At 43.2% G+C, this 70,591-nt stretch overlaps 5 protein-coding genes across 8 annotated transcripts in view; 3 read left to right on the top strand and 2 right to left on the bottom strand.

The window, feature by feature from the left end:
- LOC110486417 (protein Tob2) overlaps positions 1–958 on the top strand; it is a 7,108-nt gene extending 6,150 nt beyond the window's left edge. The window contains exon 2 of the mRNA XM_036942461.1: positions 1–958. This exon is cut by the window's left edge and continues 4,058 nt beyond it. The gene's annotated coding sequence lies outside the window, so the exon portion shown is untranslated.
- An 8,148-nt stretch (positions 959–9,106) lies between these two features.
- Positions 9,107–13,515, bottom strand: LOC110486416 (thyrotroph embryonic factor). Its single transcript, XM_021558011.2, has 4 exons — positions 13,251–13,515; positions 12,220–12,630; positions 11,591–11,808; positions 9,107–11,326 (listed from the first exon to the last, which is right to left on the bottom strand). Exons 1-4 carry the CDS (start codon positions 13,288–13,290, stop codon positions 11,111–11,113), a joined length of 885 nt encoding a protein of 294 aa, XP_021413686.2. The 5' UTR covers positions 13,291–13,515; the 3' UTR covers positions 9,107–11,110.
- A 15,502-nt stretch (positions 13,516–29,017) lies between these two features.
- On the bottom strand, positions 29,018–43,303 carry LOC110486415 (zinc finger CCCH domain-containing protein 7B). The gene is made up of 23 exons (XM_021558009.2): positions 43,086–43,303; positions 42,708–42,775; positions 42,519–42,555; positions 42,035–42,232; positions 41,428–41,586; positions 40,930–41,010; positions 40,657–40,710; positions 40,168–40,210; positions 39,826–40,022; positions 39,317–39,737; positions 39,103–39,164; positions 38,813–38,921; positions 38,401–38,559; positions 38,025–38,227; positions 37,310–37,410; positions 37,025–37,206; positions 36,621–36,697; positions 36,334–36,500; positions 35,598–35,703; positions 35,248–35,356; positions 33,314–33,447; positions 32,939–33,108; positions 29,018–32,730 (listed from the first exon to the last, which is right to left on the bottom strand). Exons 2-23 carry the CDS (start codon positions 42,764–42,766, stop codon positions 32,550–32,552), a joined length of 3,009 nt encoding a protein of 1,002 aa, XP_021413684.2. The 5' UTR covers positions 42,767–42,775; positions 43,086–43,303; the 3' UTR covers positions 29,018–32,549.
- A 9,483-nt stretch (positions 43,304–52,786) lies between these two features.
- LOC110486414 (ran GTPase-activating protein 1) lies at positions 52,787–58,367 on the top strand. 3 transcript variants are annotated; one of them, XM_021558007.2, is made up of 15 exons: positions 52,787–52,941; positions 53,634–53,753; positions 54,170–54,297; positions 54,534–54,593; positions 54,699–54,878; positions 55,152–55,286; positions 55,535–55,693; positions 55,816–55,929; positions 56,069–56,168; positions 56,295–56,379; positions 56,508–56,742; positions 56,882–56,987; positions 57,120–57,208; positions 57,310–57,431; positions 57,641–58,367. In XM_021558007.2, the coding sequence occupies exons 2-15, from the start codon at positions 53,642–53,644 to the stop codon at positions 57,720–57,722; spliced, it is 1,707 nt and encodes a 568-aa protein (XP_021413682.2). In that variant the 5' UTR covers positions 52,787–52,941; positions 53,634–53,641; the 3' UTR covers positions 57,723–58,367. The 3 variants fall into 3 exon arrangements, with proteins under 3 accessions (XP_021413682.2, XP_021413683.2, XP_036798346.1); XM_021558008.2 differs by having other exon boundaries at positions 57,310–57,469; XM_036942451.1 differs by lacking the exon at positions 52,787–52,941 and adding an exon at positions 53,134–53,152.
- Positions 58,368–60,337: 1,970 nt separating this feature from the next.
- Positions 60,338–68,135, top strand: LOC110487542 (chondroadherin-like protein). Of its 2 annotated transcripts, none has more exons than XM_036942448.1 (8): positions 60,338–60,627; positions 61,123–61,270; positions 61,467–61,661; positions 63,387–63,688; positions 63,817–64,321; positions 64,548–65,234; positions 65,382–65,548; positions 67,387–68,135. In XM_036942448.1, exons 2-8 carry the CDS (start codon positions 61,142–61,144, stop codon positions 67,706–67,708), a joined length of 2,307 nt encoding a protein of 768 aa, XP_036798343.1. In that variant the 5' UTR covers positions 60,338–60,627; positions 61,123–61,141; the 3' UTR covers positions 67,709–68,135. The 2 variants fall into 2 exon arrangements, with proteins under 2 accessions (XP_036798343.1, XP_021415131.2); XM_021559456.2 differs by having other exon boundaries at positions 60,343–60,627; positions 61,094–61,270.
- The last annotated feature ends 2,456 nt before the right edge of the window (positions 68,136–70,591 follow it).

Genomic DNA, 70,591 nt, shown 5'->3' with positions numbered 1-70,591 from the left:
CGTTTCAAGCAGGTTTAGGAGGAGGATAGTCATTGAATGTGCTGTGATTATGATCAGTGACGGGTCAATCCTGGTGGTGAACAGCCTAGTGATGGAGCTATTTTTTTTGTTTGTTCATGTTGATTCAGTGAGATTTTTGGTTTCCAAAATCCCATCCCACAAGCATCCCAAAGTGCTGCCTTCCCCCATTGCTTAAATAATGGTCAGATTACTCTTGGTAATCGGATGTGTGCTGTATTTAATTCCCTGTGCCTGCAAAGCGGGTCTGGAGGTTTGAGTGGTGGCTTGGAGGCCATGTTGCGGTCACTGACCGCCTGCCAATGGGAAGGCCAGAGGACTGTGACGTTTGAGGGATGGGAGCTGCTCTACTTGAAGTTCTGATGACTATAGGAAGACAATAGATATTGTTTCACATTGGCTTTTTGGTCACAGGATGGACAGTGTTTTGTTGTGGTATAGTGGTTGACTGTTGGTATATGTCTTGCGTTTTAAAGATGAGTAACAGATTACACTATCCTCCATGTAATTAAAAAGTTGTTTTTTAAATCCACACTAAAAGCAGGCTGTTCTATCACAAGGATTGAATCAAAGTGAGAAACAGAGTTTTGTATTGTCTTTTGCTTATCTACGTATGTATTTTATTTAGCACTTTGGACTATTTTGTTGTAATAAAGAAGTATTTTCTATTTAACATTTAAGAATAACTGGATATAATTGAAAAAGTAAGATATATTAATATAGTACTTTCTTTTTTGCCTGTATTTTGTTATCATTTTCCTATTTTGTATCTGATCTGTACACCCTGTAGATGTGTATGAACCTTTCACTACTGAAATGCAATGACCTGTTTTCTGTGCTCCCCCATGGGAATGGGGACTTACTACTGCACTTTCTTATTGTATCAGATTCTTTTTTAAGTTTTGTAATAAACAATTGCAAAAATAAGCATGGAAAATAATACAATTCTCTTGTCATTTTTGTCTGTTAATCAGATGTGACAAATCCTGGCAAAATAATTATTACAAAATAATTTAGAATAGTGTTTGATGGCCTACTTGTGATCAGGAATTCTAGTATTTATGTTCCCCTGCGGTATAAAAAGCCCTCACAAGGTTGTAGAAAATAAACATGTATTTCATAGCATTGCAATACATTCTAATATTGGTGTAAACAAATTGAAGTCTGATTAATAATAATTAATAATTCAACCCAGAAATGAAAATCTCAAATAGCTCATCTCACAAACTCTTCTACTTACACAGCAGACAAATATGACCTAATTTCATCACCTCGAAAATATGGCCGGTGCATTATTTTGACTGTGTTAGTATATCTGTCAGATGTTTGCATGACTCCCTGTTGTGACTCCACTGGGCTCTGCTCTCCTATGGCGTGTCGATGTTTGGCATTAACATGCTTGGTCAGCTACTCCTTGGCTCCCTTTATCTCCTCACCACATCTCATTCCCGTCCTCCATCACCCTCATCTTCTCTTTATCTCCGCTCTGTTCTCTCACCAAATCCCTATTTTTCCCCTTAACCTTTCCGCTCTCTATCCCATCGCATTTCCCCACTCGTCCCTCACCACCCCTCTCCTCTATCCCCCCTTGTCTTTGAGGCTGTGTTTATGCAACACTGCTCCCCTGTGTGTGGATGTGATCATTACGCAACATCTCATACTCCATTGGAATACTAATGAAGATGAGGTAGGGGGATAGGCAGAGCAGAAACAGAGGACCTCAAATCTCTGTTTTTGTGTGTCAATGTGTGGGTGTCTATGTGCGTGTGTGATAGACAGACAGCGCATGTGTTTGTGTGCATGAGGCAAGAAGAGTGATCTGCTCCCTTTGTCTCCCAGCATCACAATGTGCATCCTGTCAGTGTTGGTCAAAAACACTGCTTTTTGTCGATTGTTCAGGCAAGGTCAAGGCAAGGGCTCACCTTTCATTGAATTCCACTTCATTAATATGCATGATACATATCCCATACATGGGTACATACAGATTAAAAAACACAACAGGAAATGCATCTTAATTTAAAAGAGAAGGAAAAAAATGCACTTGACAGGCAAAGTTTGAAATGTAATCAAAGTAATGTTTATCCTATCAGGAGTGTTATAGCTGTTAAAAGAGACAGTTGTCATTTTTTTGACTTTTTTCTACATACAAAGAGGCTATTATTTTAGGATGACCTTGGCTGTTTGTGTTGTGAAGGGCTGTTTCAGGCTGGAGTTGGTATCTCTTATAACAGTTTTCTATGCAGATCTGGTAGGAAGTAACTGTAATTGTATTCATGAATCATGTAAAAAGGAATAATTCAGTCCCCACCACCTCATTGAGAAGACTTCATTATCCTGAAACAAGTGTAACATAAGGAACCAAAAACAAACATCTGACATCACAAAAAGCTAACTTCCAGTTAATTTCAAAATAAATATTTAGTATTTTACAAGATGTTTCAAACGAAAATAAAATAAATAATTTGTAACCTTGTGACTGCCCAAGGTCAAACGCTACAACAGTAAAGGTGGAGCTAAAAACAGGAAGTACACTACAGGACCAAAAGTATGTGGACACCGGCTCGTCAACCATCTCATTCCAAAATCATGGGCATTAATCTGGAGTTGGTGCTATAACAGCCTTCACTGCTATAACACTTTGCTGCTATAACAGCCTTCACTCTTCTGAGAAGGCTTTCCACTAGATGTTGGAACATTGCTGCGGGGACTTGCTTCCATTCAGCCACAAGAGCATTAGTGAGGTCGTCACTGATGTTGGGTGATTAGGCCTGGCTTGCAGTCTGCGTCCCAATTCATCTCAAAGGTGTTCGATGGAGTTGAGGTCAGGGTTCTGTGCAGGCCAGTCAAGTTCTTCCACACCGATCTCGACAAACCATTTCTGTATGGACTTCGCTTTGTGCGCAGGGACATTGTCATGCTGAAACAGGAAAGGGCCTTCCCCAAACTGTTGCCAAAAAGTTGGAAGCACAGAATTGTCTAGAATGTCATAGCATTAATGCTGTAGCATTAAGATTTCCCTTCACTGGAACTAAGAAGCCTAGCCCGAACCATGAAAAATAGCCCCAGACCATTATTCCTCCTCCACCAAACTTTACAATTGGCACCATGCCCTGGGGAAGGTAGCGTTCTCCTAGCATCCAACAAATCCAGATTTGTCTGTCGGACTGCCAGATGGTGAAGCATGATTCATCACTCCAGAGAACACATTTCCCCTGCTTCAAAGTCCAATTCCTGGGCGCTTTACACCACTCCAGCTGACGCATGGGGATCTTGGGCTTGTGTATGGCTGCTCGGCCATGGAAATCTACTTAATGAAGCTTCTGACGAACAGTTATTGTGCTGACGTTGCTTCCAGAGGCAGTTTGGAACTCTGTAGTGAGTGTTGCAACCAAGGACAGACGATTTGTACACTCTACAGCACATATGTCAGAGTCAAGGCCCGCGGGCCACATCCGGCCCGCAAGAAGGTTTTTTACGGCCCCTGGGATGATCTTGATTTATTATTAGAACCGGCCCGCAGCAAGCCGGCAGCCCGCAGATCTTTTACACGCACCAATACTACATTTCCCACAATGCAAAGGTGACGCACCGAGCAGTAGGCTGCTTCATTTCAATATTTATTGGCACAGCAGTCGTCAGCATCACAGTAAAATTAACTTTCAGATACCCATCAAAAATGGCAAAACGGAAGGTGGATACTGAGAACCGGGGGTTTCAAACAAGGTGGGAGTCGGAGTATATGTTCACGAAGGTAGCTGGAAAACCTGTGTGTCTTCTGTGTGGAGAAAGTGTGGCGGTACTGAAAGAGTATAATCTGAGACGACATTATGAAACGAAACACGCGGACAAAAACAAGAATATGGACATGGAACAAAGGCTACAAAAGGCAGAGGAATTAAAACGAGGCCTCAAATCTCGACAGGCTCTGTTCAAAAAAGCCAAATCACAAGGCCAGGCTGCTGTCAAGGCCAGTTTTATTTTGGCAGAAGAGATCGCTAAATCAGCCCGGCCATTTACGGAGGGGGATTTCATCAAAAACTGCATGATTAAAGTTTGTGACGAAGTTTGCCCAGAAAAAAGGCAACTCTTTTTAAATGTGAGTCTGAGCAGAAACACCATTGCCGAGAGAGTAGACCAGTTGTCCATCAATCTAAAAGAGCAGCTTGTGAAAAAGGGAAAAGATTTTATTGCATATTCCTTGGCTGTGGATGAGAGCACCGACATTTCTGACATTGCCCAGTTGTCAATTTTCATCCGCGGAGTGGACTCCAACCTAAGCGTGACAGAGGAGTTTTTGGCTTTACGTCCTATGCATGGCACAACTACGGGGCATGATTTGTATGAAGAGGTGTCAAGATGTGTAAATGAGATGGAGAGATGGGAAAAACTCGTGGGTTTGACAACCGACGGAGCACCTGCGATGTGTGGACACAGGAGCGGACTGGTGGCGAAGATACGGGAAAAGATGCAAGAGGAAAACGCGACAGGTGAGCTGACAGCTTATCATTGTATCATACACCAGGAAGCGTTGTGCGGTAAAGCCTTGAAAATGGAGCATGTAATGAGCATCATCACGCGCACAGTTAACTTTATCAGAGCCAAAGGTTTGAATCACCGCCAGTTCAAGTTCAAGGCATTTCTGACGGAGTTAGAAACGGAGCATGGTGATTTGCCTTATCACACAGAGGTGCGATGGCTAAGCCAGGGAAAGGTGCTTCAAAGATGTTTCGAGCTTTGTGAGGAGATTTGTCTGTTCTTGGACAGCAAAGGGAAAGACACAACACAACTCCGAGACGAAATGTTTCTGTGTGAAATGGCTTTTCTGTGTGACATTACGAGTCATCTGAATGCAATAAACTTGCAGCTGCAGGGTCGGGATCGTGTCATCTCTGATATGTACAGTACAGTGAAGGCATTTAAAACCAAACTGACTCTGTGGGAGACGCAGATGCGGAAAGAAAATTTGAGCCACTTTCCCAGCTGCCAGACCATGAAAGAGAAGCTCTCTACCAGTGCGTTCCCGAGCACACAGTTGGCTGATAAAATAGGTATGCTTGCCGCTGACTTTCGACGCCGATTTGCTGACTTTGAAGCACAAAAAAGCAGGTTGGAACTGCTCGGTAACCCATTTGCTGTTGACGTGGAAAGCTCACCACCAAACCTCCAAATGGAGTTGATTGACCTCCAATGCAATGATGCACTGAGGGCAAAATATGCGGCAGTGGGTGCTGCGGAGTTCGCCCGTTTCCTCCCCGGCACAATGCCCCAGCTGCGCATCCAGGCTGCTCAAACGTTGTCTATGTTTGGCAGCACATACCTGTGTGAACAACTGTTTTCTTTGATGAACCTGAACAAAACATCACACAGAAGTCGACTTACTGCTGAACACCTCCACTCAATTCTGAGGATTTCTTCAGCTCAGAGCCTTACCCCGAACATTGATGAACTTGTGGAAAAGATGGGACACCACCAAGTATCACCCTCAACCTCAAACAAGTGAACATTACTGTGCAATCACATATTTAGAGTTTTTACTCAGTTCAAGTTTAAAAGTTAAAATTTAATATTTGTTTTCACTGCATGTTACTTCTCCTTAAACAAAGTGTTGTTTTTGATTAATAGATTTTTGCACTTTATTTTTTTGTATTTCAATCCAATTATATTTTAAAAATATTTCAGTTGAGTGGATGATAGAAAATTGCTATTATTGTTTTTTCTTTGAAGTAAATTTAGCCCACTTTTGCTAAAATAGAAAATATAGTCTACTGATGGTGCCTTGAATACCGGTTTCTTTCATTTAATGTTCATGTTATGGGGATATTTATATAAAGGAAATTTGTCTTTTGTGTCTGTTGAAAATTAAAGATTACTGACAGAGCCATAAGAAAATATTGCTTTATTTATCTGATCATATTGTAATATATTTGTTAGGTTTTCAGTAGGTTCAATTAGGTTCACTAGACTATATGCGTCATTTAAAAATGTTTCAATGAACATTCGAACAGTCCGGCCCTCGTCTTGTAGCTGATTTTTTTATTTGGCCCTCCGTCCATTTGACTTTGACACCCCTGCTCTACAGCAATCTGCGGTCCCGTTCTGTGAGCTTGTGCGGCCTACCACTTCGCGGCTGAGCCGTTGTTGCTTCTAGATGTTTCCACTTCACAATAACAGCAGTTACAGTTGACCAGGGCAGCTCTAGCAGAGAGGAATTTGATGAACTGACTTGTTGGAAAGGCAGCATCCTATTAAGGTGCCACATTGAAAGTCACTGAGCTCTTCAATAGGGCCATTCTACTGCCAATGTTTGTCTATGGAGATTGCATGGCTGCATGCTCGATTTTATACACCTGTCAGCAACGGGTGTGGCTGAAATAGCCCGAATCCCCTATTTTTAAGGGGTCTCCACATACGTATGCATATACAGTGCATTACAGTGTTCAAACGCCTTCCCTTTTCCACATTTTGTTACGTTACAGCCTTATTCTAAAACTGATTAAAAAAGAAATCCTCATCAGTCTACACACGATACCCCATAATGACAAAGCGAAAAGGTATTTAAAATTAAAAACTGAAATATCACATTTACTAAGTGTTCTGACCCTTTGCTATGAGTCTCGAAATTGAGCTTAGATGCATCCTGTTTCCATTGATCATCCTTGACATTTTTCAACATCTTGATTGGAGTCCGCCTGTGGTAAATTCAATTGATTGAAAAGTTTGTGGTCATACCACATCATTAAAAACATAGGTGCTGGGCTAATAAAGAATACTAGTATAGAACAAGAAGGCCCGCACACTGTTAAAGCTCCCAATTCACCACTTTACTGACAACGTTTCCATCCAAAACGGGTCTTCGTCAGGTCAAACAAACAAACTGAGTGCTCATATCCCGAAATATACACATTTCACCTCACATGACCATTGCAGACATGATGCATGGTGGGTGCAAAAACAATTAGTCTATCTCTAATAATTTAATAACAAGGAGATGGGTACATGTACTAGTTCCAGAAAATAATATGTATTTACAAAATTACCAAGTAGGTGACCTGGAAGGCAAGACAAATCAAAGTGACATATTCATGTAAGAAAGAGTCTGATATTAAACTCTTGGTTCAGACCTCTAGGAGACATGGTACACAAACGGTGAATCCAATACAATTTTCTTCTCAGTAATAGATTATCAGTATCAATTCAATTGAATTGCACATGATTTGGAAAGGCACACACGCGTCTATATAAGGTCCCACAGTTGAAAGTGCATGTCAGAGCAAAAACCAAGCCATGAGGTCGAAGGAATTGTCCGTAGAGCTCCGAGACAGGATTGTGTCGAGGCACAGATCTTTGGAAGGGTACCAAAAAATGTTTGCAGAATTGAAGGTCCCCAAGAACACAGTGGCCTCCATAATTCTTAAATTGAAGAAATTTGGAACCACCAAGACTCTGGCCGCCCAGCCAAACTGAGCAATCGGGGAAGAAGGGCCTTGATCAGGGAGGTGACCAAGTACCCGATGAGAACTCTGACAGAGCTCCAGAGTTCCTCTGTGGAGATGGGAGAACCATCTCTGCAGCACTCCACCAATCAGGCCTTTATGATAGAGTGGCCAGATGGAAGCCATTCCTCACTAAAAGGCACATGACAGCCCGCTTGGAGTTTGCCAAAAGGCACCAAAGGACTCTCAGACCATGAGAAACCTGATTCTCTGGTCTGATGAAACCAAGATTGAACTATTTGGCCTGAATGCCAAGCGTCACGCCTGGAGGAAACCTGGCACCATCCCTACGGTGAAGCATGGTGGTGGCAGCGTCATACTGTGGGGATGTTTTTCAGCATCAGTGACTGAGAGACTAGTCAGGATCAAGGGAAAAATAAACGGAGCAAAGTACAGAGAGATCCTTGAGGAAAACCTGCTCCAGAGCGCTCAGGACCTCAGACTGGGGCGAAGGTTCACCTTTCAACAGGACAACGACCCTAAGCACACATCCAAAATGTTCAAAGACCCCAGTCACCCAAGTCATAAACTGTTTTCTCTGCTACTGCACGGCAAGCGGTACCGGAGCGCCAAGTCTAGGACCAACAAGCTCCTTAACAGCTTCTAACCCCAAGCCATAAGACTGCTAAACAATTAATCAAATGGCCACCGGACATTGACACCCCCCATCCCTCCACTTGTTTTTTTTACACTGCTGCTACACTGTTTATTAGTCACTTCACCCCTACCTACATGTACAAATTCCCTCGATTAACCTGCACATTGACTCGATACCGGTACCCTCTGTATATGGGGCGGCAGGTAGCCTAGTGGTTAGAGCATTGGGCCAGTAACCGAACGGTTGCTGGATCGAATCCCTGAGCTAACAAGGTAAAAATATGTCGTTCTGCCCCTGAGCAAGTCTGTCGAAAACATGGATGCCGATTAAGACAGCACCCCACACCTCTCTGATTCAGAGGTGTTGGGTTAAATGCGGAAGACACATTTCAGTTGAAGTCATTCAGTTTTACAACTGGTTATCCCCCTTTAAGACAATGCAGGAGTGGCAGCGGGACAAGTCCTTGAGTGGCCCAGCCAGAGCCTGGACTTGAACCCGACCAAACATCTCTGGAGAGACCTGAAAATAGCTGTGCAGTGATGCTCCCCCATCCAACCTTTGCAGAGAAAAATTTGAGAAACTCCCCAAATGCAGGTGTGTGTAGCGTCATATCCAAGAAGACTGAGGCTGTGATTGCTGCCAAAGGTGCTTCAACAAAGTACTAAGTAAAGGGTCTGAATACTTCTTAAAATGTTTATACATGTGCAAAATCTTCTAAAAACCTGTTTTTGCTTTGTCATGTAGATTGAAGAGGAATTTCTACAAAGAAAATGAACAGGTTGGGATAACTTGGAGTTTAATTTCTACATACAAACTGGCTTCGATCCAGCTTTAACTTCATATCATACTAAAATGACTATCATACCTAAATGGTCTATCGATCTGACAAGATTCTGCACCAAGCTTAAAATCACTGTTTAAACAACTATATGCCTAAGCATAAAAGATAAGAATGTCAGCGCAATGCAATGCCTTCCATTGAAACAAATTCAGTAAATATTTGTTTTGATCCTTTAATTTACAGACATAAGTACATACACTTAGTGTAAAACAGATGCAAACATTACACCATTAACACATTTTCGTGCAGCAGGATTACTGGGAAACGTAATTGGAAGCACACATTACTTTGCGCCATTTCAACATTTTGTCTATCATAGTTATTTTACAGAAACACACCAGAAACAAAGCAGAGTAAAATTCATATTATTGCCACATGTATGATTCTAATATGCATAATAATGAAGATCGGCACAGGAACACAAATTCATCAGACACTTAAGAGATTGAGTCCCTTTACTTAACAGTCTGCTATGTAGTATTTGCAACAATTGAGGCACAGCCACTTTGACAAACAGAACTCTGCGTCGACTCTGTACCTTGACATTTTTTTATCAAACTTAACCAAAGCCACCTTTCTTGTGCTCACAATTCCTGTCAATATTGTCGGAGGCACACCAACCCTTCAAAATTATTGGTATCCAATAAGATAGGAGCATTAAACAATGGAAGTGTTGGATGAGGTAAATAGGAAATTGTCTTTAGAAAAAAATATATATTTCTGTAAAATTCTGGTTGAAAACCTGTTTTAAAAATAAAAAAACACAAAGAAAACACAGTTTGTCCATTGAGATCCCTGCTTAGTCATTGGGTCATTGTTTTCTTTCCTCTAAAGAAATATAAATCTGACAGATTGTTGCACATCAATCAATAGATGTATTGTTAAAATACAGCATTGATCATAATAGCTATTCAACAAACATAAGGAATAGCAGTAAATTAAGATGAAAAAAAAAACAGGTATTGACAGAATAACTGACTCTCAATCCCAGACAAACTACAGGAGGCACAAATAGATAGTGCCCTCTACTTGCAGTGTGCAATGAAATAAACCAACAAACATAGTAAATACCCCTCCACCATTGAGGGCCCTTATTAATGCCTGACCTATGAGCAGAATACTGTTTTTTGGGGAAAGATATTAGAAGCATGTGTGTGGGTCAAGAAGCATGTGTGTGGGTCATGTCGTAATAGGAAAAAAGTACCCGCCCCTATATCTAATCTTCACCCACAAGGTGTTGCCTTGGAAGGGTTGAGTGCAAAACAGGGGTAACACAATCTATGTGGTGCAGGGAGAAGACTATGTAGTTCTTTACACACACACACCTCAGTGTGGTACAAGCAAAGACCAGACAACACCACTATCTCGCCCTTTCTCTTTTTATTTTATTTTACCTTTATTTAACCAGGCAAGTCAGTTAAGAACAAATTTTTATTTTCAATGACAGCCTAGGAACAGTGTTCAGGGGCAGAACGACAGATGTGTACCTTGTCAGCTCGGGGATTCGAACTTGCAACCTTTCGGTTACTAGTCCAATGCTCTAACCACTACGCTACCGCCCCAATATCAATTATTTCCTCTGTGTAAGATCATGGCGGTGCAGCCCTCAATCTGTCCTGTCTGTTATTCATTGTTTTCTCCCCTACCCCATTATTAATAAATCAAGAGTTCACATGTTCTTCTTCAGAGCCTCTGCATGAGTACTTGAAACAGAGGAGGGAGACAGTCAGTTACTGCAAACAGTGGGAGGAGGGCGGCAGGGGGACAACTTTCATTATTGACTACTGATCACTGATGATGTTCATGCTTTGGTCCACAAAACAACCCGTTAATACGCTGTATAAATGTGTGTGTAACTTCTCCAGCAGCTTTCTCTGACTCGTCTGGCCAGTGATAAGACCTGACTAGTAGTAATTGAGTCCCTGTATGTGTAGGAGCCAGTCGCTCTCCACAACCCTTTGTGTCCACCTCTCGTCATGTTGCTGCCGGGCTCACTGACAGTGTGTATCCATGCCTCCACTGTCGTGTTGGAAAGGATCTAGAACTTGACGTAGTGACCGGTGTTCACCATGAAAGCAGTGCAATTCAGATTCTCTTTGTCAGTGTTTTGTGGGGCGTTTTTATTTTTCGGTTCTTTTCTTGAAAGACAAAGTTTGTCCCTTACAATGGTCCGTATTTGGCTTCATATCGGGACATAATGTTCTTGCAGCGACCACAGTCCTTTCGCAACTCAGCCACTTGTAGCCGCAACGCCGCATTTTCCCTCTCCAGAAACGAAGCGCGCACTGTGATCTGGTTCTCCTTCAGCCGCCGGGCGTCACGTGAACGTTTGGCTGCCACGTTGTTCTTCTTCCTCCTCGACCAGTATTTATCATCCTGTGGGAGACAGAGGATTTTAATACAAAATAATAGAATCAGTGTTGTGGAAACATCCCTAATCCCAGACAAGCCCCCTTATTTCATGGCTTACTACTCACTCATTAATTCTGCTGGTGTAACATAGTGATACTACAATCTTCATCAACCAATGATTATTTGGTGCCCAATTGCAGTGGCTACATTCTCATTAACCTACTACAGAACAACCAGTTCCATCATTCATCACCTCCCTGAAACAAATATTCACCATATTCATCTTACCTTCTGCTCAGTGGGCACAAAGACCTTTTTGGCCTTCTTGATCATGGGTTGTGGTTTGAGGTCCTCGTCAGAGAACTTGTGTTTGCGTGGGTTGAACAGCTCACCCCCAGGCACGCTGGACAGCACCAGGTCTGTGGGGTCCGGCTGGAAGTTGATGTCCACCTCAATGTCCTCTGGGTCGATAGGAGTGGGTGTGAGTCGGTCTGCAGACTTCCCCTCTAGAGGGAGACAAAGTGAATTCAATGAGGAGTATATTTTTAATTAATTTGGTGGCTGTTAAGTATGTTTTTATAATCTTGAAGGCTATAGTTAATTGAAAATTCACAACTGTTTGCTTCATTTTTTTCCTTAAGACATACTAAGGTCAGCGCAATATGAATACTGCCATTTGTTAATGCTGTAGAGCTCAGGTTTCACACGTACATGTGTCCGTGTGTGTGTTGGAGGCAAGGTGTCGAGTGCGTCAAGTACGTCTATTTGACATCTTAATACAATATGGGAGTATCTAGTGTCAGCATGTTGCAAGCGTCTATTACAGTGTCAGTATATGTGCATGTTGAGTTCAAAGGTAGAATTTGTTACAGTGGTACCGTGTCTGGGCTTTTAACAAATGGGCCCCAACAATGTACCTTTTTTATTTTTAGACACTTCAACCTCCGCTGCGTCAAACCCAGACACAGCATCTTCATCGTCCCCATCTTCTTCTTCCTTCTCTTGTTCAGCTGGCTCTAAGGTGAGTGTGACGGTCTCTGTGTCAGAGGTGGTGAGAGGGGGTCTTGTCCCCTTGGTTTCCTCCTGGGCCAGGCTCTTCTGCAGCTCCTCCTCTAGGGTGACTGGGATGCCATTCTCCTGCAGGAACTCATCCAGGTCCATGTACTCCAAGTGGAAGGTCTCCCCATCATAGGGGATGGTCTTCTCCCAGATGGCAGGGGTAAGGGAGGCGGACACCCCTCCAATTCCTGTACCTCCAGTCCCACCACTAGCCCCCCCAACACCGGCCTCGCCATTATCGGCAGAGCACAACTTCTTCTTCTCTATTTCTGTGGAGATAACCGTGAAGAGCATAATGGGTGACGGTTTCACGGCCATGTGAAAGAAGTAGAAAGAAAGAAAAGTGGTGAAATTACAGAATGAGGTAAAAGAAAAGGGCGGGTGCATCAACCCATAAAAAAATGGGGAAGGGAAATCTGGACTTGTCAACACAGCCCCTAAACACAAACACAAACATGAAAATAAATATTAATTGCCCTTCAAATGAAATAAAAGTATGTACTCATATTGTATGTGAAAAAATGGTTTGACTGCAGTGCTCTAGGACAAGTAGGGAGGTGTGAGAACTTTATGTTCTTTTTTCCTCCCTCAGTTCAGTGCCTCAGGGGAAACTGGCACAGCACTCAGAATGTACAAATGCTTGACACATTTGAACAACTATTGTACTAGTCATATATAATTATCAAAACACAGCTGATTAAAAAACAAATGTGTCCAGTTGTTTGAGGGTACACAAACGCTCATTAGAAGCACTACTACGTCTCCATACACCAGTCAACATGTCCGCGAAGTCAACGATCACATCAGATCTATGCAGTTCACATAAAAATGTGTAAATTGGAAAGTATCTTTCAATTAATCCAAAACGAAACCAGTAGGCTAGTCTTACCATCGTCGCCTTCGAGAATATTAGGTGGGGGAATGTCCATAATCTTCTTCAAAACAATAGGAATCGATTTCTGTGGATTCGACCTAGGCTGCAGAGGCGCCTTGAGTGTAGTTTCCCAGGCACTGTTAGCAATATCCGTGGATAAATTAAGTCAAAGCAGTGTTTCAGTCTGTTGCTTTGAAACCTGTTTCACAAATTAAAATGTTGTCATAACACCACAGATCCCATCAGTCGAAGCCTACTGCGAGCACTGTTTCCTTATTCATGAGCTATACGCCGCTTCAGAAAATACTCGGCGCGGATTGGTCACAAATGTAGCTTTTAATATTAAGTAGCTGACATTGAAAAGCCGATGGTGAGCCAGTCACAACAGAAGCAGTAGAACCCACCGGGAGCTTATTGGCTGAAGAAACACTCCGTTTCATTCCTTCGTACGGAAATAACTGTACATTGCGTGCAGAATGTCAACAGTGTCTCCAGACTTCTATTGTTGCTACATTTAGCTAAACCAGATAGATATAGAACGGTATGACTATGGCCATTCACTGACCCTGGGAACTGGAGGAGACGAGGACAAGGATGCTTCGCGACATTTATTTGGCCCCCAAGTTTTCAGATATATTTTTTTAGACAATTTGTTTTCATTGTTGGAGATAAAAACACCAGGAAATCAGCTCCAAGTGATTTTAATTTTGCACATATGTTCCCAAGTATTCCCACTCATAGAGTCATATGTGATCATATAATAATAATGAATAACAATTGATTGGGTTTATATAGCACTTTTCTACCAACTGAGGTACTCAAAGCGCTATACATAGTAGGGTGAAACTCACCTCACCCAACATTAATGCGTAGCACCCACCTCAGTGATGCACTGGGACCATTTGTGTGCCAGAACTCTCACATTTTAGCTATCAGTTGGACAGGTGAGGAGTGATATATGCCAATTAGGAATGAGTGGGATGATAGGTGGCCACCCGCCTAATCATGTATTTATTATGATGGTCCGCCCCCGACCTCTCGCTTAAGAAAGAATTGGCCCGCGGCTAAATCTAGTTGAGGATCCCTGCCGACATTGGATACTTACTTACGTTTTATATGAAGATGCGTTGTATCCAGTTTCTCCTCTGCAATACATGATGACAGGATGCATTATACATTGATGCATTTGTATCCACACTCGTGGCCAAACAAAACACGTGTGTTCTTTTCTCTCCTTCACGTGCAGAGACAAGCTGTTGAGGGGCGTGGTTATGGCACGTGCAAAAGCAGCGCGACCGTAGCCTAGGAAGCACGGACCTCGCACTATACTGAACAGCTGGCGTGTCCCTATCATGTATTTACACCCAGCACAACCGTTCTACCATTGGATTGGAAATGTGTTAATAACATATGAGTCATATCCCCTCACCTTACACCACATCAATACAATTGTTATATTGATAATGGTTTCCGATATGCTAATAGACTAGAATTCTCACATTTCTGCGCGCACACGCGTATCCAAATGGAGATTCAATAAACATCAGTCTGTTTTTTGTTGTTGCAGGACGTTCAGACGGGATCATGATTTACTGAACACATTCCACCACTGCAAATCAGTCATTCCAAAAATAGTAACAACAATACTTAGTAGCCCATGTTGGACATACCTGGAACCAATTAAGGGCTTCATTCATTGGGTGGATTAAATCTGATTTGTTTAGTTCTAGTTTTAGTTCACCTATGTCTTATCTATTTAGGTCAGTGTCATATTTTGTATGAAGACATTTTGTACAGCGGCTTTATTACAGAACTAAAATATTCATGCAACGTGTAAAGTGTTGGTCCCATGTTTCATTAGCTGAAATAAAAGATCACAGAAATGTTTCATACACACATAAATCTTATTTCTAAAAAATGATTTTCAGAAATTTGTTCACATCCATGTTAGTGAGAATTTCTTCTTTGTCAAGAAAATCTGTTGACCTGACAGGTGTGGCATATCAAGAAGCTGATTAAACAACACGATCCTTGTACAGGTGCACCTTGTGTTGGGGACAATAAAAAGGCCACTCTAAAATGTGAAGTTTTGTCTCACAATGCCAGGGATGTCTCAAGTTTTGAGGGAGCAAGCAATTGGCATTTTGTCTGCAGGAATATCCACCAGAGCAGTTCCAAGAGAATATAATGTTCATTTCTCTACCATAAGCTGACTCCAACGTCGTTTTAAAGAATTTGGCAGTACGTCCAACCAGCCACACAACCACAGACCCACGTGTATGATGTCGTATGAGCGGTGTGCTGATGTCACCCCATGGTGGCGGTGGGGTTATGGTATGGGCAGGCATAAGCTACGGACAACAAACATAATTGCATTTTAGTGATGACAATTGTAATGCACAGAGATACCGTGACGAGATCCTGAGGCCCATTGTCGTGCCATTCCTCTGCTGCCATCACCTCATGTTTCAGCATGATAATGCACAGCCCCATGTCACAAGGATATGTACACAATTCCTGGAATCTGAAAATGTCCCAGTTCTTCCATGGCCTGTATGCTCATCAGATATGTTTGGGATGCTCTGGATCAACGTGTACGACAGTGTTCCAGTTCCCACCAATATCCAGCAACTTCGCACAGCCATTGAAGAGGAGTGGGACAACATTCCACAGGCCACAATCAACAGCCTGATCAACTCTATGCGATGGAGATGTGTCGCGCTGCATGAGGCAAATGGTGGTCACACCAGATACTGACTGGTTTTCTGAACCATGCCCCTACTTTTTTTTAAGGTATCTGTGACCAACAGATGCATTTCTGTATTCTCAGTCATGTGAAATCCATAGATTAGTGCCTAATGAATTTATTTAATTGACTGATTTCCTTATGAACTGTAACTCAGTAAAATCTTTGAAATTGTTGCATTTATATTTTTGTTTACTATATGATGGCACAAGCAATGCATAGAGACATGGTCCTGATAATTTCTCTCTTAGATCAACACAATTGTATGAACGCAATATAAATCCTCTCCTACATTCATTTCCTCGGAAGGGAAAATGACCAGAGGGTCCAGCTTTGTGGGAGCAGCAGTGTGGTTTGTTTGCTAACAAACTGGGTGATCTCAGATGCCTCTGGTTCTTGTCTGTATAACAGATGGATATCAATCTATTCAGACTGCATAAGAGTAGCCCTAGTGGAAGTCTACTGTCCACAGCAAGAAGGGCATGAATGTACATTTGTTTAGTGTTAGGAAAATAAGAGACTGAAAGACCATGTATTTGTCTGTATGCATGTCCCTCTTTAGAGAACTGTAATAATGAACTAGTCTCACATATCTTAACATCCGCCAACTGGTTTTGGTGTTGACTTGAAAGCAGAGATGCACAGTCTCTGGGACATTCAGTAACTGGAGTGGAAATGCTTTAACCGCTGGGAGCAACAAAGGTTGTGCAAATCACATTTTATTTGCCACATGCTTTGTAGATAACAGGTGTAGACTAACACTGAAATGCTTATGGGTCCTTTTCCAACAATGCAGAGTTAAATATGAAAAATAAAAGAAAGATAGTGGCACAAGTAATAAATTAAACAATGAAAACAAATAACAAGTCAAAATAACATGGCTATAAACGCTAAGCATACATGTCACGACTTCCACCAAAGTCGGTTCCTCTCCTTGTTCGGGAGGCGTTCGGAGGTCGGCGTCAACGGTCTTTTAGCCATCGTCAATCCACTTTTCATTTTCCATTTGTTTGGACTTGTTTTCCTACACACCTGGTTTTCATTTCCCTCATTGTTGTGTATTTAACCCTCTGTTCCCCCCATGTCTTTGTGTGGAATTGTTTGTTGTAAGTGCTTGTGCACATGTTTACTGGTGCGCGTCCGGTTTTGTACCCATGATTGTTATTCCTTTATGCCGTTGGTTTTGTAATTAAACTGCTCCGGCTAGTTCTGCTCTCCTGCGTCTGACTTCCCTGCCACCAGTTACGCACCCCTTACAATACAAAACATTAAGGACACCTGCTATTTCCATCAAATAGACTGACCAGGTGGATTCAGGTGAAAGCTATTATCGCTTGATGTCACTTGTTAAATTCACTTCAATCAGTGTGGATGAAGGGGAGTAGACAGATTAAATAATATTTTTTAAGCCTTGAGACAATTGAGACATGGATTGTGCATGTGTGCCATTCAGAGGGTGAATTGGCAAGACAAAATATTTAAGTGCCTTTGAACGGGGTAAGGTAGTAGGTGCCAGTTGGGTTGCCTGGTTGTTCACGCTCAACAGTTTCTGTGTGTATCAAGAATGGTCCACCACCCAAAGGACATCCATCCAACTTGACAAAACTATGGGAAGCATTGGAGTCAACATGGGCCAGCATCACTATGGAACGGTTTCGACAACTTGTAGAGTCCATGCCCTGACAAACTGAGGCTGTTCTGAGGGCAAAAGGGGCAGGTGCAACTCAATATTAGGAAGGGGTCCTTAATGTTTTGCACACTCAATGTATAGGGAGTAGAAAATACCATGGCCATAAACAGGGAGTACCAGGACCAAATTGATAATTGAGGTAGCTATGTACTGTACATATTGGTAGGGGTCAAGTGACTAGGCAACAGGATAGATAAGACAGTAGCAGCATCATATGTGTTGAGTGTGAAAGTGTGTGTGTGTGTGTATTCAGTATTCATGTGTGTGCATGTTATATGTGTGTAGGCGTATGTGGTGTGTGTGTATGGGGTGTGGGTAGAGTCCAGTGTGTGTGCATGGTGCAAGAGAATTAGTCCAAAAAAGGGTCAATGCAGGTAGTCCAGGTAGCCATTTGATGAGCTATTTTTTAGTCTTGTTTAGAGGTCTTATGGTTTGGGGGTAGAAGCTGTTCAGGGTCCTGTTGGTTCCAGACTTGGTGCATTGGTATTGCTTGCCAGGCAGAAACAGAGAGAACAGTCTGTAGCTTGGGTGGCTGGAGTCAGAATTTCTTTGGGCCTTCCTCTGACACCGCCTGGTATAGAGATCCTGGATGGCGAGGAGCTCAGCCCCAGTTTGCTGACAACACTATGGTGATAAGCTTGATCAGAGATGACAATGAGACAGCCTATAGGGAGGGGTTGGCACAATCCTGTCTGGATTGGCGCCCCCCCTTGGGTTGTGCCATGACAGAGATTTTTGTGGGCTATACTCGGCCTTGTCTCAGGATGGTAAGTTGGTGGTTGAAAATATCCCTCTAGTGGTGTGGGGGCTGTGCTTTGGCAAAGTGGGTGGGGTTATATCCTGCCTGTTTGGTCCTGTCTGGCCCTGTCCGGGGGTATCATCGGATGGGCCACAGTGTCTCCTGACCCCTCCTGTCTCAGCCTCCAGTATTTATGCTGCAGTATTGCCAGGGGTCTAGGGTCAGTCTGTTGTATCTGGAGTACCTCTCCTGTCTTATCCGGTGTCCTGTGTGAATTTAAGTATGCTCTCTCTAATTCTCTCTTTCTCTCTTTCTTTCTTTCTTTCTTTCTTTCTTTCTTTCTTTCTTTCTTTCTTTCTTTCTTTCTTTCTTTCTTTCTTTCTTTCTTTCTTTCTTTCTTTCTTTCTTTCTTTCTTTCTTTCTCTCTCTCTCTCTCTCTCTCTCTCTCTCGGGGGACCTGAGCCCTAGGACCATGCCTCAGGACTACTTGGCATGATGATTCCTTGCTGTCTCCAGTCCACCTGGCTGTGCTGCTGCTCCAGTTTAAACTGCTCTTCCTGCGGCTATAGAACCCTGACCTGTTCACCGTACGTGCTACCTGTCCCAGACCTGCTGTTTTCAACTCTCTAGAGACAGCAGAAGCGGTAGAGATACTCTTAATGATCGGCTATGAAAAGCCAACTGACATTTACTCCTGAGGTACTGACTTGCTGCACCCTCGACAACTACACTGTGATTATTATTATTTGACCATGCTGGTCATTTACAGTGCCTTGCGAAAGTATTCGGCCCCCTTGAACTTTGCGACCTTTTGCCACATTTCAGGCTTCAAACATAAAGATAGAAAAGATATATATAAAGATATAAAACTTTTTTTTGTGAAGAATCAACAACAAGTGGGACACAATCATGAAGTGGAACGACATTTAATGGATATTTCAAACTTTTTTAACAAATCAAAAACTGAAAAATTGGGCGTGCAAAATTATTCAGCCCCTTTACTTTCAGTGCAGCAAACTCTCTCCAGAAGTTCAGTGAGGATCTCTGAATGATCCAATGTTGACCTAAATGACTAATGATGATAAATACAATCCACCTGTGTGTAATCAAGTCTCCGTATAAATGCACCTGCACTGTGATAGTCTCAGAGGTCCGTTAAAAGCGCAGAGAGCATCATGAAGAACAAGGAACACACCAGGCAGGTCCGAGATACTGTTGTGAAGAAGTTTAAAGCCGGATTTGGATACAAAAAGATTTCCCAAGCTTTAAACATCCCAAGGAGCACTGTGCAAGCGATAATATTGAAATGGAAGGAGTAACAGACCACTGCAAATCTACCAAGACCTGGCCGTCCCTCTAAACTTTCAGCTCATACAAGGAGAAGACTGATCAGAGATGCAGCCAAGAGGCCCATGATCACTCTGGATGAACTGCAGAGATCTACAGCTGAGGTGGGAGACTCTGTCCATAGGACAACAATCAGTCGTATATTGCACAAATCTGGCCTTTATGGAAGAGTGGCAAGAAGAAAGCCATTTCTTAAAGATATCCATAAAAAGTGTTGTTTAAAGTTTGCCACAAGCAACCTGGGAGACACACCAAACATGTGGAAGAAGGTGCTCTGGTCAGATGAAACCAAAATTGAACTTTTTGGCAACAATGCAAAACGTTATGTTTGGCGTAAAAGCAACACAGCTCATCACCCTGAACACACCATGCCCACTGTCAAACATGGTGGTGGCAGCATCATGGTTTGGGCCTGCTTTTCTTCAGCAGGGACAGGGAAGATGGTTAAAATTGATGGGAAGATGGATGGAGCCAAATACAGGACCATTCTGGAAGAAAACCTGATGGAGTCTGCAAAAGACCTGAGACTGGGACGGAGATTTGTCTTCCAACAAGACAATGATCCAAAACATAAAGCAAAATCTACAATGGAATGGTTCAAAAATAAACATATCCAGGTGTTAGAATGGCCAAGTCAAAGTCCAGACCTGAATCCAATCGAGAATCTGTGGAAAGAACTGAAAACTGCTGTTCACAAATGCTCTCCATCCAACCTCACTGAGCTCGAGCTGTTTTGCAAGGAGTAATGGGAAAACATTTTGTGCAAAACTGATAGACATACCCCAAGCGACTTACAGCTGTAATCGCAGCAAAAGGTGGCGCTACAAAGTATTAACTTAAGGGGGCTGAATAATTTTGCACGCTCAATTTTTCAGTTTTTGATTTGTTAAAAAAGTTTGAAATATCCAATAAATGTTGTTCCACTTCATGATTGTGTCCCACTTGTTGTTGAGTCTTCACAAAAAAAATACAGTTTTATATCTTTATGTTTGAAGCCTGAAATGTGGCAAAAGGTCGCAAAGTTCAAGGGGGCCGAATACTTTCGCAAGGCACTGTATGAACATTTTGAACATCTTGGCCATGTTCTGTTATAATCTCCACCCGGCAGAGCCAGAAGAGGACTGGCCACACCTCATACCCTGGTTCCTCTCTAGGTTTCTTCCTAGGTTTTGGCCTTTCTAGGGAGTTTTTCCTAGCCACTGTGTTTCTACACCTGCATTGCTTACTGTTTGGGGTTTTAAACTGAGTTTCTGTACAGCACTTTTAGATATCAACTGATGTAAGAAGGGCTATATAAATACATTTTATTTTATTTTATTTGAAGGGGTCAGTGACCTGGCAGTGTGGTGCCGGGACAACGACCTTTCCCTCAACTTCAGTAAGACCAAGGAGCTGTTCGTGGACTACAGGAAACACCTCCAAAACAAAGGTCATGGTATTCAATCAATCCCTTTCCCAGTCTGCTGTCCCCACATGCTTCAAGATGGCCACCATTGTTCCACCCTACCTGATACACTAGACAGACTCCAATTTGCTTACCACTCCAATAGGTCCAAAGACGACGCAACCGCCATCACACTGCACACTGCCCTATCCCATCTGGACAAGGGGAATACCTGTGTAAGAATGCTGTTCATTAGCTACAGCTCAGCATTTAACACCATAGTACCCTCCAAACAAGTCATTAACCTTGAGACCCTGGGTCTCGACCCCGCCCTGTGCAACTGGGTCCTGGACTTCCTGACGGGCCGCCCCCAGGTGGTGAGGGTAGGAAGCAACATCTTCACCCCGCTGATCCTCAACACTGGGGCCCCACAAGGGTGCGTTCTCAGCCCTCTCCTGTACTCCCTGTTCCATGACTGCGTGGCCATGCACGCCTCCAACTCAATCATCAAGTTTGCAGACGACACTACAGTGGTAGGCTTGATTACCAACAACGACGAAATGGCCTACAGGGAGGAGGTGAGGGTCCTCGGAGTGTGGTGTCAGGAAAATAACCAAAAAAACAAAGGAGATGATCATGGACTTCAGGAAACAGCAGAGGGAGCATCCCACCAACCACAACGACGTGACAGTAGTGGAGAAGGTGGAAAGTTTTAAGTTCCTCGGCATACACATCACGGACATGGTCCTGAAATGGTCCACCCACACAGACAGCGTGGTGAAGAGGCTGAAGAAATTTGGCTTGTCGCCTAAAACACTCAAACTTTTACAGATGCACAATCGAGAGCATCTTGTCGTGCTGTATCACCACCTGGTACGGCAACTGCTCCGCCCACAACCACAAGGCTCTCCAGAGGGTAGTGCGGTCTGCACAACGCATCACCGGGGGCAGACTACCTGCCCTCCAGGACACCTACACCACCCAATGTCACAGGAAGGCCAAAAAGATAATCAAGGACAACAACCACTGCCTGTTCACCCCGCTATCATCCAGAAGGCGAGGTCAGTACAGGTGCATCAAAGCTGGGACCGAGAGACTGAAAAACAGCTTCCATCTCAAGGCCATCAGACTGTTAAACAGCCATCACTAACATAGAGTGGATACTGCCAACATACAGACTCAAATATCTTGCCACGTTTTAATAAATGGATTTCATAAAGGTATCACTAGGCTCTTTAAATAACGCCACTTTAATAATGTCTACATATTTCTCATCTCATATGTAGATACTGTACCACCTACTGCATCTTGCCTATGCCGCACGGCCATCGCTCATCCATATATTTATATGTACATATTCTTATTCATCCCTTTACATTTGTGTGTATAAGGTAGTCGTTGTGAATTTGTTAGATTACTTGTTAGATATTGCTGCACTGTCGGAACTACAAGCACAAGCACTTCGCTACACTCGCATTAACATCTGCTAACCATGTGTATGTGACCAATACAATTGGAATTTATTGGATTTGATGTGGATTGGTAAGAAGAATGCCCCCTCTCTCCACCAGTGTGATTACTACCTCTGAGGGTTTAGAGCTTGAGGTAGTCACCTCATACAAGTACTTGTGAGTATGGCAAGACGGTACACTGTCCTTCTCTCAGCACATATCCAAGCTGCAGGCTAAGGTTAAATCTAGACTTTGTTTCCTCTATCGTAATCACTCCTCTTTCACCCCAGCTGACAAACTAACCCTGATTCAGATGACCATCCGACCCTTTGGCAGTGATTACAGCCTCGAGTCTTCTTGGGTATGACGCAACAAGCTTGGCACACCTGTATTTGGGGAGTGTCTCCCCATTCTTCTCTGCAGATCGTTTTCAAACTCTGTCAGGTTGGATGGGGAGTGTCGCTGCACAGCTATTTTCAGGTTTGATCGGGTTCAAGTCCGGGCTCTGGCTGGGCCACTCAAGGACATTCAGAGACTTGTCACGAAGCCACTGCTGCGTTGTCTTGGCTGTGTTCTAAGGGTCGTTGTCCTGTTGGAAGGTGAACCTTCGCCCCAGTCTGAGGTCCTGAGTGCTCTGGAGCTGGATTTCATCAAGGATCTCTGTACTTTGCTTCGTTCATCTTTCCCTCAATCCTAACCAGTCTCCCAGCCCTTGCTACTAAAAAAACAACCCCACAGCATGATGTTGCCACCACCATGCTTCACCGTAGGGATGGCATTGGCCAGGTGATGAGCGGTGCCTGGTTTCCACCAGATGTGAGGCTTGGCATTCAAGCCAAAGAGTTCAATCTTGGTTTCATCAGACCAGAGAATATTGTTTCCCATGGTCTGAGAGTCCTTTAGGTGCCTCAAGGCAAACTCCAAGGGGGTTGTCATGTGCCTTTTACTGAGGAGTGGCTTCCGTCTGCCCAATTTACCATAAAGGCCTGATTGGTGAAGTTCTGCAGAGATGGTTGTCCTTCTGGAAGGTTCTCCCATCTCCATAGAGGAACTCTGAAGCTCTGACCAAGGCCCTTCTCCCCCGATTGCTCAGTTTGGCCGGGGGCAGCCAGCCAAACTTGCATTTAAGAATGATGGAGGCCACTGTGTTCTTGGGAACCTTCAAAGCTGCAGACATTTTTTGGTACCCTTCCCCAGATCTGTGCCTCGACACAATCGTGTCTTGGAGCTCTACGGACAATTCCTTCAACCTCATGGCTTGGCTTTTGCTCTGACATGCACTGTCAACTGTGGTACTTTATATAGACAGGTTTGTGCCTTTCCAAATCATGTCCAATCAATTGAATTTACCACAGGTGGACAACAATCAAGTTGTAGAAACAAGGAAGATCAATAGAAACAGGATGCACCTGAGCTCAATTGCAAGTAAATAAGGTATTTATGTTTTCTATTTTTAATACATTTGCAAAAATGTCATTATGGGGTATTATGTGTAGATTGATGAGAAAAAATATATTTTCATCATTTTTAGAATAAGGCTGTAACGTAACAAAATGTGGAAAGAGTGAAGGGTTCTGAATACTTTTCCGAATGCACTGTATCTACCTCTGTCACTCCAGTATCCCTGCACATTGTAAATATGCTATCGGAACTGACCTTGTATATAGCTTTTTATTTCCTATTTCTTATTTCTTGTGTGTTTTTGTTCTACCTTGTGTTATTTTTAGTACTACATGGATACTGATTACTGCATTGTTGGGTTTAGAGCATGCAAGAAAGGCATTTCACTGTACTTGTGCATGTGATATTAAAACTTAAAACTAGAGGAGGGGACTAAGCATGTACCCCTGAAGGGCCCCCGTGTTGAGGGTCAGCATGGCAGAAGGGCGGATGGGTTGTTGCCTACGTTCACAACCTAGGGGCGGCCTGTCAAGAAGTCCAGGATCCAGTTGCAGAGGGAGGTGTTTAGTCCCAGGGACCTTAGCTTAGTGATGAGCTTTGAGGGCACTATGGTGTTGAATGCTGAGCTGTAGTCAATAATCAGCTTTCTCACGTAAGTGTTCCTTTTGTCCAAGTGGGGAAAGGCAGTGTGGAGTGCAATAGAGACTGTGTCAACTGTGGATCTGTGGGGGCGGTATGTGAATTGGTGTGGGTCCAGAGTGCCTGGGATGATGGTGTTGATAGGTATACAGAAGATAGCACTATTTGGTAAAAGACCAAGTCCATAGTATGGTAAGAACCGCTCAAATAAGCAAAGAGAAACAGTTTGTGATGTGCAAAAGACAGCTGAATGTGGTGGCAAGGTGGCACGCATGCCTCGTTCATTATGCAAAACAGGAATGTTGGCCTATATGAGGGAGCTGTTGAGGATGGATGGCTTATTTGTGAGGGTTGCCTACTCAGTCAAAGTATATTTGCCATTGCTAAAGTAACTTGAGTTGTCCTCATGGTCCTCTCTTTTTAGCTACAGTGGCAAGAAAAAGTATGCGAACCCTTTGGAAATATCTGGATTTCTGCATAAACTGGTCATAAATTTTGATCTGATCTTCATCTAGGTCACAGTAATAGACAAAAACAGTCTGCTTAAACTAATAACACACAAACAATTATATGTTTTCATGTCTTTATTGAACACACCATGTAAACATTCACAGTGCAGGGTGGAAAAAGTATGTGAACCCTTGGATTTAGTAACTGGTTGACCCTCCTTTGGCAGCAATAACCTCAACCAAACATTTTCTGTAGTTGCGTATCAGACCTGCACAACGATCAGGAGGAATTTTGGACCATTCTTCTTTATTAAACTGTTTTCAGTTCAGCAATATTCTTGGGATATCTGGCGTGAACTGCTCTCTTGAGGTCATGCCACAGCATCTCAATAGGGTTGAGGTCAGGACTGACTGGGCCACTCCAGAAGGTGTATATTCTGTTGATTTACTTCTGTGTTTTGGGTCGTTGTCCTGTTGCATCACCCAACGACAGATAGCCTAACATTCTCCTGCAAAATGTATTGATAAACTTGGGAATTCGTTTTTCCGTCGATGATAGGAAGCTGCCCAGGCCCTGAGTCAGCAAAGTAGCCCCAAACCATGATGCTCCCTCCACCATACTTTACAGTTGGGTTGAGGTTTTTTCTCCACACATGGTGTTGTGTGTTCCTTCCAAACAACTCAACTGTAGTTTCATCTGGTCACAGAACATTTTGCCAGTAGCACTGTGGAACATCCAGGTGCACTTTTGCAAACTTCAGACGTGTAGCAATGTTTTTTTGGACAGCAGGGGCTTCTTCCGTAGTGTCCTCCCATGAACACCATTCTTGTTTAGGGTTTTACGTATCGTAAACTCGTCAACAGAGACGTTAGCATGTTCCAGAGATTTCTTTAGCTGACACTCTAGGATTCTTCTTAAGCTCATTGAGCATTCTGCGTGGTGCTCCTGCAGCCATATTTGCAGGACAGCCACTCATAGGAGAGTAGTAACAGTGCTGAACTTTCTCCATATATAGACAATTTGTCTTACTTTGGACTGATGAACATCAAGGCTTTTAGAGATACTTTTGTAATCCTTTCCAGCTTTATGCAAGTCAACAATTCTTAATCTTAGGTCTTCTGAGATTTCTTTTGTTTGAGGCATGGTTCACATCAGGCAATGCTTCTTGTGAATAGCAAACTCACATTTTGGGAGTGTTTTTTATAGGGCAAGGCAGCTCTAACCATTGATTGGAATCCAGGTTAGCTGACTCTTGACTACAATTAGCTTTTGAGAAGTCATTAGCCTAGGGGTTCACATACTTTTTCCAACCCTCACTGTGAATGTTAAAATTATGTATTCAATATAGGACAAGAAAAAAAACAATACTTTGTGTGTTATTACTTTAAGCACACTATGTTTGTCAATTGTTGTGACTTAGATGAAGATCAGATCAAATTTGATTACCAATTTATGCAGAAATCCAGGTAATTCCAAAGGGTTCACATACTTTTTCTTGTCACGGTATGCTTTAATTTTTACTGATTAAGCACCAACTGAACAAGCCAAATAAAACCAGTTTCAACTGTACTGGGCAGATGGCAGACAGTGTGCGTGTATGGCGTCGTGTGGGCGACAAGTTTGCTGATGTCAACGTTGTGAACAGATTGCCCAATGGTGGCGGTGGGGTTATGGTATGGGCAGACATAAGCTATCAGACAACGAACACAATTGCATTTTATCAATGGTAATTTGAATGCAAAGAGATACAGTGATGAGATCCTTAGGCCCAATGTCGTGCCATTCATCTGCCTCCATCACCTCATGTTTCAGCACGATAATGCATGGCCCCATGTCGCAAGGATCTGGTGGTCACACTAGATGCGGACGGACTGGTTTTCTGATCCTCTCCCCTTTTTAAGGTATCTGTGACCCATAGATGCATATCTGTATTCCCAGTCATGTGAAATCTATAGATTAGGGCCTAATTTATTTATTTAAATTGACTGATTTCCTTATATGAACTGTAACTCAGTATATTCTTTGAAATTGTTGCATGATGCGTTTATATTTTTGGGATGATTTTGACCATATGGTTAATGAGGGGCGTTTCAAAATGCAAATAGCCAAGGTCGTGCACAAGCACTGGTTCTCTCTTACTGGTGTGAATATGACACTGGTAGGATTGTTTGTTAAATCACACGTTTTCTATGTGCACAAACATTCTAAATTCAGCTCGTAAGTAGTATTTTCGAATAGTTTCTACGCAATATTGATAAATGAAGCCCAAGATGTGCAAAGCTTTTAGAGACTTAGCCAGAAAGACTCACAGCTGTAATTGCTGCCAAAGGTGATTCTAACATGTAATTACTTATGTAAGAGAGAGTTCTGTATTTATTATCAATACATTTGCAAACATTTCTAAAAAGATGTTTTCACTTTGTCACTATGGGGAATTGTGTGTAGATGTGAGAGACATTTATTTCTTTAATCCATTTTGAATTCAGGCTGTAACACTAAATGTGGAATAAGTAAAGGGGTATGAATACAAGGCACTGTTTTCCAGTCTGTGCTAGCAAAACAGTCTTGTAGTTTAGAATTTGCTTCATCGGACCACTTCTGAAATGAGCGTGTCACTGGTGCTTGCTGTTAGATTTATGGAAAGAACAAGCTATTTGTAAACACAGAGAGCAAAATGATTATGAGATGGTCACTGTGAATCACCAATGCCATGCCAAATTCATGTGGCACAAAACACTGATGCCTGGGATGAGAGCTCTGATCTGTAGACTGTTTGTGAGTATGTAAGCAAGTCTGATATGAACTCTATCATGGGAGCATGCAAATGAATGTCATTTTGAACACTATACACTGACAAAGAATGATAAGATTTCATTCTGGATGTTCTATTTTCTTTGATATTGAATACAGCATTGTTGAGGAAGAGCTTGCAAGTGAACATGTGTACGTGAAACCTATCACTTCATAATATGCAAAGTGATATTTGCTGGCAGCAAGTGTGTTACAGTATCAAATTATCCAAAGCAGTTTGTCAAGACATGAAAATGTAATGTTTGTTTTGTGAAATAGTACATTGACAAGTTTGATAACACACTTTAGTTACTGGCTGCCTGGGTTTAAGTAATTGAAGATGTTGCACATGCTGCAAAGTTTATATTTCAATGACATTGCATCAGTCCATTCAGCTAGCAACACAAGGAAGTTGCAGGACGCTATTGAAATTTGACTGTTAAAACATTATTGCATGAATGTAGCTAATGTCCCTGGTATGAAGTTACCTTCTATCTGGATAAATGTGTCTATCCGTCACAAATGTGTTGAAGAGAATAGCAAGGGTATAAACAAATTCACACCGATTTATATTACCGTTGTCAATGGAAAACGAGAATGGAAACGCATCAGGGATTTGACTTCAGGAACAAAACTTGAATTGCTTTGTCTGATTTACACTTTGCAAGAACTTCTAATCATGTCACGAGGATGCAATGTGCGGGCAAGTTACTGAGTTCAGTAGCCATGCCTACTAGCATTATGAATATAGAACGTACTCTGTGAAAGACCAACTATACTAATCGTTCAATTTATCCAGAGTTTCAGTTTGCTGTATAGGCTGTCAATCATACCCATCAGCCAATTACAAGTTGGGAGCCGGTTTGTGTTTTCGACCACAAAGGTGCGAAACCCCCCATCTCATCACGCACTCGCAAGCAATCGGGACACTAAACAGCACATAATGAAGATCTGAAGGTGGAAATCATTTACCCTCCGCTTGAACCTCAATGACTTGAACCACACTAACTAGAACACAGATGTTTACACAATATATATATAACGTGTCCTTTGATAACAGAACGTAGTCAGTGTTATAGTTGTCTAATAAATTAGAATAAGTAACAAAATAATTGTCAACAGTAAAAAAAAGGATCATGGATCTATTACCTCTCAAAAATAGTTTTATTTAACATGTCAGATTTGGTCAATAGCTCAAACAATTCATTTTTGTTTTCTCAGGTACCATGATGTTGGAAATTAAATGCACAAACACTGCAGTCTCTAACCATCTGTTCAATCAGTAAGGCAGCTACAATAAAATAGAGTGTGGTCACGAGAGCAGTGTGAATAGTGTTTGACAAGGGTGCACTTTTATAAAGGGGTCATTTTGATGGCTTTGAGAGGGGGCACTTCAGTTTCAATAACTGTTTCCAGATAGCAAGGATTAAACTGCCTGAAAAAAAGTCCTTGACAAACAACATAGGCAGATATATTGTGGTGCAGTCAGTTCAATGACATAGATGGATGTGATGAAGGTCAATGTGATTCACTCCTCGATTAGAATTATTTAATCCAGGACAAAACCTATGGCAGTTTCCCAAACTTGGTCCTCGGGACCCTAAGAGGTGCACATTTTGGTTTTTGCCCTAGCACTACACAGCTGATTCAAATAATCAACTAACCATCCAGCTTTGATCATTTTAATCAGCTGTGTAGTGTCAGGGCAAAAACCAAAACGTTCAGAGATTAGAAAAAACTGGCCTATGGCAAATCAACAGGATCCAGCTCACTGACTTTGTTTCCATAGTAGGAAACATACCACTCTATAGATTATTTTAGAATGTTGTAAATCAAAATAGTTATAGCCATAATAATTGTCATTGAAATAATAGTATTTAGTAACAAACTTAAACCTTCCATTTGGTTCATTCCAAGAGTATCCATTACCTCTCTATACTGGCTAAAGCTGGTATTCAACACACTTCCCATGTGCAAAGCTTATGAACTAACACTAACATAATTACCAGTGATGTATACAGAACTTTTCAATATTTCAAGAGAACCCCCCCCAAAAAGTGTGCATGTTAACCCCTCCCTTACCCCTCACCCAGCCTGGTCTCATAGACTAGACGTAACCTAGTAAATGTATATCTGGGACACTCAAATTAGTATGTTACGTTTGGTATGGTTACATAAAACAGATGGTTACTTAAGACAAAAACTAAAGTAAGGTGGATAGGTTGGCGTATAACATGAATGTCTAGCATCATGGACAACTTCTGAACTACTTTTTAGCTACTTAGCCTACCTCCTAAACTCTAACCCCGAGCCTAGCTAACAGACACCTAGCTATAATTTGTAACATACCATGCGTTTTGCTAATTCGTAACATATTGTACGGGTGATGGAAATCCCCAAATGAGTACATACCATACGAAACGTAACATATCATATACTAAATGGCGTGTCTCGGATTTACATACAGAATAAGACAAAATGCTCTGAGACTAGGTATGCTTCACTGCCTCTTTCAGCTTCTAGGGCTAAATGCTCTCATCTGCACAACTCTGAATTATGTATTCTTCTCTCTCCTTATTTAGAATTACAGTCTTAGCTTTTAGGCCACCGCCCTTGCAAAACAGGAATGACACACCCAGAAGCATACTCTGAACCCAACAATACAAAGTATGATTTGGTAAAAAAATAACTAAGGTATAGAAATCAATATGATATTTTACTAGGTTTAACTACCATGTTATTACTTATTGTTTGCCAACATTGATATAATGTATTAATGTGCAGGACTACACATGTGGAGATACATTTATTCACATCTTCAAATTTACTGGGCAGATACTCATGGTGTGCCGAAGAAAAGATTGAGTCTCTACGCTAGATAGGAACTACTACTACAGGCACATTTGAGGAACTTCCAATCTCTCTTGTATTGGATATTAAATTATGGGTCAATTATATACCCACAGGTTAGGCCTTAGCATCCTCAATCTATTTAGCCAGTAGTAGTGGTAGGCGTGGTAGAGTCCGACCGCTAATTGTAGACACCCTCCTCTTGGCCGCAAAGACAAATGTTTTAATTTTTGTTTGTCATGAGGCGGAGAGAAAATGTTACTGTTTTAAAGCTAGTTTCCTGCAATTCCACACATTTTATCATCGGGATGAGAGAAAATTAAGTCGAAGTCTTTTCTTTTTTTTTAAGGAGTGTGGCAGTCCCATTCCTTTTGTAATATTTGCTTTTTTGAAGAGAGTACAATGTGAAAGACAGGGAAGATGGGGTGATTCAAAGGGCAGTGGGCCGGTTTCAAACCCATGCCAACTCCGGCATATACGTGTGCCGCTGGACCACACAGAAAATATGCAGTTTTAAAGCAAATTTTCTGAAATTCTACACATTTTGCCATGGCTTACATGTTCTTATGCTATTGGAGTGAATTCAAATCAAATTCCATAAAATGTTTAGAATTTGAGAATTGAATCTTATTTAAGATATATAGCTCCATTATATATTTTCTACATACTTTATATCTGGTTTAGTTGTTTATGTTTACACTGAAAATGTTTAACCAGCCCGAAAATGTTTAATCATATTTTTTGGAGCAGTGGCAACAATTTAGCAGCGGTGGCTCACCGCTATAGGAGAAACACTGTCCGGTGAGTGCAATTAGCTCCAATGAGTGTCATTTTCTCAATATTAGGAGTTGAGAAATAAAGTTGACATCATTAGAAATAAGATATTATCCTCAATTATATTGTATGTCTAATTTAAAATTAATTGAAACTTGTTGCTAGCAATATTGATAAAAACATTGAAATAAAATAATATTTTTATATTTCCATGAACACCCAGCAGTACCCCTGTATTAGTGTGATGATATTCTGTAACGTTTTGTCTGTCTACAATGGCAGCAGCAAATTCTTTAAGATGCAATATGCAGAAATCACTCACCATTTCCTGGTTGCTAAACTTCTAATACTTTGCCTAATTTAAGTTGGTGACAAAACAAGCAATGTAGGGAATCATTGTACCATCTAAATTGTTGTGAAATATCTTTCCAATAACCAAAAATATAGTATTTTCAGCTGTTTGAAGCTGGTGTACAAAAACAAAAGAATCAAAAATAAAACTTAAGAACATTAAGCATAGAAATAGGGCACATAGAACAGATCTTTCAATGAGAATGACCACATAGAAACTAACATTTCTATGTGAATTTTCTCAGGTCACCCAAAAAGTTAAACATTGCATCTTTAAATTGGCATAAGACACATTAATAAAGTGAAAGTGAATAACGTTTGCCTTCCAGCAAAATCAGTTTTCATTTGATGGAAGAACAGTTGTGAAAGTTTAGCGGTTGTACAGAACAGAAGCATAAATTAATTCTTAATATCCCCCAAAAAGACGTATATAGATTAAACAGACTATTAATGGAGATATTTGGTCAGTACTGTTTTGTTAAATGGCAGTGCTAAATTACTTTTTTCAGACCCAAGATCTCATTTGTTAAGCCCTTTTGAAAATATTGGACAAATAAGGCACTTGCAGTCCTAACCAGCTCAAACAGGTATAAACTGTATTAACTGTTAACTAATAAAGAAAATACACCCCAGGGTTTTCAACAAAACAGACGACTGCTGTCTATTTACAGGTGCAAGTGTCTCACATAGGGGACAGGGGCTTCAGTCCTGCAGGAGAAAGTTGTACTTCCCAAAGTCAAACTCGTCTGGCCTGATGAGCATGTCTTTACGGGCCTTGGCCAGCTTCCGCCGCAGGAATTCTCGCCTCTCCTGCCATTCCACCAGCTCCTCAACACTGTGGGCGTAGTCACAGCTCACCCCCTCAGGACAGCCACTCTCCAGCCTGTCAATCACATTGATCTATTATATACATACGTCAATCACTGTACACCGATAACATTTGACAGGAACAAATAGGATAAGGGTGTGGTAAGTGAACCCTGCCATATCCCAGGTGTTTTCTGTGTGCATATACAGAGCATCTCTTGATGGGTAATGAGAAAGGAACTACAGTATTGAGACCCAGTACTGTGACTCTGGGCGAGTGTTACCTGGGACAAAGGGCGAGGCGGAGTCCGGGGAAGCGGTATGTCCAGGTGAGGCTCTCGTCCTCTCCCTCGCAGCTGAATACACGGTCCTTGTGTTTCTCTGAGGAGATGTGCTGCTGCCACTGGCGCTCACTGTTACTATGCCTCCCACACAGACGACAGTGGAAGCCGCTCTAGAATACACACGCACAGTAAAACTGTTCTTTCAGTACGTTACGCATTCATACACACTGACATACGCACACATTGCATGAAGATGCATGCACACTATCAAAATGCAGTCCTTCTTGATAGTGGTAGATAGCTTTTATGTATTGTATGTATTGTTTGCGTTCTACATCCAACAAACAGGTTTTGTGAGTAAGTGCCTTTACTCACCATTGGCTCGGCATAGTCGGTTGGCATGACAATTTGCTTCTCCTCTACGGGTTGGGTGATCAGGGTGTCATCCGGCAGATGGTTTTGATTCGTCATTGTAAGCCACATGTCGTACATCTGCTGCATATCCTTCACTTCAGGAACAGGTTCAAAGAGGAACGTAAGTAACAATATTAATGCGTATACACTGATGTATACGCTGCCTCGATGAGCGTGTTTATTAGCGAGTGCATCGGAGATGTCGTACCCACTGTGACTATTAAAACCTTTCCCGACCAGAAACCGTGGATTGATCCTAGCATTCGCACAAAACTGAAAGCGGGAACCACCTCTTTTAATCATGGCAAGGACACTGGAAACACGACCGAATACAAGCAGTGCAGCTATTCCCTCCGCAAAGCAATCAAACAAGCAAAGCATCAGTATAGAGGCAAAGTAGAGTCGCAATTCAACAGCTCAAACACGAGACGTCTGTGGCAGGGTCTACAGTCAATCCCGGGTTACAAAAAGAAAACCAGCCCCGTTGCGAAGATCTTCGTCGTTCTCCCAGACAAATTAAACAACTTCTTTGCTCGCTTTGAGGACAATACAGTGCCACTGACACGGCTCGCTACCAAAGCCTGTGGCTCTCCTTTTCCGTGGCCAACGTGAGTAAAATATTTTAAACTTGTTAACCCTCGCAAGGCTGCCGGCCCAAACGGCATCCATCAGAGCATGCGCAGACCAGCTGGCTGGTGTGTTTACGGACATTTTCAATCAATTCCCATCACAGTCTGCTGTCCCCACATGCTTCAAGATGGCCACCATTGTTCCTGTTCCCAAGAAAGCTAAAGTAACTGAACTAAATGACTATCGCCCCATTGCACTCATTTCTGTCATCATGAAGTGCTTTGAGAGACTAGTCAAGGATCATATCACCTCCACCCTACCTGATGCCCTAGACCCACTCAAATTCGCTTACCGCGCCAATAGGTCCACTGGTGACGCAATCGCCATCACACTGCCCTATCCTATCTGGACAAGAAGAATACCTATGTAAGAATGCTGTTCATTGACTACAGCTCAGCATTTAACACCATAGTACCCTCCAAACTCATCAAGCTTGAGACCCTGGGTCTCGACCCCACCCTGTGCAACTGGGTCCTGGACTTCCTGACGGGCAGCCCCCAGGTGGTGAAGGTAGGAAATAACATCTCCATTGCGCTGATCCTCAACACTGGGGCCCCACAAGGGTGCGTTCTCAGCCCTCTCCTGTACTCCCTGTTCCATGACTGCGTGGCCATGCACGCCTCCAACTCATTCATCAAGTTTGCAGACGACACTGCAGTGGTAGGCTTGATAACCAACAATGAAGAGACGGCCTACAGGGAGGAGGTGAGGGTCCTCGGAGTGTGGTGTCAGGAAAATAACCTCTCACTCAACGTCAGGACAGACTGTTAAACAGCTATCACTAACAGAGGCTGCTGCCAACATACAGACTCAAATCTCTAGCCACTTTAATAAATGGACTTAAAGGTATCACTCACTAGTCACTTTAATAATATTTTCATATTCTACATTACTCGTCCCATATGTATATACTATATTCTATACCATCTACTGCATCTTGCCTATGGCGCACTGCCATCGCTCATCCATATATTTATATGTATATATTCTATTCATCCCTTTACATTTGTGTGTATAAGGTAATTGTTGTGAATTTGTTAGATTACTTGTTAGATATTACTGCATTGTCAGAACTAGAGGCACAAGCATTTTGCTAAAATTCGCATTAACATCTGCTAACCATGTGTATGTGACCAATAAAACGTGATGTGTACTGGTGGGTATAATAGGCATCTGAGCCAATCCTGCTCATAGATCAAAGTAAACAAAGGCGATAATGTGGAACAAAAGGTTTAGTGGATAATGAAAATATAGTGTAAACTTACAGCCATTGTTCTTCATATAAGTCCATACTTGCTTCTCCTCTTCACTGTGGGCAAAGGCACAGTTCCCAATGTAGTGGCACTTCTTCTGCTTCACCACATGGGCACATATCTGAGGGGGACACGTTATGCCGTTACGCACAGACTACGAGGATGTTTGTGGAAACAAGTTTGCACAGTGTCAATGATTAAGTATTAAATTCAACTGACCAATATATACCGTTACCCATGAGCACACTAACATAATAGTTAATTGTAAGTTAAACAGACACAATGATAATATGCTTGGTTGAGTCTATCAAAAATCATTTCTAGCAGATCGTGCATGAGGAGTAGCAGGGGGAAGCACACACGTCATACTGCTGGGGGTAGGTCTTGGCAAAAGGCAACGTCCGCACCATCACCCATTTCTTTCCCTCGAAGAACTTCACCAACAACACCCGACGCTCCTTCGTCCAACTACAGGGAGAGAGATGTAAGAGTTATGGTAGACTTTCCAGAAAGATACTATCCTAAATTACATAGGGCTTTGCTGTAAACGCTCCATACACCTTGGTTTGTGTCCCCGAGATGAACAGTCTCTATTGTCATTCAAAAAACTGAACACATATCTCAGACTACACATCTAATATACAATGGCCATACATTGACCAGTGCTCCCACACATTGGCTAACTGGGCTTACTGCATTGTGTCCCGCCACCCACCAACCCCTCTTTTACACAACTGCTACTCTGTTCATCATATATGCATAGTCACTTTAACCATATCTACATGTACATACTACCTCAATCAGCCTGACTAACCGGTGTCTGTATGTAGCCTCGCTACTTTTATAGCCTGTCTTTTTAATGTTGTTTAATTTCTTTACTTACCTATTGTTCACCTAATACCTTTTTTGCACTATTGTTAGAGCCTGTAAGTAAGCATTTCAATGTAAGGTCTACACCTGTTGTATTCAGCGCACGTGACAAATAAAATTTGATAGACAATAGTGAATAACAGTGGTCAGTCATATAGAATTGTTGCATACTACAGTGAAGCATTGGTCTCCATCTGGCTAGGGATGCTAGGTAGAGTGCAGCCTCACCTGTGCCTGGCCTTGGCTGCACAGTACTTAAGCGCTTTGTCCGGCCCGCTGACCAGCCCGTCCCTCCAGCACTGACCACAAACAAACTTCCTCTTCAGGTTCAAGCAATAGCCTCCTCCCCCACCTCCACCACTTGAGGATGAAGATGGTGGTGGCATGTACACCGGCTTATAGTCAACAAGTCACAGGGACAAAAACAGAGAGGCAAAAGGTAGAGAATCAGACAAACTACACAGGAGCCGTTGTCTCACCATATTATGAGATGTGGCATAGCAGAGATATTATACCTTGGGTTTGTGCGTGACCTGCTCCTGTTTATGCCAGTGTCGCTTGGATTCCTGAACAATTTCTTCATGAGTGATGCCTAAAGAACAGGCACATACACAGAAAAGTGATGCCTAGTTGAGCCTAGGCAGTTGAGTACAGACAGTATTTACAAACAGTGTTTTACAGTGTTTATCAACTATGACAAGTCTGAACGGCAGTGTCTGCTGACACCTACTGGACTTTGTTGAAAGTTTCCTGACTTTTAGTATAGAAACAAACATTTACAAATAAAGATGTTTTATTGTAGATCGGCCTCTACATTTAAAAATGTTTTCACATTTATTAGACAGGAATAAATATGCCTCTCTGTGTCTGAGACCAAGTACAATGTTCATGAGTGTGTGTGCATCAAGTCTGACTGTACCAGAGTCTTGCTGCAGCCTCCAGCACTTGAGCTCTATGACAGAGTGGGCAAAGGAGCAGCTGTCCTCTCGCTGGCAGCCGTAGCGCTGGGCATGGCGGCACACGTCCAACTGGCACTGGGTATACAGCGGGCGGATCTTAGTGTAGTGCACGCTGCTGGACCTCACCGCATGCACCAGGCACCTGCAGGGCAGAGGGGGGGAAGAGTGAGGGTTTGTTTGTGTGTGTGTGTGTGTGTGTGTGTGTGTGTGTGTGTGAGGGAGGGAGGGGAGCAAATGTGACTCACTTGTTTTTGTTGAATGGGTGTCGGGCGCAGGGGTTGGAGCAGGTGGACGGCACCTCCTTACTGTGCTTACTGATGATCCTGGGCTTACTGTCATAGCACTCCTGAGGAGAGAGAAAGGGGGGGAGAGAATGAGGGGGAAAGTTGAGGTAAACAGAGACAAGAAGTAGGGGGGAGCATTGTTTTAGAGGTCTGCGCGGGACAGATTTTTTCCATCACATTTTTATTGCACCTCATCTCACGTTGGTTGAGCGCCTCCACTTCTTTCCATTATCAATATGTATTTATACACTGTAGTAAGCTACAGTCTAATCATATTTAAGTTAACTGCCACGTGATTCTCCGCCCATGTAGGCAGCCAACTCTATTTCAATGAGACCACACATACTAGGCACACTTGAACTCTCACTCCCAACTAGGAGAGGAGAGGTAGGCTACTGAAGTTGAAGCAGTGTGTGAATAATGCGAAAATTGTGCTTTTAGCATACAAAGCAGAAAGACGACCATTTCCAAATAATCTGCGGGACAACAAAAATATTTTAATACCAAAGTCATCTGTCTGACTGCACGCTCCCCGCACGCAGCATGAAAAATGACGACCGCTCTGCAGCGATCTCTGTCGGGACTCGCAGCCCCCTACCATGTTTCACTGGTAAAGCTTGGACATATGGAGGTGTGTCTGTGTAAGGGCACACGTGTGTGTGTGTGTGTGTCCTACCTCACAGAGGTACATGAACATGCCGTTGTGGAGCTGCAGCAGAGATGTGATGCTAAGCCTGTCATTGTTGGGCCTCTGCGGGTCAAACAACAGCTCTCTGTTCAGGGCTCCCTTCCTCTCCAGGGTCCACACATCTACCTCCTCCTGGCAGTAGGCAAACGTACAGCCCTCCCTATACTTACACTTCTGAGTCTCCAGCACTTCTGCACAGAGGGAAGGAACTTAGATTACAACATATACAAACTCAGACCAACGCTAACCTTTAGGACCCTTTTTCCACAGATTAAAACGACTGGGTAATTTGAACTATGACACACACATTATCTTCATCTAAACAGAGCCTCTTTCCCACACCAGTGACTGTTGTTTTCCGTACCTTTGCAGAGCACAAACGGCCCAGTAAAATTGTGCGTGGGGCGGGGTCGCACCCTGTTCCAGACAGGGTGCTCTGCAGCCCTGATCCTACACAGAAGAATGTCCCGCTTACAACGGTGGGCCAATTCTTCCTGGTGCTGGTAGTCCAGGACCCCTGGACCTGTGAGACACAGAGAAAGGGAGGGAGGAGAGGGGGATATACGGGTAAAGGGGAAAAGAGGGGGAGAGAGACAGAGAAAGGGGTAGTTAAGGGGGGACATAAGAATAGACAGGTGAACCTCAGCTATGATGCCTTGAAACTGTCAGTCCTATTAGTTAGAAGTAGGGGGCCTCCCGAGTGATGCAGCGGTCTAAGAAGTAAACTGGGGGAGGGACACTAGCTGAGAGCGAGTTTATCATGTCCACTACTGTACCTATCCAGCTGTAGCACGTGGCACAGGCCTGCATGAAGTCATGGGTGGCTGCTAGGGGGTTCTTGGTCAGCTGAGAAAGCTTGGAGGAGACCTGGCCATTCTTTACCACCTACATCGCCATGGTAATAGAAATGAATTTAGGTTAATATGTCAAGGTAAAACTAGCATGACGCTGTAAACGACAAAGTTCTATGTGACCTAAACGTTGCATAATAAATGTTTTAATTTAAATGTACACAATGTACGGGAGGGAGTCTAACAAATCCTGCTGACAGAAATAAATGGCTTACTGTGTGATTGGACTTCTTGGGCGAACGTGTTGCAGAGAGAACATTGTGGGAGATTCTTGCACCTTGAGATAGTGTGAGAACAAAAAAACAGAACAATCAATTATAACACCTACATTAGGTTCATACCTGCCTTGGTGTTAAATATTAAAAGAAAAATGAACCATGTATACATTGCTATAAGCTAACAAGACATTACCGCCCTCAATCGACTCACCAGGCAGGTTGAACTCAGAGAGGGAGTCCAGCCCCCCTCCCCCCACCACCACTGGTTTGGCTGCAATTGCGCCCCCAAGTGGGTAGAAACTGTCAAGGGCATCTAAGGCATCAAGTGAATAGAGTGCTGTTGTGGGAGCCGGGGCATCCCCACCACCAAGGCCTGAAAGGGTGTCCAGGTTGTTTAAAGTATCTAGAGAGTCTAGTGCATCAAGGCCATCTAAAGATTTCAGAGCACCCAGGGCATCCCCCCCACCCATGCCTGGGAATGTGTCCAGAGAGTTGAGCTGGCTGATGGCTGAGTTGAAGAAGGCTGGGGGGAGCCGGGGCGAGGGGGCGGGCAGGCGTGAGGGAAATGGGAGCTGGATGGGGACACAAGCTGAGCTGGGGAGGATGATGGGAAAGGCACGTTGGGGGGGAATCTGAATGAGAACGAGAAAATGAGAAGTTGCATTGACAGATTCAGGGAAGCTATATCAGAATACTATGTCGACCAGTAGACAAACTCACACAGTCCAGCAGGCTGTCTAGATCGTCTCCCATCAGTTCACTGTCACCCAGATTCTCCGACTCAGGCACAGAGATGGGCAACCGCCGGGGGCCTTGGACAGGGCTACCCAGAAGTTTGGAGTAGACCAGAGGACCAGAGGGAGAGGATTCATCACTAACTGGGATAGCGGAGGATAGAGGCTTGCAGGAGATACCAACTGAAAGACAGGGAGAGGGAACATGTGAGATTAATTTTCTGGAAGTTATTCAATTGTTATTACTACTTTTGACAAATCTTCTTCGATAGTCTTTACATTACAATGAGATAGGTAATTCAACAATTCTGGTAAGGAGAATTACTACCTGATGAGATGTCACTTAAGGAATCCAGACCACTGCCATACATCTTGAGGTGAAAAGAGAAAGACAACAGCTTCTGTTTAAGTACATTCCAAATCTCAACCAATTTAAGTGGAAATATGCAACTTTTTGGGCAGCCCAACTAAATTCACATAGAAATGTGGTTATAGATGTATAATTCTACTTGAAAACAAGTCTAAAAGGCGATAGAAAATATCTATGTACTCTCTTCTACGCTTCCTATTCTTATGTTTTGTTTTTGTGTCTTTTACTTTTGGTTTTGTACACCAGCTTCAAACAGCTGAAAAAATAATTTTGGTTATGGAAAATATATTTCAGAGCGGTTTAGATGGTACAATGATTCTCTAAACTATACTAGCTTATAATTACCTTGTAATTAGGCAAACTATTAGTTTCAGCAACTATGAAATGGCGGAGCGATTTCTGCATAGTGCAACCTTAAAGTGTAATGGTGAAAGTTGTTGTACTTGCCTCTCCTGCAAAATGAGCTGAGTTCCCATTACTTTTCTCAGATTTGGCCGACTCCTGCAAAGGAAACAAATACTAACTCCATAAAGAGGCAACCTAATGAAAATGTTGCCTCTTTAATGACTTCAATTGTTATGAATCCAAATTGAGATTTAAACCAGGGCATAAGCAGCTCATGGCAGATTGAGAACAATTGAATCCAAGCCACTTTATCATGGAAGGTAAGTTGCCATGCTGTTTGAATCTAGACCTTCTGCTTTGGAAACGGATTCTCACCTGTGTGCTAATGTAGGCTTTGCGTATCTTCAGGCCCAGTTTGTTAGCTAGCTCCTGTGCCAACTCATACACATGTTTGTCCTATGAAGAGTACAAGATAATATATATATTTTTTTTTTACATTTAAATACGCTTTTTATTAAATTAATTTCACGAACACTTATTCTGAATTACATGATACTGCAAAAGTACGGTGTGAGGTCTCCCCCTCGCCGCATCGTCTTCTCACATTATTTTGAAAAACATCAAAGGTATTCGAAGGAGAGATGGAAATGTGGAAACAAATCCACTTGTATGAAATTAAACTCTCCTTCTCCACTAGCGGATCATCATGAGGAATCCAAAATGACATATGTCAAGTGGTAAAAAGAAATTGTTGCTAGTTGTGCTAGACTTTTTATAGATAAAAACAATATTCTACTTAACCTTTTAAAGGTGTACATGCTTTTCTACTTCAAGAAAACAGCCTCTGATGTGAACATTCATAATGTTACTCACGTTAGGCGTAGTGAGCAGGCAGCCCGTGCTGCAGTTGTAGGCCTCTCTGAAACGGCCCAGCTCCCGCAGGCATAAAGCCTTCCTGTAGAGTGCCCTGCAACTGTCTTTGCACAGAGCCAGCGCACTGTCACAGTCCTGCACACCCTGCTCATACTCCCCCTGAGAGAGATGGAGAGAAAGAGATGACAGGTAACGTGTGGGTTCTGCCACAGAGTGAAAGACTAAGGCCATACAGTGGTTAATACAGGCTAATGAGAATGGGGTAATGATAGATGATACAGGCTCTGTAACTTCAAGGGGATGTTGAGGAAGTGTCTGACTGTTGGCAACATTTCAATGATGAGGCTGAAACACATGTTGCACATGATGCAATAGAACAATGTGATGCAACAACACGAAATACTGAAATAGAGAGATTGCAATGGGTATTCACCATTGGTTCAATATTTACCCACTACAGCACATTTGCTTCCAACACAATTGCTATTAAATATTATATGTAAAAGATGACTTCATACTTTTTGTATACAGAATTGTGAACCTCATTCAATCATCCATATTGTGGATCGAATATGCATAATCCTGGTGATACACCACTCTGACTCACCATGCTGTGGTAGGCTGCTGCCCTGTTGAAATACAGACTCTCCAGCAGGGCTGAGGGAATTTCTAGAGACTCAGCCTGGGCATAGTGGGCCACGTTGACACCCTCACTGAAGTCCTTTATGGCCTGCTGCCACTCACCCTCCCTGAACATTGCATTCCCCTCATCCAGCAAGTTACACACCAACTGGGTCAGAAACCCCTGGAGGGACATTCAGAGAAGAGGAATATGGCATGGGCGTGAGATAAAGACAGTACACAGGACAAGCCACAAAGGACATGGATGTGTCTAATCAGTATTATGGCTGGTTTTGGTACTTTTTTCCCATGGCAATAATGGACCAAATGTGAAATGGTGAACATCTCTGAAAAGGCCAAGCTGCATGACTGCGAGCACACAACATGTTCTTTGGAACAGTATAGGGGGTGTAGACATGCCTAGACTAAGGTCAAGAGAGAAGACAGTCATCACATTCATGAATCCCTACCTTATAGCCTTCAGGCTTTGGATAAGGCAAAGAAGACCTAGGACACAGAGGAAAAGATAACCTATCAATACAAGTGAACTAGTGCCGTATGGCCGTTTGAGGGTATAGGATGAATGACAAGTAAGAGAGCAACTGGCTACAATTTAGTTGAAAAATTGTGGGAATTGCAGGGGAATGTTTATTTCGCACTGTATGAATCCCAGGGCGTTCTGAATGCCCTCCTGGCGCTTTTGACGGTCCATGTCCATCTCTGCACACTGTAAAAAGAGAAAGGCCCATATCAACATAATTTTGACGTCTACTATCGAATTAACGTTAGGCCCATATCAACATAATTTTGACGTCTACTATCGAATTAACGTTACCTAGACAGAATAAATAAACTAGGTTCAAGAGCTCGTGCAAAGTATACAGCAACGAGAAAATACCTGGCCAGTTTAGCCAAATATATATATATTTTTTAGCTAACGTTAAATAGTTAACCATGTCTCAAGTTATCTAGCTTTCATGCTAGCTTGCTAGCTAGCTAACGTTAGCTGGGCATGATTTGAGGAAGTTACAACCCACCTGGTGATAAAACACATAAATCGACGTTTACTGCTGTGGACAGCCGAAAATCTCGCCACAGAGAATTTAGAGCTGTACAGCAACCAGCCATCCAGTGCAATTCTTTGCAATTGTATTTTTTTCGTGGACAATTTACATGTGAGTTTCACTTCCAATTCCTCAGCTGTACAATGAACACACACTCCCTCCCTAGCTTGTTTTTGAGTTGCTTGGCTCCCACAAGGTCCTAGTGAGATTATTTCAAGGGTAGGGTGAGGTGTGCTCTGAATAAAATGTTTCTTGTTTAGACATGTCATAAGGAAGTAATCAATTATACACGAAATTAAAACGTTTGCATTTTTATTTTATTTGAGAAATTCACCTAGCTAGGATAGCTTTCACATTTTTTTTGTGTTGATTCTCTCTGCAGTTCTAGCGCAAAGGCCGGCAGATGGCGATATTGAGTAGTTTCGTCTCGTTTTACCTCTTAAAGCGAGACATTTGTATTATTTCTAGCGCAATACCCGCAAAGATCAAAGCAATTTTTATTGGTCACATACACATGGTTAGCAGATGTTAATGTGAGTGTAGCGCAATGCTTGTGCTTCTAGTTCCGACAGTGCAGTAGCATCTAACAAGTGACCTAACAAATTCACAACGACTACGTTATACACACAAATGTAAAGGGATGAATAAGAATATGTACATATAAATATGTGGATGAGAGATGGCTGTGCGGCATAGGCGAGATGCAGTAGATGGTACAGAATACAGTATATACATATGAGATGAGTAATGTAGACATTATTAAAATGGCATTATTTAAAGTGACCAGTGGTACCTTCATTAAATCCATTTATTATAGTGGCCAGAGATTTGAGTCTGTATGTTGGCAGCAGCCACTCTATGTTAGTGATGGCTGTTTAACAGTCTGATGGCCTTGAGATAGAAGCTGTTTTTCAGTCTCTCGTTCCCAGCTTTGATGCACCTGTACTGACCTCGCCTTCTGGATGATAGCGGGGTGAATAGGCAGTGGCTCGGGTGGTTGTTGTCCTTGATTATCTTTTTGGCCTTCCTGTGACATTGTGTGCTGTAGGTGTCCTGGGAGGACAGATAGTTTGCCCCTGGTGATGCATTGTGCAGACCGCACTACCCTCTGGAGAGCCTTGCGGTTGTGGGCGGGGCAGTTGCCATACCAGGCGGTGATACAGCCCGATAGGATGCTCTCAATTGTGCCTCTGTAAAAGTTTGTGAGTGTTTTAGGTGACAAGCCAAATTTATTCAGCCTCCTGAGGTTGAAGAGGCGCTGCTGCTGTTGCGCCTTCTTCACAACGCTGTCTGTGTGGGTGGACCATTTCAGTTTGTCCGTGATGTGTACGCCGAGGAACTTAAAACCTTTTCCACTACTGTCCCGTCGATGTGGATGGGGGGATGCTCCCTCTGCTGTTTCCTGAAGTCCACGATCATCTCCTTTGTTTTATTGACGTTGAGTGTGAGGTTATTTTCCTGACACCACACTCTGAGGGCCCTCACCGCCTCCCTGTAGGCCGTCTCGTCGTTGTTGGTAATCAAGAATACCATTGTAGTGTCGTCTGCAAACTTGATGATTGAGTTGGAGGCGTGCATGGCCACACAGTCATGGGTGAACAGGGAGTACAGTAGAGGGCTGAGAACGCACCCTTGTGGGGCCCCATTGTTGAGGATCAGCAGGGTGGAGAGGTTGTTTCCTACCCTCACCACCTGGGGGCGGCTCGTCAGGAAGTCCAGGACCCAGTTGCACAAGGCGGGGTCGAGGCCCAGAGTCTCAAGCTTAATGGCGAGTTTGGAGGGTACTATGGTGTTAAATGCTGAGCTGTAGTCAATGAACAGCATTATTACACAGGTATTCCTCTTGTCCAGATGGAATGGGGCAGTGTGCAGTGTGATGACGATTGCGTCGTCTGTGGACCTATTGGGGCGGTAAGCAAATTGAAGTTTTATGGAAGACACATTTAAAAACGTTCTACCCAATGACATCATCAAAGTTAAAAACATTTACATTTAAAAAAACTATAGCTAGATTTCCATCCAATTGGCGACACATTTTAATGCAAATATTTTAAAATCTACATTCAAGAAAATATGTGTTTTTTTTCCCACCAATGGTGTTTCCACCAAACTGACTTTTGCGGATAAAAATCACATTTTTTACATACGTTTTCATGTACAGAATAAAAATCTAAAGTTAAATGTGTTTCCATCGCATTCTCAACTCTACCAATAGTTTTGTCGATAAATAGCAAATGTGGCTACTCTGATCTCCATACTTGCGCTCTAACCAACAGCTCACAGATAGTGTGGTTAGGTTAGTTTACATGATACGATTTGTATGGATAAGCGCAAGAACGGCAAAAATAAGACCCTTGATATTTATTTATCTCAGTAAGTTAGAAAAGCTACGGCTAGCTTTTTCAAACAGAAATTTGCATCCTGTAGTTCCAAAAAGTTTTGGGACACTGTAAAGTCCATGGAGAATAAGAGCACCTCCTCCCAGCTGCCCACTGCACTGAGGCTAGGAAACACTGTCACAACCGATAAATCTACAGTAATTGATCATTTCAATAAGCATCTTTCTACGGCTGGCATTGCTTTCCACCTGGCTACCCCTACCCCGGCCAACAGCTCAGCACCATCTGTAGCAACTTGCCCAAGCCCCCCCCCCCCCTCCCCTCCTAAAAGAGTTGCAAAATCTGGATCCCTACATATCAGCTGGGCTAGACAATCTTGACAAGCCTGTTCAACCTCTTTTTCGTGTCATCTGAGATCCCCAAAGATTGGAAAGCTGCCGCGGTCATCCCCTTCTTCAAAGGGGGAGACACTCAAGACCCAAACTGTTATAGACCTATATCCATCCTGGCCTGCCTTTCTGATATAAGAATTTGAATGTTTAAAGGTAATGACTAAAGTATTCCACCCAAAACTGTATAACTGTGTAAAATGTGTTAGAATCATAAGAATATAATCTGAGGATGTGTGTAGCTCTGTTAGAATTCTAGAACTATGGCATTATATTATTTTTAAGATATGCAAGCAGGGTGCAGCTGTAAAACAGATAACAGAAAACCATTAGAGGTTTTCAAACCAAGGTGCCCCAATCAGGGGGGGGGGGGGGGGGGGGGAGTGAAAGACTTGAAGAATGTGACAAGATTGATAGTTCTTTCGCTATTCTGTGGTAGGTGGAAAAATACTGTTTGTTTGAACAGGGAGTAGCCTAAGATAAGGATTTGTGTGTGTATAAAAGACTGTCTGCTTTTGAGTGGCAGAGTGCTCTCTGAATAAAGTGCTGATCCTTTGTATGCTGGACTTTGTCTGTATATTAAAACTTAGAGCTTTACAACCTAACATACAGAGGGAGTATAAAATTGTTCAGTTAGAACATTGAGATAGAAATTCTCGTGACACATTCTAAAATCTTCGAAAGCCAAATTAACAAACAGATCAACAACCATTTTGAATCCCACCTTACCTTCTCCTCTATGCAAGCTGGTTTCCGAGTTGGTCATGGGTGCACCTCAGCCACGCTCAAGGTCCCAAACGATATCATAACCGCCATCGATAAAAGACAGTACTGTGCAGCTGTCTTTATCGACCTGGCTTTTGAGTCTGTCAATCACAGCATTCTTATCGGCAGACTCAACAGCCTTGGTTTCTCAAATGACTGCCTCGCCTGGTTCACCAACTACTTCTCAGACAGAGTTCAGTGTGTCAAATCGGAGAGCCTGTTGTCCGGACCTCTGGCAGTCTCTATGGGGGTGCCACAGGGTTAAAATCTTGGGCAAACTCTCTTCTCTGTATATACAGTGCCTTGCGAAAGTATTCGGCCCCCTTGAACTTTGCGACCTTTTGCCACATTTCAGGCTTCAAACATAAAGATATAAAACTGTATTTTTTTGTGAAGAATCAACAACAAGTGGGACACAATCATGAAGTGGAACGACATTTATTGGATATTTCAAACTTTTTTAACAAATCAAAAACTGAAAAATTGGGCGGGCAAAATTATTCAGCCCCCTTAAGTTAATACTTTGTAGCGCCACCTTTTGCTGCGATTACAGCTGTAAGTCGCTTGGGGTATGTCTCTATCAGTTTTGCACATCGAGAGACTGAAATTTTTTCCCATTCCTCCTTGCAAAACAGCTCGAGCTCAGTGAGGTTGGATGGAGAGCATTTGTGAACAGCAGTTTTCAGTTCTTTCCACAGATTCTCGATTGGATTCAGGTCTGGACTTTGACTTGGCCATTCTAACACCTGGATATGTTTATTTTTGAACCATTCCATTGTAGATTTTGCTTTATGTTTTGGATCATTGTCTTGTTGGAAGACAAATCTCCGTCCCAGTCTCAGGTCTTTTGCAGACTCCATCAGGTTTTCTTCCAGAATGGTCCTGTATTTGGCTCCATCCATCTTCCCATCAATTTTAACCATCTTCCCTGTCCCTGCTGAAGAAAAGCAGGCCCAAACCATGATGCTGCCACCACCATGTTTGACAGTGGGTATGGTGTGTTCAGGGTGATGAGCTGTGTTGCTTTTACGCCAAATATAACGTCTTGCATTGTTGCCAAAAAGTTCAATTTTGGTTTCATCTGACCAGAGCACCTTCTTCCACATGTTTGGTGTGTCTCCCAGGTGGCTTGTGGCAAACTTTAAACTACACTTTTTATGGATATCTTTAAGAAATGGCTTTCTTCTTGCCACTCTTCCATAAAGGCCAGATGACTGACTGTTGTCCTATGGACAGAGTCTCCCACCTCAGCTGTAGATCTCTGCAGTTCATCCAGAGTGATCATGGGCCTCTTGGCTGCATCTCTGATCAGTCTTCTCCTTGTATGAGCTGAAAGTTTAGAGGGACGGCCAGGTCTTGGTAGATTTGCAGTGGTCTGATAATCCTTCCATTTCAATATTACCGCTTGCACAGTGCTCCTTGGGATGTTTGAAGCTTAGGAAATATTTTTGTATCCAAATCCGGCTTTAAACTTCTTCACAGCAGTATCTCGGACCTGCCTGGTGTGTTCCTTGTTCTTCATGATGCTCTCTGCGCTTTTAACGGACCTCTGAGACTATCACAGTGCAGGTGCATTTATACGGAGACTTGATTACACACAGCTGGATTGTATTTATCATCATTAGTCATTTAGGTCAACATTGGATCCTTCAGAGATCCTCACTGAACTTCTGGAGAGAGTTTGCTGCACTGAAAGTAAAGGGGCTGAATAATTTTGCACGCCCAATTTTTCAGTTTTTGATTTGTTAAAAAAGTTTGAAATATCCAATAAATGTCGTTCCACTTCATGATTGTTTCCCACTTGTTGTTGATTCTTCATAAAAAAATACAGTTTTATATCTTTATGTTTGAAGCCTGAAATGTGGCAAAAGGTTGCAAAGTTCAAGGGGGCCGAATACTTTCGCAAGGCACTGCATCAATGATGTCGCTCTTGCTGCTGGTGATTTTCTGATCTACCTCTACGCAGATGACACCATTCTGTATACTTCTGGCCCTATGGACACTTTTAACAAACCTGCAGACGAGCCTCAATGCCATACAACAATCCTTCCGTGGCCTTCAACTGCTCTTAAATGCAAGTCAAACTTAATGCATGCTCTTCAACCGATCGCTGCCCACACCTGCCCGCCCGTCCATCCTCACTACTCTGTACGGTTCTGACTTAGAATATGTGGACAACTACAAATACCTAGGTGTCTGGTTAGACTGTAAACTCTCCTTCCAGACTCACATTAAGCATCTCCAATCCAAAATGAAATCTAGAATCGGCTTCCTATTTCGCAACAAAGCCTCCTTCACTCATGCTGCCAAATATATCCTCTTAAAACTGACTATCCTACCGATCCTTGACTTCTGCGATGTCATTTACAAAATAGCCTCCAACACTCTACTCAACAAATTGGATGCAGTCTATCACATTGCCATCCATTTTGTCACCAAAGCCCCATATACTACCCACCACTGCGACCTGTATGCTCTCGTTGGGTGGCCCTATAGACTTTTTCTATTGTATTATTGACTGTATGTTTGTTTATTACATGTGTAACTATGTGTTGTTGTTTGTGACGTACTGCTTGTCACGTTCTGACCTTAGTTATTTTGTTATGTATTTGTTTTAGTATGGTCAGGGTGTGAGTTGGGTGGGTTGTCTGTGTTAGTTTTTCTATGATTTGATATTTCTGTGTTTGGCCTGGTATGGTTCTCAATCAGAGGCAGCTGTCAATCATTGTCCCTGATTGAGAAACATATTTAGGTAGCCTGTTTTCTATTGTGTTTCGTGGGTGATTTCTGTTTTCTGTGTCTGTGTGTGTCACGTTCTGACCTTTATTTCCTTTGTTTTGTCGTTATTTAGTATGGTCAGGGCGTGAGTTGGGGTGGGCAGTCTATGTTTGTTTTTCTATGATTTTGGGATTTCTATGTTTCGGCCTAGTATGGTTCTCAATCAGAGGCAGGTGTCGTTAGTTGTCTCTGATTGAGAATCATACTTAGGTAGCCTGGGTTTCACTGTTTGTTTGTGGCTGTTTGTTTCCGTGTCTGTGTTTGTTCGCCACACGGTACTGTTTCGGTTTTCGTTTGTTTCACGTTTATTGTTTTTGTATTCATAGTGTTCAGTTTATGTTTTTTTAAATAAACAACCATGGACACTTACCATGCTGCGCATTGGTCCTCCGATCCTTCTCGCTTCTCCTCCTCAGACGAAGAGGAGGAAGAAAACCCTTACAGTGTATTCCACACGAAACTGTTTCGGTTTTCGTTTCTGTCTTTCTATTTGTTATTTTCGTGTTAAGTGATTTTGTTAATTAAAACATGACGAACACGTACCACGCTGCATATTGGTCCGATCTCTCATACTCCTCGTCAGAGGAGGACGAATCCCGTTACACTGCTTTGCTTTATCTTGGCCAGGTCGCAGTTGTCAATGAGAACTTATTCTCAACTAGCCTTCCTGGTTAAATAAAGATGAAATAAATACTAATAAAATGATTCACATAAAAACTGTGGATGGAAATGTGGTTTATGACTTGAATATCGCCATCTGTCAGCCTTTGGGCTACTGGAGTTCTCCCAAGCACTGATATCTCAGAGAACTGATCACAGAAATATGTAAATATAGCTACACTGTTCAGTATCACTGTTTTTTAAAAAATGTTTGCTTTTTGACATAAAATAAAGGTTTAGATGAGATTAGCCACAGTGGCTATTTTGATTGTTGAGATCGATGGCAGCGAGTAGTGTGGACGAAATGGAGAGAGGATTGGTGAAGCAACAGCTGTGCTGGAATGCAAACAATATGGATGACCGTTCTGATGGTATGGAGGAGTAGGGCCGGTCGGTAGTGAAAAGATGTAGGAAGAAGCGAGATCATGATGCAGAAAGCAGTGGAGCATCTGGTAAAGTAAGCATAAAGACTGCCAAGGTAGGAAGCAAGAGTAACTTTGTGTTGGAGTGGAAAGTGGTGATGGTGTTTGATGAGACCACAGGCCTCATTTACACCCTATCCGACTAACTTACTCCATAGAGAAATAAGTCAAATTAGCTTGGTTCATTGGAAATTGTAGATTGTTTATATTTTGTGGTAGCCAGGCTCAGCAAGAGAAGATTCTGAAAATAGAGAAGTTTAATGAGAATCAAATTAAAAGCCATGTCCCAGGTGCTTAAACTAGGTTGAGGGGAGGCATCACTGGGGTCCCAATATCTATGTCCATAGATAATGTTAAAGAAAATGTGAATGCAGTGATTGAGGACAAAAGGTTGATAAGAAGTGAAAGCTTTTCAGTGCTGCTGAGGTTAGATAAGGTTTTGTCTGGAAAAGTACATATAGGATTCCTTAGTTTAAATGTCAGAGTTATTTGTCCCATCCCCATTGCGGTGTTTTAAATGCCAAAGGATTGGACATGTAGCTGTAGATGGTAAAGGAAGGAAAAGATATGCCATGTGTGGAGGGCAACATGACTCCGGTGAATGTGGGAGCAATGTGAAAGTTAAGTGTTATAACTGTGGGGGGAACATAGCGCAGCATTTGGTGGATGCCAGGTGCAGAGAGAGGCTAGAGAGGCTCAGATATATAGAAGCAGTCATGATGTATTGTATGCAGAATCTGTCAGACAGATTGGTGGAGCTACAGTGTGGAATGATGGCGCTTCCATGGCTGGACCTAATGTCAGGGGTGGGGTTTCTGCTGGTCCTGGCATGAATGTGTAGTGCCAAAGGACACCTTGATAATGAATAAAGTAGACTTCATAGCTTGTATTGGTAAGGTTATCAATGCTACTCAGGTTGTGGAAAGCAGAAATGCAAGGTTGAAGGTCATTGTAGTCATTGAAGGTCATCTCCACTGGGATTCTCTGCCGCAAACCCTATTACAGGGGCTGAGTCACTGGCTTACTGGTGCTCTTTCATGCCGTCCCTAGGAGGGGTGCGTCACTTGAGTGGGTTGAGTCACTGACGTGATCTTCCTGTCTGGGTTGGCGCCCCCCCTTGGGTTGTGCCGTGGCGGAGATCTTTGTGGGCTATACTCGGCCTTGTCTCAGGATGGTAAGTTGGTGGTTGAAGGTATCCCTCTAGTGGTGTGGGGGCTGTGCTTTGGCAAAGTGGGTGGGGTTATATCCTGCCTGTTTGGCCCTGTCCGGGGGTATCATCGGATGGGGCCACAGTGTCTCCTGACCACCCATGTCTCAGCCTCCAGTATTTATGCTGCAGTAGTTTATGTTTCGGGGGGCTAGGGTCAGTTTGTTATATCTGGAGTACTTCTCCTGTCTTATCCGGTGTCCTGTGTGAATTTAAGTATGCTCTTTCTAATTCTCTCTTTCTCTCTTTCTTTCTCTCTCTCTGAGGACCTGAGCCCTAGGACCATGCCTCAGGACCACCTGCTGTCCCCAGTCCACCTGGCCGTGCTGCTGCTCCAGTTTCAACTGTTCTGCCTGCGACTATGGAACCCTGATCTGTTTACCGGACGTGCTACCTGTCCCAGACCTGCTGTTTTCAACTCTCTAGAGACAGCAGGAGCAGTAGAGATACTCTTAATGATCGGCTATGAAAAGCCAACTGACATTTACTCCTGAGGTGCTGACTTGCTCCACCCTCGACAACTACTGTGATTATTATTATTTGACCATGCTGGTCATTTATGAACATTTGAACATCTTGGCCATGTTCTGTTATAATCTCCACCCGGCACAGCCAGAAGAGGACTGGCCACCCCTCATAGCCTGGTTCTTCTCTAGGTTTCTTCCTAGGTTTTGGCCTTTCTAAGTAGTTTTTCCTAGCCACCGTGCTTCTACACCTGCATTGCTTGCTGTTTGGGGTTTTAGGCTGGGTTTCTGTACAGCACTTTGAGATATCAGCTGATGTAAGAAGGGCTATATAAATACATTTGATTTGATTTGATTGTGGAGACGGCAAAATAGATATTGGTATAACAGATGTTACTGTTGAAATGGTTGTTGACATGCTGAACAATCCTAAGTGTGGAGTGTTTCAGCATGATATAGATCAAGTTTAATGGGGTAGTGGGTTGGGGGGGTGGGGCAGAAGTTAGTAGGTATTATTATTTTTTTGTATTATTTTTTCATGCTAGCACAGAATATGGCATGTCATGATTGATCGTACATTCCAGCACAGTAGGTGGCGGCATGTACTTAAACGTTTGTTTGCGGACCGCCATGATGTAATAGAAGAAGATGAGGCAACGAAACTGCCTGGAACTACAAGTCACATGTGTCTCGCGTCAGCCATGGTCATCGAAGTGTTTAAACGTCAGAACCGAGCGGGAGACAGCTTGTGGGACAGACAGCGCTGTTCTGGAAACAACTAGTTATACGCAGAAATTTGCATTTTGTAAGCATTGATACACGTTTCCTACTACTTCAGAGACATTTTCGCTTGCAAATGTATTCAGGGAAACGTTAGTAAGGTCACACGTGAGGGGAGGTGCCATATTTATCAGATCAAGTTGGTCGATGGCCGTAGCAGGGCATGCCCTCCTCTTGCTAGCTTGCTAAGCTAGCTAGCTAGCTAACATGTTATGACTTTACCAAGTCAGAACAACGTTAAGTAACTTGCTTTGATGGCTGTATTCTTGTGGAACATTTCCAGCTTTATCACACCCTTGGAAATGATCCACCATGTTCAGCTATTTCCACCTAGCTAGTTAGCCTCAACTATCCTGGCATGAGATGGTGTATGCCAAGTGTTTATAACTACTTACCAGATAGTTACAACGCTAAACATATCTTGCTACTTGGCTAACATTAGTTAGCAAGTGTTTCCACTTCTTCGAGAGAGTAGCACAATGATAGCAAGCTAGCAACGTTTACAGACAGAGCAACTTTCCACCCCCTGTGTATATTAGCCAAAGTTAACTAACTAGTTAGCTAACTATGAATAATGTTTATAACATTCAAACTGCATGTGTGTTTGGTAACGCTAGGTCTTTGGCAGGTACTCTACTAGGTGGTAATTGATAATATAGTATGTGTTGCTTAAGTAAGTAGTGCATGTTCTTGTTCATAAGTTAGTATGTTCCTCAGGTGTCCTGATGGCGACAGATGCTGTTGCACAGTTGGCCGACTCTCTGGCCAAAACTCAGGTGACTGAGGGAGAGTTGAGTTATAAAGGCCAAGGACGCAAATTCGACAATGCACAATCTGGTAAGAATTCCAACCATTGTCCATTGACTCATTATGCTTATGCTCCTCCAATTGTCATCCAATAGGTTGTTCAAGTACAATGTGGTGTCCAATGCCAAATGTTTTTTTGTTCTATTTAAAAACAAAAAATGTAACCTTTATTTAACTAGGCAAGTCGGTTAAGAAAAAAATCTTATTTACAATGATGGCCTACCCCGGCCAAACCTGGACGACGCTGGACCGATTGTGCTCCTCCCTATGGGACTCCCAAAAACAGCCGGATGTGATACAGCCTGGATTCGAACCAGGGACTATAGTGACTCTTGCAATGAGATGCAGTGCCTTAGACCGCTGCTAACCTCGGGAGCCCAATGTACTGTTCTTCAAACAATCATGGTCTGTCTTTTCAATCTTTCCCTCTGTCTCCTTCTTTCCAGTGGAAGAGATAGTGAAAGAGATCCAGGAGTTCAAGGGGTTGCAAGCGCTCAGGCTGGAGGGGAACACTTATGGGGTGGAGGCAGCACAGGCCATCGCTAAAGCCCTGGAGACAAAGAGTGAATTTAAGGTACCAGTCACAGAGTGATTATGAGATGAGGTTTTGATTGCATTGTTCGTGGTACAGAGGACAGGTATTCCACTGATAGCCACACGGAGAGAGATGGATGATCTCATATGTTGATTTTGATGAGGTACCTGCTGTTGGCTCTGTTCTATCTTGCTTTTATATCTGTCATATATATAAATATGGCAAGCTAGACAATACTTTAGCTAACCCTTTATATAACCCTCTCTCTCCCTCAGTACTGTTACTGGAGTGACATGTTTACTGGGCGGCTGCGTTCTGAGATCCCTCCAGCCCTGGTGAGACAATTAAAAAAAAAAAATAATAATAATAATACTTGCTCCCTTTGATAGATGAAAGATGGTCCTGGGATTGTAAACTCAGCCTTCATCTCCCCTATTCAGAACTCCCTGGGTGCGGCCCTGATGACAGCAGGCGCCAGACTGACCGTGCTGGACCTTAGTGACAATGCCTTTGGACCAGACGGGGTGAAGGGCATCGAGAAGTTGCTCAAGAGCACTGCCTGTCACACACTGCAGGAACTGAGGCTCAACAACTGCGGCATGGGCATTGGTGGAGGCAAGGTGGGCAGAATGTCTCCAGCTTGATAGGAGCTGCATTACGTTATTGAGCAGACTCCACAACATAAAGTTGCCCCGTACTAGTTGTAATGTAGTCTGTATAATTTAAGAGAAGATCTAAAGCTAATTTAACTTATCGTATGAAATATATAGCTTGTGTTAAGGTTGAATAGTGCTATCATTTGAGAAGTGATATCATGATTTAATATCTATCATGACAATCCTAACTTTTTCCAACATAGTTTTTTCACTGTGCTCTGTATGTGGTCTCCTCAGATCTTAGCTGCAGCGTTGACGGAGTGCTATAAGCAGTCCAGTGCACAGGGCACCCCCCTCGGGCTGAAGGTGTTCATCGCAGGCAGAAACCGTCTGGAGAACGATGGGGCCACTGCCCTCGCCCAGGCCTTCCAGGTACAGACACTGGCTCCTGAGCTGAACATATCAGAATTTCTGACGATCTGGACTTGTAGAGTATATGCAGTTAGTCACCACAGTGGTTCACATGGAGCTCTTAGCATTAGTACTGGCAGCAGCATGGATAAAGCTCCTCGAACACTCCAACGTAATGCCACTGAGTCAATAATTAAACTGTCCTGACAGTGACAAGCTATATACTGTCTATATAGCTATCTCTGTCTGATGCTACTGTATGACCTCAGCTGATGGGTAGTCTGGAGGAAGTGCACGTGCCCCAGAATGGGATCAACCACCCTGGAGTGACTGCTCTGGCCACTGCCATGCAACACAACCCCCAGCTCCGGGTCCTCAACCTCAACGACAACACCTTCACCAAGAAAGGAGCTATCGCCATGGCACAGGTACAGTAGTGGTTTGCCTTGTGTACGAAGGCCGTATGACAATGAAACTCATGAAGTTGATGTATGCTCAAATGCACTTGCCATACTATTGACTGACACTGCGTGTTTTGTGCCCCCTTAAGGCTCTGAAACATTTGCGTAGTGTCCAGGTGATAAACTTTGGAGACTGTCTGGTGCGTTCCGAGGGGGCTATAGCCATCGCAGAGGCAATCACTGAGGGGCTTCCCATCCTCAAGGTACAGGGTAGCACTGGTCCCACCCTTGGCTGCAGGAACATCTACTGCGCTTGATTGTTAATTAATGTGTGTTCATACACTTCCCTCTGCTGTGGCAGCACCTGACTCATACCCATATTTTTTTTTACCTCTTTGTCAGGAGCTGAATCTGTCATTCGGGGAGATCACAGGAGAAGCTGCACTGCTGGTGGCACAATCAGTCGAGGGCAAAGCCACACTGGAGAAACTGGACCTAAATGGTACATGTTGGATTTGACTTACAACACATGAAATCTGGATTGAAAATGTTGCATCAGCTGGTAGTGTTTTCATAGGATCTGTAGAGTTCATGTGTGACTTTGTGTTGTGTGTGTTGGTACTGTCAGGTAACTGCCTGGGGGAGGAGGGCTGTGATGCTCTCAGAGAGGTAATGGATGGCCTGAACATGGGAGACCTGCTGGGATCACTCAGGTACTGGATTGAAATATTAAATTAGTTTATACTTTTAGACTTACCCACACTGAACCTCAACCATCCTGTCTTTTATCACAAGCCGCCATGAGAAAATATTTTTGTGTAATCTTTGTCTCTACCTGCAGCGACGATGAAGGGGAGCCGGAGGAGGAGGATGATGATGAAGATGAAGATGAGGAGGATGACTATGAGGAGGAGGAGGAGGATGATGATGTGGAGGAAGAAGACAGCAGTGTGAATCAGGTTTCCTCTCCTCCGTCAGTGCCCCGATCCCCAGATGCCTCCTCCTTCCTCTGCTTCCCCTCCCCCGACAAGCTGCTCAAACTGGGCACCAAGAGGGCCCTGCTCTTTGAACAGCAGGTTAACACACCCTGTCATGAATACCTTACACAGCAAACTACTTAGTGGAAACCTGAGGTGACATACAGTGTGTGTCAGTAGGCTGAAACAGGTTGATGGTGACGTGTTTAACCTTTTGTCCTTGTTCTTCTCTTTCCAGGTAGATGTGGCGGATGCTGGTAAGACAGCGGAGGCATTCCTGAAAATCTCCTCTGTGTACAATGAGGAAGATAAAGATGTTAAGAGTGCTGTCCTAGACAGTATTGGTAAGGGCCACTTATCTTATTTCCGAGTACTTACTGAAGACATGGGGCCAGATGACTGAGTCCATGGATATGCAATTTTTTTCGTTCATATGTATGGCCGCATGTTAAGTATATGTTCTCTTTGTTCTGCAGATGCAATTCTTAGGAAAGCCTTCGCAAGCCCCTCCTTCCAAGGTTACAACTTTATATCATCGCTGTTAGTAATGCTGGGACTCCTCAAGGTATGCACACACGTTCTATGAATTTGTAGAAAAACTCCTGGTTTTCTTCTGCCTTGTATTATTGTAGCCCTTGTGTCTCCCCCTCTCCCTGTCTCATTCAGAGTGAGGACAAAGTGAAGCCGGTGCGTGTAGTACCTGGGCATTTGCAGGCCCTGGAGTACGTTGTGCGTCAGGACTACTTCCCCCAGGACCACATCGCCGTGCTGGAGGCCTTCATGTCCCGGTAAGGGCATGAGTGATGGGTGGCAGCGTAGCTCTCAGGTACCCTCTCCGACTGCAGATTAACACAAAGTTCCCTAAGGATATTGCCAACATGCTCCAAATTGCACAATGTACCCATGTTCTTTTGTTGTCAGGCTGCTGCATTTAACGACAGTAAAGGTGAAACTGTCCATCATTGCAGGTGTATAACTGTATATTTGTGACTTTCAGACACATCCAGGCCCTGGAGTCGTGCAGCAGCTCCAGGAACATCCTCAAGTCCACACTGGAGCAGGTCAGGCCTGAAAACTGAGTCACACAGGACCGCACAGACTCACGGATTTATGAACAGAACAATTCCCACCCCCAGACATATGGGGGCCTTTAGCGCACACAACAAGGACTTAACTGTTGCACTGCACTCTATTTCGCCAACTCAGAAGACTCACAGCTGGAGCCTTGCCCATCATCTTATGGATGTACATTATTTTATGGATGGACCGATTTTGAAATATTACACACAAACATTTGGGAGATGAATGTTGTATTCTGCCTCACCCTCAGTGAAAGGACTGAAATGTGACCTTAAACACAGGTTCGCTCTCCGTATTTACCCAGTAAGTAATGGTTTATATTAAAAGGGTTAAACGGATATAAAATATAAATGTGTGATATGGGCTGCTGTGGAAATGTGATTATGATTTGAATCAAAAGGGAAGAACTGAATAAATGTGTTGATTTCTTTGTTGCAGCTATTAAACAGACACTTTTTGGGTGTCCATATACTGAATGGCCTGGGAACATTTCAATTTCACAGTTGAGCAAGCACTACCCTGAATAAGGATCTAGTCCAACCATGTTTACTTTTTACAGTGGGAAGAAACTATTGATCCGGGGGTAGGTTCTTCTCCCAAATTTTGAAACCTACAGCGAATAAAAATATAAATGCCACATGCAACAATTTCAAGGATTTTTCTTAGTTACAGTTATAAGGAAATCAGTCAATTTAAATAAATTCATTAGGCCTTAATCTATCGATAATACATGACTGGGCAGGGGTGCAGCTGTGGGTGGGCCTGGGAGGGCATAGGCACACCCACTTGGGAGCCAGGCCCTGCCAATCAGAATGAGTTTTCCCACACAATAGGGCTTTATTACGGACAGAAATACTCAGCACCCCCTGCCCTTTCTGACGATTTTGCAGGTGAAGAAGCCGGATGTGGAATTCCTGGGCTGGCGTGGTTGTCTGCGGTTGGGAGGCCGGTTGGATATACTGCCAAATTCTCTAAGAGAACGTTGGAGGTGGCTTATGTTAGAGAAATTAACATAAAATTATCTGACAACAGCTCTGGGGGACATTCCTACAGTCAGCATGCCAATTGCATGCTCCATCAAAACTTGAGACATCTGTGGCATTGTGTTGTGTGACAAAACTGCACATTTTAGAGTGCTATTTTATTGTCATTGTGTAATGATTATGCTGTTTAATCAGCTTCTTGATCTGCCACACTTGTCAGGTGGATAGATTATCTTGACAAAGGATAAAATAACCACTAACAGAGATGAGAGAAATATGCTTTTTGTGAGTATGGAACATTTCTGGGATATTGTGTTACAGCTCATGAAACATGGGACCAACAACACTTTACATGTGTTTATAATTGTGTTCAGTGTATAATGCTCCTGTGGCTCATACTGAGCAAGGTGCACACACCTGTTCGAACTTCATTTTTACTTGAAATATTCTCAGATAAGGGAGAATTGGGGCTAAAATGCATAGAGCAAGCCAACTATTCAAGGAAGCAGCAGACCGTTGTACTTGATCCACTTTAATGGGGACCTGCCACTTCATCTGGGAAAGAGATTAGGCCTAGGATGTGCTTTTGAATGAATACACTGTTTGTTGGACATTAACTCAGTTGAATGTGCTGAAAAGGTCATAGATATACTACATATCCATAACTGATTCATACAATATTTCTAATATTAAATGAGTACACCACATCAGACTTTGATCTTTGTTAATTGCATTAACCAATTCAATGGCAAGCTGCTCTACAATTGTTAAGCTAGTGAAGGTTAGAGCAATATGCTTTCACCAGACCCATTCTTGGGGACAATGGGCTGCCTCTTCTCAAGCATAGAAAAACAGCCCTTCTTTGTGGGCACCTGTCAGAACTTTTTTAGAAGGGGCTTTTTAGGTACCATGGGATATAGCCATTTATAGTTTAACTACAGGGAAATACATTTCATTTTATTGATTTGTTTTCCATTAGCTTGTTGTGTTTAAAAATACATTTTATTCAGTGAGTTTGCACTCGAGTAACCTTAGGGTAGTGCGTAGTTTACTGGATGTGAGATTGGTAGCCAGCCTGGTCTCATAGACTAGATGTAACATAGTAAATGGAAATCCGGGAACACTAAACGTAGTATATGTTAACGTTTGGTATGGTTACAAAAACAAAAGTAGGGTGGATGGGTGGGCGTATATCGCGAACGTCTAGCAACCCAAAAGTTTTGAAAATCATTGCGGACAATTTTAGCTAATTTAGCAACTTCAACTACTTACTACTCTTTAGCTACTTTGTAACTACTTAGCAACTACTTAGAATGTTGGCTTACCCTTTTAACTAACCCTAACCTTAACCATTTTAGCTAACCCTTCCCCTGATCTTAAAAGCTACACATAAAAAAACGGTCAATTTATAGAGTAATTCACATACTTAGGAATAACCCTGGCAGGTTTGGCGTTAAATTAATTTTCTAATTTCCTTTTATGTAGGTCCTTTTATGTAGGACGCGCACACTGGTTGAATCAATGTTGTTTAACCAACTTGGAATATACATTGAATTGACGTCTATGCCAGGTGGGACAGTTGGCTACCTTCGGCCTCTAATCTGTCAGAAAATGTATTGCCAAGGTGTTCATTTGAGGTTAGGTTTCGCAGGGGCCGGGAGTCACGACGAAAGAATTTATCAAAGCAGTGTTTGTGAGACCCCTAACTGTTGCAAGTGCTCAGTCATTCTAGCAATGTAAAAGTCTAGTATATACGTGAACCCCTTGGCGCTCATATTCTCCTTTGCGCGCAGCTCCTCCACAGTGGAAAAATGATATACAGACCTACGCTTTTTCTTGAGTAGGAAACTTGATAAAGCTATCTGGGAAGGCTACATACTAAAAGCATTGGATGTCAAATTTGACAAATTCAACCATGAAGGTATGTTTATAATCTTAAATGTACAATAGGAACATTCTAAAAAGTTACAATATTTATCAAATAGCAAATGTTATAGAATGCTGCTGAATAACAACCAGATTCGTATTTTTAGATTCAATAACTAAACTTTTAAGTCTTTAAAATATGCGTTAAATAAATACATACAATCCTCCTGGCATTGGAAAAGTGATTTTTTGAGTCCAGAGGGAAAGCCTAAGGTTTCCAAGTTGGAGACTGGATTCTCCATGCCTTTGAATATTTTTGTTCCATTGTTGCTATAAGAAGTAGTCTATTGTACTATTTCACTGTATTTACAATATATATTCAAAGTTGTGAGACTGTAAAAAGTTGGGTGAGAATTAGTATTTTGAGAGCCGTTCGTGCGTGATATGCATAACTATCATTACGTTAGGCCTACAGTCAAATCCCGTTTGTGTTCGATATCTTTTTCCCAAAACCCCCACAGATGTGTTCCTTTGCGGATTGCCTCTCTAGGTGGCTAGTTGCGGTTTTGATGCTCTTGGTCATACTTTTACCAGCTCAAGCGGGAAAGTGCCCAAAGTTCTGCATCTGCGACAACTCCAAACTCACCATGGCCTGTATCGGCAAGAATCTGACTCAGGTTCCCCCCACCATAGATGAGGTGAGATGCCAATGAATCAAAAAGATCAATGATGGATGTTTTACAAGTTATTTGATATGGTTTAAACCTTCATTTGTGGCATGTATGCAGTGCTGTAATTTTGCTATTCATTCACCCACGCATTTTCTTTTTTCCTTTTCCATATTTAAACCTCCCCTACTTTTTCTATTTTTCATTCCTATTTCCTTTCCCTCAGATTACAGTGAAACTGGACCTGAGTAAAAACGATATCCAGGTGCTGCCGACCCATGCGTTCCTGCACATCCCGCACCTCACGCACCTCACCCTGCAGCGGTGTAACATCAGAGCGGTGCGTGAGGGGGCCTTCCGCACCCTGGGCCGTCTGGTCTCCCTCAACCTGGCCAACAACAACATTGAGATCCTTTACCAGGTGAGGTAGCGGCTGGCACAGTCACCGGGGACATGGGGTAAACAAATAAATGTAAGTTTTGGTGAGGGAAGCACCAGATCAGATTGACGTAGAATAATTTAGTAACATTGATACCTACAGTGCCTTGTCAAAGTATTCGGCCCCCTTGAACTTTGCGACCTTTTGCCACATTTCAGGCTTCAAACATAAAGATATAAAACTGTATTTTTTTGTGAAGAATCAACAACAAGTGGGACACAATCATGAAGTGGAACGACATTTATTGGATATTTCAAACTTTTTTAACAAATCAAAAACTGAAAAATTGGGCGTGCAAAATTATTCAGCCCCTTTACTTTCAGTGCAGCAAACTCTTTCCAGAAGTTCAGTGAGGATCTCTGAATGATCCAATGTTGACCTAAATGACTAATGATGATAAATACAATCCACCTGTGTGTAATCAAGTCTCCGTATAAATGCACCTGCACTGTGATAGTCTCAGAGGTCCGTCAAAAGCGCAGAGAGCATCATGAAGAACAAGGAACACACCAGGCAGGTCCGAGATACTGTTGTGAAGAAGTTTAAAGCCGGATTTGGATACAAAAAGATTTCCCAAGCTTTAAACATCCCAAGGAGCACTGTGCAAGCGATAATATGAAATGGAAAGGAGTATCAGACCACTGCAAATCTACCAAGACCTGGCCGTCCCTCTAAACTTTCAGCTCATACAAGGAGAAGACTGATCAGAGATGCAGCCAAGAGGCCCATGATCACTCTGGATGAACTGCAGAGATCTACAGCTGAGGTGGGAGACTCTGTCCATAGGACAACAATCAGTCGTATATTGCACAAATCTGGCCTTTATGGAAGAGTGGCAAGAAGAAAGCCATTTCTTAAAGATATCCATAAAAAGTGTTGTTTAAAGTTTGCCACAAGCCACCTATGAGACACACCAAACATGTGGAAGAAGGTGCTCTGGTCAGATGAAACCAAAATTGAACTTTTTGGCAACAATGCAAAACGTTGTGTTTGGCGTAAAAGCAACACAGCTCATCACCCTGAACACACCATCCCCACTGTCAAACATGGTGGTGGCAGCATCATGGTTTGGGCCTGCTTTTCTTCAGCAGGGACAGGGAAGATGGTTAAAATTGATGGGAAGATGGATGGAGTCAAAGTCCAGACCTGAATCCAATCGAGAATCTGTGGAAAGAACTGAAAACTGCTGTTCACAAATGCTCTCCATCCAACCTCACTGAGCTCGAGCTGTTTTGCAAGGAGTAATGGGAAAAAATTTCAGTCTCTCGATGTGCAAAACTGATAGAGACATACTCCAAGCGACTTACAGCTGTAATCGCAGCAAAAGGTGGCGCTACAAAGTATTAACTTAAGGGGGCTGAATAATTTTGCACGCCCAATTTTTCAGTTTTTGATTTGTTAAAAAAGTTTGAAATATCCAATAAATGTCATTCCACTTCATGATTGTGTCCCACTTGTTGTTGATTCTTCACAAAAAAAGACAGTTTTATATCTTTATGTTTGAAGCCTGAAATGTGGCAAAAGGTCGCAAAGTTCAAGGGGGCCGAATACTTTCACAAGGCACTGTACATGGTACCTTTCAGGTGCAAGTTATGTTGTACACGTAGCTGTCACTTCTTGCACAAAGGCCATACTCCCATCCACCAACTTTTCTGGGCCGTTTAATGTCACCTGTTTCCTAACTTTCGCTCTCTCCCCATCCATCAGGAGTCTTTTGACGGCCTGTCATCCCTAAAGCAGCTGACGTTGGACCATAACCGTGTTGAGGAGATCCAGCCAGGGGCCTTCACTCAGCTGGGCTTCCTCAACATGCTGTCCCTCACACATAACCAGCTGGTCTACATCCCCAACATGGCCTTCCGGGGCCTGCACAACATCAAGTGGCTGCGTCTCAGTCGCAACTCCCTCAACAACCTGGCCATGGAGGCCTTCGCTGGCCTCTTCACCCTCACACGCCTCAGCCTCAACCACAATGAGCTGCAGTTCTTCCCCACACAGACTATGACCCGGTGGGAAACTTACATTTTCTGTGTAGTTGTCTGACACTATTGTGCAATAGTGTCCTGGTCCAATGGTATTTAAGCTTGATGACACTTGACCTTTTTATGCTCTGTCCATTTTGTCTCCTTTATTTAAGGCTGGCTCAAGTTACCCGCCTGGACCTGAGCTACAACCCCATGACATACCTGGGTGAGGATACTGTCTCCATGCCGAAGCTCACCCACCTCTACCTGGACCACATGTCCCTACAGGACATCTCAGACACAGCCATGTCCCAGGCCCCCCTCCTCTCCCACCTGGACCTCAGCCACAACCAGCTGCGCTTCCTGGAGCCCCTCTCCGGCCCCATGGAGCTAGCCCGCCTCAACCTAACAGGAAACCCCATCCACTGTAACTGCTACCTGAGGCCCCTGAAGGAGTGGGCCAAGAAAGGGAAGGTGAAGTTGATGGGGGTCTGTGCGGGTCCCCCTCACCTCTCTGATGAGACCCTGGAGGGAGTGGGGCCTATGGAGCTGCGGTGCCGGAGCAGGGAGGACATGATAAAGGAGGAGTTTGAAGAGCAGGAGGAGACCAGGGAGCGTGCACTGCCCACAGCCAAGCCTAAGAAGAAGATCAAGTGTCCTGATAACTGTGACTGCGACGTGAGTTGCTCTTGTTGTTAATACTGAGATAGTGCATGGGGTGCTGAGCGATGGTGCAATGTTGTGCCACAAATAATGTTCAAACTTGCTGCCATGACAGCACACTTGCCATCATACTCAGAGAAGATTTGGGCTGATAATTCAGTCATCCATTAAAAACTGCTCTCCAATTCTTGTTTGGAAATATCCCTCTGAACCCATCTCCCTCTCTCTGTCCCCTGCTTAGGTGAAGGCTCAGCACGCCACATGTGAGAACCGTGGTCACACCAAAGTCCCCTACGGCTTCCCCTCTAATTCCCAGCTCCTGGACCTGCGCAGCAACCACTTCCATTACATCCCTAGCAACAGTTTCCCCGGTACAGACCAGGTGGTCTCTCTGCATCTGGAGCACTGCAAGGTCCGTGAGATCGAAGGCGGTTCCTTCCGGGGCATGAAGGGCCTGGTCTACCTCTACCTGTCTGACAATGACCTCACCTCCCTGGGCTCAGAGACTTTCATTGGGGCCCCTGAGCTCACCTACCTCCACCTGGAAGGGAACCAGCTGGCCATGTTCCCTGGGGCTGCCCTGGCCCCCCTGCCCAGCCTGCTTGTGCTCCACCTGGAGCGGAACACTATCGGTAAGCTGGAGCGGACAGGCCAGCTCTCCTCAGTCCCCAAGTTGAGAGGACTCTACCTGACCAATAACACCATATCCACTATAGCCCCTGGTGCTCTCAACTCCGCCCACCTAGATACTCTTCATCTGGGGTCCAATCAACTTGCTGAGGTGCCTACCGACGGGCTGTCCAAGGCCTCCAGTCTGACCGAGCTCTGCCTCTCCGGAAATTTCATTCGTTGGGTCGGACCAAAGGCGTTCCTTCCTGTGTCCAAGAGCCTAAGGCAGCTGTATATGGATGACATGGGTCTGGAGAAGGTAAGAGAGATAAAGAGGTTTGCATTGATAAATTATCTCTATCTGCAGAATTGGGGTCAATACCATTTCAAGTTATCAATGAAAAACTGGCCATTCATTTCTATGAAGAATTCACTTTCTGAGTGGTTGCTTCTATTCCCTGTATAGATGTCCAGAGACTCCCTGGTGGGGCTGGGCTCTGGGCTGACTACTCTGTCTCTGGGGGGGAACCAGCTGGAGGAGCTGCCTGACCTGAGCCCACTCACTGGGCTGGAGGTCATCAACCTGGCTCACAACCCCCTGCTATGTGATTGCACCCTGCTGCCACTCCGCAGGTCAGTAGTCCACTGCTTTGTGAATGACCCGTTTGTGGATGCTGCTGTGCAAGGGAGTCATGCACATGCATGCACATAAATGAAATCAACATTTAATTTGTCACATGCTTCATAAACAACAGGTGTAGATTAACAGTGAAATGCTTACTTACGGGTCCTTCTCCAACATTGCAGAGTTAAGTTAAAAATATCTATATTTTTAAATAGAAATAGTGACACGAAGAAAAAATACACAGTGACTAACAAATAGCAATAACAAATAAAAGTAACATGGTTATATACAGGGAGAACCACTACCGAGTTGAACAAGGTAATTGAGGTAGCTATGTACATATAGGTAGGGGTAGCAGCAGCGTATGTGGTATTTTTACATTTTTTATTAGGATCCACATTAGCTAACTCTGTAACACTAGCTAATCTTCCTGGGGTCCAAATGTGAGAGTGAGTGTGTGTGCCATCAGTATGCATGTGTGCGCGTGTTATGTGCGTGTTGCAATGTCAGTGTAACTATATGTGAGTGTGTAGGTAGAGTACAATGTGTGTCCATAGAGTCAGTGCAAGAGAGTTGGTGCAAAAAAGGGTAAATGCGGGAAGTAGCGATTTGATTAGCTATTTAGCAGTCTTGTTTAGCAGTCTTATTGCTTGGGGGTTGTCAGCCGGTTATTGTCAAGCAAAAGACTGTCGCTCTCACTGTAATTTACTGTTAATTAACATAAACACGTTTAGCATCTCCAGGCCTCCATGCATACATGCTGCATATAAGCGTCTGATGCATGCCTTTGGAACATCTACTTTTTAAAATGTCTGATAAATTTAGAAAATGTGGTGCCTTGCAGTCAGATTCCAAGCAGTTGCATAGCAATCGATGATGCAGCCAGTCAAGATGCTCTCAATGGTGCAGCTTTAGAACCTTTTGAGGATCTGGGTCCATGCCAAATCTTTTCATCCTCCTGAGGGGGAAGAGGCATGGTCGTCCCTTCGTCACAACTGTGTTGGTGTGAGTGGACCATGTTAATTCCTTAGTGATGTGGACACCGAGGAACTTGAAGCTCTCAACCCACTCCACTACACCCCGGTCAAAGTGGATGGGCGTGTGCTCGGCCCTCCTTTTCTTGTAGTCCACGACCAGCTCCTTTGTCTTGCTCACATTGAGGGAGAGGTTGTTGTCCTGGCACCACACTGCTAGGTCTCTGACCTCCTCCTTATAGGCTGTCTCATCGTTGTCGGTGATCAGGCCAACCACCATTGTGTCGTCAGCAAACTTGATGATGGTGTTGGAGTCGTGTGCAGCCACGCAGTCATGGGTGAACAGGGAGTACAGGAGGGGACTAAGCACTCACCCCTGAGGAGCCCCTGTGTTGAGGGTCAGTGTGTCGGATGTGTTATTGCCTATCCTCATCACCTGGGGGCGGCCCATCAGGTATCCAGTTGCAGAGGGAGGTGTTCAGTCCCAGGGTCCTGAGCTTAGTTATGAGCTTGGAGGGCACTATGGTGTTGAACGCTGAGCTGTAGTCGATCAACAGCATTCTCACATAGGTGTTCCTCTGGTCCAGGTGGGAGACGGAAGTGTGGAGTGCAATAGAGATTGCGTCATCTGTGGATCTGTTGGGACAGTATGCAAATTAGAGTTGGTCCAGGGTGTCTGGGATGATGGCGTTGATGTGAACCATGACCAGCTTTTCAAAGCAAGAGTGCTACAGGCGATGGTAATTTAGACAGGTTACCTTGGCGTTCTTGGGCAAAAGGACTATAGTTGTCTATACTATAGGTATACACAAATTATTTAACTCTGCTAACCGTCAGGCTCTAACTACTTTGCGTCCCCTCTCTCTGCTCAGGTGGATGGAGAATGTGAGTCTGAAGATGACAGCCACCTGTGGTCATCCTCCTGAGTTCCGGGGCCAAAGTGTGAGGGATGTCCATGTCTTTAAGAGCTGTCCAGGGGAGAGTGCTTCTCCTGGCAAGACCCTCAAAGGATTCAAGGACACAAAATCAATAAATCCCAAACCCACTCTCCTCAAGGTGACCATGGCAAAAGCCAAGCCAGGAAAGGCTAAACCCATGCCAACCAAGCCCAAAGCCAAGCCTCTGAAGAACCCTAAGGCACCAGCATCCCAAAAAACAAGAAGACTTATAAAAAGTAGGAAATCAGTGATGTAAATGGCTGTAAGTCTGTTTGGGCAGAACTCAATATGCACCAAACGGACAAGTGCTATTTCATCTTAAATCACTGAATGTAATTTGAGCATGCAGAAATGTGTTTTTAAAATTTTATTTTTGAGACTGCAAGTTCATTTTCTGATTGATTTACTGTCTATTTTAGAATCTTACGAAGTCAGGGTTTCGGAAGAGTCGGGATTCAAGAGACCCAAAGCCCTATTTGCAGTACCATATATATCCACCAAGTGTCACGTGACTCAATAAGATTTTTCTGCTCTAGTTCGACCAACTTTTCTATTACTATTCATATATATTTCATATACAGTGGGGAGAACAAGTATTTGATACACTGCAGGTTTTCCTACTTACAAAGCATGTCTGTCATTTTTATCATAGGTACACTTCAACTGTAAAACAAAAATCCAGAAAATCCCATTGTATGATTTTTAAGTAATTAATTAGCATTTTATTGCTTGTCATAAGTATTTGATCACCTACCAACCAGTAAGAATTCCGGCTCTCACAGACCTCTTAGTTTTTCTTTAAGAAGCCCTCCTGTTCTCCACTCCATTACCTGTATTAACTGCACTAAAGTCGGAAGTAGGACAGAGCCTGTTACTCGTTACCTGTATAAAAGACACCTGTCCACACACTCAATCAAACAGACTCCAACCTCCACGTGTCGGAGGCTACACCGTGCACCTGGCAACCTTGGCCAGCGCGCACTGCACCCGGTCCGCCACAGGAGTTGCTGGTGCGCAATGAGACAAGGAGATCCCTACCGACCCTAACCCGGACGACGCTAGGCCCACGGACCTCCCGGTCGCGGCCGGTTACGACAGAGCCTGGGCGCGAACCCAGGGACTCTGATGGCACAGCTGGCGCTGCAGTACTGCGCCACCCGGGAGGCCTGTTAAGAGATACTTTTGACGAGATGGGAAAGTCCATTGGAATTGTATGCTGTGTTAAAAACAACTGGGAACTCGGAAATCTCCTACTTCCGACTTTAGTGCATTTAAGACAACTGGGAACTTGGGAGAAAAACGAGATCCAACTGGGAAAATGGTTTTGAACGGTCATCAGATTCGGAAATCCAAGTCGGAATCTCTGGCATCTTTCAAGAACCAGGCTGTATCACATCCAGCTATGATTGAGAGTCCCATAGGGTGGCGCACAATTGGCCCAGCATCGTCCGGGTTTAGCTGGGGTAGGATGTCATTGTAAATAAGAATTTGTTCTTAACTGACCTGCCTGGTTAAATAAAGGTTAAATAAATAAATATATAAAAATAATAATTCTGACTTTCTTACCTGAAAATCACTGTCATGATTTTACCTAGTTTTTTCTGAGTTCCTAGTTGCCTTGAAAGCACCACTATTAATGCCCGTTGTGTACATTGCCCATGTGTCATCAGTAGTTACCACAGCCACAAAGTCCTCCTATAGGGAGGAGGTCAGAGACCTGGCCGTGTGGTGCCAGGACAACAACCTCTCCCACAACGTGATCAAGACAAAGGAGATGATTGTGGACTACAGGAAAAGGAGGACCGAGCATGCCTCAATTCTCAATCGACAAGACTGCACTGTAGCAGGTTGAGAGCTTCAAGTTCCTTGGTGTCCACGTCACCAACAAACTATCATGGTACAAACACACTAAGACAGTCGTGAAGAGGGCACGACAAAGCCTATTCCCCCTCAGGAGACTAAAAGATTTGGTATGGGTCCTCAGATCTTCAAAAGGTTCTACAGCCGCACCATCGAGAGCATCCTGACTGGTTGCATCACTGCCTGGTATGGCAACTGCTCGGCCTCCGACTGCAAGGCACTACAGAGGGTAGTGCGTACGGCCCAGTACATCCCCGGGGCCAAGCTTCATGCCATCCAGGATCTCTATACAAGGCGGTGTCAGAGAAAGCCCTAAAAATTGTCAAAGACTCCAGCCACCCTAGTCATGGACTGTTCTCTCTGCTAACACATGGCAAGCGGTACCGGAGCACCAAGTCTAGGTCCAAAAGGCTTCTTAACAGCTTCAACCCCCAAGCCATAATACTCCTGAACAGCTAATCAAAGGGCTACCCAGACCCCTCTTTTACGCTGCTGCAACTCTGTTTATTATTATTATTTTTATTTTTTCACCTTTATTTAACCAGGTAGGCTAGTTGAGAACAAGTTCTCATTTACAACTGCGACCTGGCCAAGATAAAGCATAGCAGTGTGAACAGACAGCAACACAGAGTTACACATGGAGTAAACAATAAACAAGTCAATAACACAGTAGAATTTTTATTTTATTTTATTTTTATTAAAAAAAGAGTCTATATACATTGTGTGCAAAAGGCATGAGGAGGTAGGCGAATAATTACAATTTAGCAGATTAACACTGGAGTGATAAATGATCAGATGGTCATGTACAGGTAGAGATATTGGTGTGCAAAAGAGCAGAAAAGTAAATAAATAAAAACAGTATGGGGATGAGGTAGGTACATTATTTATGCATAGGCACTTTTTAACTCTACCTACATGTACATATTAACTCGACTAACCGGTGCCCCTGCACATTGACTCTGTACCGGTACCCCCTCTATAGCCTCGCTATTGTTATTTTACTGCTGCTGTTTAATTATTTGTTACTTTTATTTTCTATTTTTTACTTATCTGTTTTTTACTGAACACTTTTTTTTCTCAACTTCTTAAAACATTGTTGGTTAAGGGCTTGTAAGTAAGTATTTGGCGCATGTGACAAATAACATTTGATTTGATTTTAAACCCCCACCTATTTCTAAAATGTATCTTCTTAAAGGTGCAATAAGAAAATAAATCGCCCCGCAAATTCTTGGTTCCTAAAATTCAAATATTGTTATTTTCAGCTGTTTGAAGCTGGTGT

Source organism: Oncorhynchus mykiss, chromosome 13, assembly GCF_013265735.2.
Source record: "Oncorhynchus mykiss isolate Arlee chromosome 13, USDA_OmykA_1.1, whole genome shotgun sequence".
NCBI classification, from domain to species: Eukaryota; Metazoa; Chordata; class Actinopteri; order Salmoniformes; family Salmonidae; genus Oncorhynchus; species Oncorhynchus mykiss.
The sequence above is the reverse complement of the archived record's forward strand: the minus strand, read 5'-3'. Positions and strand labels throughout refer to the sequence as shown.

What these genes read in the sequence shown, in the direction of transcription:
- LOC110487542 (XM_021559456.2), top strand. Translation starts at nt 60,598, where the DNA reads ATGTCAAATTTGACAAATTCAACCATGAAG. An exon ending in CCCACACAGACTATGACCCG is followed by an intron (nt 63,689 to 63,816) that starts GTGGGAAACTTA and finishes CCTTTATTTAAG; the next exon opens with GCTGGCTCAAGTTACCCGCC. An exon ending in ATGACATGGGTCTGGAGAAG is followed by an intron (nt 65,235 to 65,381) that starts GTAAGAGAGATA and finishes TTCCCTGTATAG; the next exon opens with ATGTCCAGAGACTCCCTGGT.
- LOC110486416 (XM_021558011.2), bottom strand. Translation starts at nt 13,290, where the DNA reads ATGGACATTCCCCCACCTAATATTCTCGAAGGCGACGATG. An exon ending in TATTCTCGAAGGCGACGATG is followed by an intron (nt 12,631 to 13,250) that starts GTAAGACTAGCC and finishes TTATCTCCACAG; the next exon opens with AAATAGAGAAGAAGAAGTTG. An exon ending in TTGTGCCCACTGAGCAGAAG is followed by an intron (nt 11,327 to 11,590) that starts GTAAGATGAATA and finishes TGTCTCCCACAG; the next exon opens with GATGATAAATACTGGTCGAG.
- LOC110486415 (XM_021558009.2), bottom strand. Translation starts at nt 42,766, where the DNA reads ATGGACATGGACCGTCAAAAGCGCCAGGAGGGCATTCAGAACGCCCTG. An exon ending in CAAAGCCTGAAGGCTATAAG is followed by an intron (nt 42,233 to 42,518) that starts GTAGGGATTCAT and finishes ATGTCCCTCCAG; the next exon opens with GGGTTTCTGACCCAGTTGGT. An exon ending in AGGTCACGCACAAACCCAAG is followed by an intron (nt 36,501 to 36,620) that starts GTATAATATCTC and finishes GTTGACTATAAG; the next exon opens with CCGGTGTACATGCCACCACC.
- LOC110486414 (XM_021558007.2), top strand. Translation starts at nt 53,642, where the DNA reads ATGGCGACAGATGCTGTTGCACAGTTGGCCGACTCTCTGGCCAAAACT. An exon ending in GACCTGCTGGGATCACTCAG is followed by an intron (nt 56,380 to 56,507) that starts GTACTGGATTGA and finishes CTCTACCTGCAG; the next exon opens with CGACGATGAAGGGGAGCCGG. An exon ending in TGCTGTCCTAGACAGTATTG is followed by an intron (nt 56,988 to 57,119) that starts GTAAGGGCCACT and finishes TTTGTTCTGCAG; the next exon opens with ATGCAATTCTTAGGAAAGCC.